Below are 60,948 nucleotides of genomic sequence, written 5' to 3'. Positions count from 1 at the left end.
TGGTAGATGCCATGGGACAACAATTAATAAACACAATGGAAAGGTGGGCAGTATCCTTTTTGGATCGAATGAATAACCACCAACCAACGAATGTAAGACACATAGAGGAGGTGAATGTCCCTCAGCAAAGATTGGCTAGAGACAAACAGCCTATGCAAGCTAATGGACATTCTAATGGTCAAACCAGTAATCAGATTCATGAAAGATTACCGCCTCAGTCTTGGTACGAACCCATTTCAAGGCCTGTAGCAGGCCAGAATGCCTCAATGTTCAACAGTGAAGCCATGCAAATTGGTGGATCTGGCCCGGTACAAGAAAATGGCATAAGAATAATTCCAAATCCCATATTCGAAGTCATACCTGGCACCAGGGGGTACAATAATCCCTTATTCGAATTTATACCCGGGGGGTTGGAAGGTTTTCCTACAAGTGGAAGGGATACAATACCTGTTCCAGCACCTTTCGTGGGTCCCTTCGCAGGACAGGCTCAAAGAGGTTACCTACACCCCCAACAGCACCATCTACCACAGGGACAACCAGTCCCAAATGTACCACCTTATGGACCAAGAGGACCACAAGTACAAGTTTGTCCACCAAATCCTGTGTTTGTTCCCCCAATGGTGGTTCAGCAGGCGCAAAATATGGTCCCTAGGGACCAGATCACTGAGATAGTTAGGGAGTTGTGTGGACTAATGGCTCGGGGGGTCCAGGCCCCTGTGTATAGAAAACCATACCCAGAATGGGTCGATAGGGTACATGAATATCCAAGAGGTTTCAGGATACCAGATTTTGTCCTCTTTCATGGGAACGGAAACCAATCCACAGTAGAACATATTGCTAGGTTTGCCGCTCAATGTGGTGAATTTACCAATCATGACTATATAAAGTTAAGACTATTCCCAAATTCTCTAACCGGAGGAGCATTTGTATGGTATATTAACCTTCCACCTGGCTCCATCCAGACTTGGCAGCAAATGGAAGAGGCATTTCATGCCCAGTTCTTCCAATCAGAGCCAGAAGTTTCCATGGCAGACTTGGCCAGATTGAGTCAAAGGCCTGAAGAGAAGGCTACTCAGTTTATTTCCAGATTTAAGAGGGCTCGAAATAAATGTAGAGTAATCTTGCCAGAAACTGAATTTGTAAGATTGGCCCAAAATGGCCTAGAGTTCAGGCTTCGAAAGAAGTTTGATTCAACAGAGTTTAGAGATTTAGTGGAACTGACTTATAAAGTATCTAGATATGAAGCATTACTAGAAGAGGAACATGATCGAAATAATGCATCATATAGGACATACTACAAAGATCCTAATTATGAGATTGATGCAGCAGAGATTGTGGGAAAAGAGCCTATGATCTGTGAAGCATTAATCCATAAAGATACAACAATTGACCAGCAGTTTAAAAAGAAAGATCTCCACAGGAAATATTCTTTCGATTTAACTAAGGCAGATGACATTTTTGATCATTTGCTTGCGGCCAACTTCCTTAAGTTACCAAAGGGTGTTAAAATTCAATCTCTTGATGAACTTAAAGGAAAAATATATTGCAAATGGCATAATTCTTGGTCTCACTCGACTAAAAATTGTGTTGTTTTTCGAGACAGGATCCAAGAACAAATTCGGAAGGGGAGTTTGAAGTTCCCAGCCAAAGCTGAAAAAGCCATGGGGATCGATAGCAATCCATTTCCAGAAATTGGAGAGGTGGCAGCCAATGTCATTATGTCAGACTTTCAGAACTTGTCTCTGAAAGAATTGGAGGAAGTCAATGTACAGATGCATGTGGCCAACCAGACAGCAACCAAAAAAGACCTTAGAAGTCCACCAACCATGGGACGAGATTTCCCACATCAGAGGGAAGATTCTGATGAAGAAGCACTGGATGATGACTCCCTAGAGGCAGCCGTAATGCAACGAATGTGTCCCAGGTGCAGACTGAGTTATAAGTGGTTGAAAGGCCTTCCAGTCGATGGGAAGCAGTATTACAGGGATGTGTAGAGGCGTCCCAAACCAACCAATGCTTATAACAAAGGCCGTATCCGGCTAATGTTAGACAACAGCCATTAGTGGTTGAACCTGCAGTTGGTAGAATGTATGCTAAAGGCAAGAGGCCCTTCTATGAGTCCAGATCACCTAACTATTACAGGTTGGAAAGTAGTCATTCTGAAAGAAGACTGGAGAAGAGTTCAGGTTTCGGTATCAAAGCCAGGAATTGGCCCCTTGGGCCAGCTTTACGAAGGACAGAAAATGATCACCATCATCGAGAACCTGAATCAGGCTCAAAGCTTGGAGACAGGGCCAAACAATTGTCTTCACAACCAGCCTCGAAGGTGACCTCGAAAGAAGAAAGAGGCGGTTCAACGTCTGGGTCAGTAAGTTCGTGGGTACCTGGAGTCCCAGATTGGTTTGTGATGCAAAACAAACCTAGGGAAATGCCTTCCCAAAGGAATTTTGCAAATCAAAGTAGGATGGTTAAGCCTCCTTTGGTGGCCCCCAATAACTGGGTATTGCTGAAACACCCAAGAACGAGGGAACTAGATATGGTCCCCATTATTTCCAGATCACAAAGGAGAAAAATTCAGCGTAGGTACACCCAATACCAGAGAGACCTGAAAGAAAATGGAGAGAGTTCGTCGATGATCCAGATAGGAGAAAAAAAGAATCGAAAGTCAGACCATAATTCAAAACCAGTTATACAAAACGAGGTGGACTGCAGTAGAGAACAGTTGGCCAAGGTTCATTCTGAACTAAAGGCCAGAGAGAAGGAAAGTCTAGCAGGGATGGAGAAAGCTCTGATGGAGAGTGGTAGCAAAACGGAAGAAGATAGTGGCGTAAGCCAGAAGAAAGAAATGGTGAAAGAAGAAATGTTCGAAGCCTTCATGGCTGAGCAAACATTTCTGGTTGGAAAGCCAGCTGAGGAAAATCATTCGAAGGGACCCGTTAGCAATGAAATACCAGAATGCATCATGCAGGATGTTTCTGAAGAAATTGACCAAGGTGACCAAGAGGGAAAACAGGTACAGCCAGCCATCCAGTTTGGCTCGTTTCCCCCGGTATCAGTGAACATGGTACACATACTACCACAGGAATTCCAAGCTGGAGATGAGAATCAAGAGGGGCAGGAAGCTGATCCAATTCCGATCTCTAGTGAAGATTCACAAGCGAGTATGGTGCAAGATAATTTCGAAATGGTTACCCCAATGGAAGCTGAATATGAGAGCGAGGAAGTGGTAAGCATTAACCTCTCGTATCCATTCGAATATCCCTCGAATTCCATGACGCAGCATGTTAAGCCTTTGTACATTAAGGCCTTCTTCGATGGGGTTCAGTTAAACCGCGTCTTGGTGGATAATGGAGCGGCGGTGAACTTATTACCGAAATCCTCCTTGAAGAAATTAGGAAAGAGGAATCCCAGGTTGATCCCAACCAGTACAACCATTGCTGGTTTTGCCGGAGACAAGCAGATGGCCTAGGGAATTCTACCCATCAACCTGAGTGTGGGAACCAAGGACTGCATGACGGCGTTTTTCGTCATCGATAGCAATGCGAAGTACAATGCCTTACTTGGTAGAGATTGGATCCACACTAATAAATGTGTGCCTTCCTCTTTGCATCAAAAAATGATAATAGCTCTAGGCAATGGGAAGACGGAGGAAATTAATGCAGATCTTCAACCTTTCGTAGCCTGTGCTGATTTCGCAGAAGCCAAGTTGTATATTGACGGCGTGGCACTGCTCAGTATACTGATGAAATTTGATGGTTCAGCCGAAGAAACGGCTGATAAGGAAGTAGCACACCTGAAGCATTTAGTCCAGGAGAGTGCTGGTGAAGAGCTAGAGGTTAAAGATGACAATGATGCCTGGTTATAGGCAGCAAGATGAAGCACCAGAAGCCAGGTCTTTGGCTTTAATCAAATTTTCAAAATTGGATATAAAGTCAATAGTCCAGAAAGTTCGAGAGCAGGAGGAAGAAGTCATGATGATTGGCTGCAAGCGGGAGCAGCAACAAGCCAGAGTTTTAACTCTTGATAAATACTGTGCATTGGACAAAGAAACAAAAGTCCAAGAAATACAGGAAGAAGAATCCTTTTGGACAGATTTTGTCCATGAGGAGGAGAATAAAGAGGAGGAATCAAAGAGCCTAGAAGCAGAACACAGCAAGGAGATTCCTGCGAAGTCAGAGAAGATCAAAGAAGGGGTTCCAGTAGGTACTCAGATACAAGACCCCTTAGAAGAAATAAATTTGGGGGAAGATTCTGTACAACAACCTATTTATATAAGTGCATGGCTGAGTTCTCCCGATAAGGACCAGTTGTTGGTTATTCTGAGAAGATATAAAGATTGTTTTGCATGGTCATACAATAAACTACCAGGATTGGATAGGTCATTAGTGGAACATAGGCTTCCCATGAAGCCTAACTTCAAGCCATACAAACAAAAACCAAGAAGAATGGGTTCAGAGGTGATCCAGAAAGTCAAGGAAGAAATTCTTAGACTACTCAAGGCAGGCTTTATCAGAACAGCCAGGTATGTTGAGTGGCTATCTAATATTGTACCTGTAGTCAAGAAAAATGGCAAAATGAGAGTATGCATTGATTTTAGGAACTTAAATCTGGCAACTCCAAAAGATGAATATCCTATGCCTATAGTAGATTTGTTGGTAGATAGCTCAGCAGGACATCACATTTTATCAATGATGGATGGACACTCAGGCTATAACCAAATCTGCATTGCGGAGGAAGATGTTCACAAGACAGCATTTAGCTGCCCTGGGAATATTGGGACCTTCGAATGGGTTAAAATGCCGTTTGGCCTGAAGAATGCTGGGGCCACATATTAGAGGGCTATGAATACTATCTTTCATGACCTTATTGGTGGGTATTTGGAATGTTATATTGATGACATTGTGGTTAAATCCCAATCCATGGAGGAACATTTGTTTCACTTAGAGGCAACCTTTGAAAGAATGAGAAGGTTCAAATTGAAGCTTAATCCTCTTAAGTATGCTTTTGGCGTATCATCTGGAAACTTCTTGGGCTATGTAGTACACAAGAAAGGAATACAGATTAACCAGAATAAAGCCAAAGCCATCATTGAAGCCAGACCTCCATCAAGTAAGAAAGAATTACAAAAGTTCCTTGGTCAGGTTAATTTTCTTCGAAGATTCATTTCTAACACTGCAGGGAAAACTAAAATTTTTTCTTCTTTATTAAGGCTGAAAGATGAAGAGGAATTTGTGTGGACAACGGAGCATCAAAGTGCTTTCGATGGAATCAAAGCCTACTTGGCCAACCCTCTGGTACTGATGCCACCAAATGGCGTTAAGCCTTTGAAGTTGTACATAGCCGCAGCAGAAGATTCATTGGGAGCTTTTTTTGCCCAAGACAATGAGGAAGGCAAGGAGCAAGCTGTTTATTACCTTAGTAGGTTTTTAAATTCTTGCGAATGTAAATATTCAGCTGTAGAAAAGCTTTGCCTTGCATTGTATTTTGCTGTAATGAAATTAAGATATTACCTTTTGCCTACAACTGTCTTGGTAATTGCAACCACAGATTTGGTTAAATACATGTTATCTAGACCTATGTTGAGGGGAAGAATTGGCAAATGGGTATTAGCCCTGTCAGAATTTCACTTAGAATATGTGCCCCAAAGGGCAGTGAAAGGACAAGTTTTAGCCAATTTTTTGGCAGACCATCCATCTCAAACAGAGAATCAAGAAATAATGGAACTCAGTATGGCTAGTGTCGAGCCATGGCAAATGTGGTTCGATGGATCGAAAGCCAATGGCCTAATTGGAATTGGTATAGTAATCAAGTCACCACAAGGAATTGAAACCACACATGGTTTCAGAATAGATGAAACGGCTTGTTCTAATAATCAAGCTGAATATGAAGCTTTGATAGTAGGATTAGAAATTCTTATTGGATTACAAGTACATGCAGTTGACATATTTGGAGATTCCCAATTGGTCGTTAACCAAGTAAAAGGGATTTTCAAGTGTCAAAGTATAAGTATGCTGCCATATTATGTCGTCGCATTACATTTGCTCTCTCAATTTGAAATAGTAAATGTAACTTATGTCCCGAGATTCTTGAATAATAGAGCTAACGATGTGGCGCAGAAAGCTTCGAATTTCAAGAGTAAAGATGGTACCCATTGGGATGTAAGCCAAACGACATACCAAAAACCTATACCTCCTTTAAGTAAGAGGAACATGGTCCTGGAAATCAACTATAATGATCTGTAGGAACAGGATTGGAGACATCCAATAATACAATACTTGGCTGGCCCATCCTCGAAAGCCAGCAGAAGAGTTAAATTGCAATCTGTGCAATATATCATATACAACAATGATCTCTACAAAAGAGGGGGAGATGGCCTATTGTTAGAATGTTTGGGGCCAAAAGAAGCATTAATAGCTATGGCTGAAGTTCACGAAGGTATCTGTGGTGCACATCAGCCTGGTGTAAAAATGAGATGGCTGCTTCGAAGACATTCCTATTATTGGCCGACTATTCTTAAAGATTGCATAGAATATGCAAAGGGCTGCCAGGCATGTCAAAAGTATGGTACAATAAGGCATGTGCCCATAACTGATCTACATGCAGTAGTAAAGCCTTAGCCATTTAGAGGATGGGCCATGGATATGATAGGGAAAATACACCCTCCCTCTTCGAAGCATCATTGTTTTATTTTGGTGGCTACTGATTATTTCACCAAATGGGTCGAAGCCAAACTATATAAAGCTGTAGATCAGACGGAGGTTATTGGGTTCATTAAAGATTTGATCCATAGATTTGGCATCCCACAAACGATAACGGTCCATAATGGGACTGTTTTTGATGGGAAAATGGTGAAGTCTTTTGTGGCTGAGTTCGGGATCAGCCTTGTGAATTCCACTCCATACTACGCACAAGCCAATGGTCAAGCTGAGTCATCTAACAAGTCCTTAAAAAAGGGAATACAAAAGGTTGTGGAAGATAATCCGAGAGATTGACACAACTTATTGTTAGATGTATTGTGGGCTTATAGAACTTCCCCAAGGTCAAGCACAGGAGTCACTCCTTATGCCTTAGTTTATGGGCATGATGCAGTATTACCAGTGGAGATCAATGTTAAATCCTTAAGGGTAAGATGCCAAGACCAGTTGAATCCTGAGCAGTACTATCAAAGTATGTGCTTGGAATTAGAAGATATAGATGAAGCTAGAATTTTGGCATTAAATAGCATTCTCTTTCAGAAGAAGAAAGCAGCCAAAAGTTATAACAAGAAAGTCAAACACATTGGCTTTGATGAAGGTGATTTGGTGTGGAAGACAATACTCCCAATAGGGATTAGAAGCCATAGATTTGGCAAATGGTCACCTAACTAGGAAGGACCATATCAAATTCATAGAGTTTTGCCTTTTGGGGCATACCATTTAAAAGATCTGAGTGGTTATGTGCATCCCAAAAAGATTAATGGCAGATATTTAAAACCTTATTTTCCAACTATTTGGGAAACACAGGGAATAAAATAAACAGTGAGTACAAGAACATAAAATAGTAAACAAGGAAATGCTTTATAAAGAGTCAAGTACATTGTGCCACAAGTTGGCCCAAAAATCATTACAATGTTTTAGCTGTCTTTGTACAACAGATTTCCTATTGGTAAACGATGAAAACAGTTGAATAGCTGCAGTCATATCTTTCTTTTGATCAGCCAGTCCTTGATTGGTGATTTGCAGTTTGAGGTCAGCTCGGAGTAAGGCTTGATTCACTGCAGAAAGCTCTTCTTCGAGTTGAGCTTTCCTCTCCAGCAATTGAGTTCGGAAGTGAGAGGCAGAGGAGTGTTGTTCCTTAAGCGTTGATACTTCAGTATGCACTTGAGAAACAAAACTTTGATCTCTGACCAATTTCTCATCTGCAGCCTTGGCAGCATGACAGATGCTGATGTAAAAATCGATGGTAGCTGCTGCCTGGGATAGGTGGTTAGAGACATCCATACCAGACTGCTCAGCAAATTTGCAGCATTGAAGAAACCCGTTTTTTATTATAGGTCTTTGTAGAGCCTCGAAGGGAATCCTCGAAAAAGAAATTAGCAGGTCTAGATAGGTGTCCAAGTCTATCGAAGGCACAGAAGGTTGGCTGCTGGAGGAAGGAGAGCTCTCAAAAATTTCCAGCAAAGAATCAGCTAAAACTAATGGCTCAGTCTCCTCATCGAATGTAGGAGAAGTAGAAGTGATGTCAAAAAGACTAGCTAATCTTGCTTCAAAAATATCAATCTCATCAGTAGACATGAGGGGAGCAGAAAGAGTTGCCATGGGAGACACAGAAGATTGCATAGCAATAGGAGAAATGGGTGGAACATCTTTGATGGTTTCCATGGTCCTAGTCACCAATGAATCAAGAGAAGGAGGGCTGGAGCTAGGTAAAGACGGCAAGGCACGAATTGGAGAGCTGTCAGCACTCATCAAAGACAAAGTAACACTTGGAGTCTCCTTGGAAGGAGAGAGAGGAGTAAGACTCGGTAAAGAAGTAAATTGGGGAAAGTCAAGAGTCAAGTAAGAAAGATAGGGGGCTAAACCAAGAGGAAAATGTGCAGGAATGCTTGGCCTCAGGAAAAGGGTAGAAAATCTAGACCCCAAAAATGGAAGTATGGTCTGAGTAATCCCTACATCCTGCGTCTGATCTGCCTCAAATGAAACTGAGAGAGGTTCCATCGGAAAGATGAGCTCAGAAGTTGCTGCTGCATGAGGAAGAAATGTAAGGCAATGTCAAACCTTGATACCAAAGGTTAACAGAGGAAAAATCGCAAAAGCATAAAATTACCTGCTCTAGAAGTATCGGCAATAATGGGGGAACTGCGAAGGGTGTAATCTCTGGTAGTCTGTTGTCTTCTTACAGTTTCCCTTTGTAGTATGTCAGTAGCAGCAGGTTCATCTCTCAGAAACTGTTGCTGCCGTCTCTTCTCAGCTCTTTCAAAGACAATCATGGCTTTAGGATGTTCTTGCTCTATTGTCTTGACGGCTGCTTTATGGATGGTATCTTCGACTGAGATAGGAGCGGAAGCAAACACCTTTTTTCTCTTCTCTATGGCTTTGGCGATTGTCTCAGAATCAGAGTCTTCGACCATATCGGAAGGAGAAACAGTCATCTTTCTTTTCCTTTTCCTCTGTATTGGCAGGGTCTGCTTTTTCTTAATTTCTTTCTCAGCTTTTCCCTCAAGTTCTTCAAGCTGCGATCTAGATTCCAGAGAAATGAATTCATCTTCTGACTCTCTGGCAGTTACCGAGTCGGATGAAAAGATGATCGCCTTCTTCTTTCTTTTTAAAAATAACTCTTCCTCTTCCTCTTCATCTGATTCTTCCTTTTCTTCCCCTTGAATATTGGATGTTCCCTTCTCGAGTTCAAAGAGGCTCCTTTTCTTTTGTGATTGGCCACCTCCACAAAAGAAGAATTAAAGATAAGGCAAAGTGCATTATGAAAGACAAAAGGAGAAGAGACAAGGGTATACCTTTCTTCGAGGCAGCCCGAGTGACTCTGGGAGGAATTGAAGCAGCAAGAGCAGCATGTGCCAATTCTGAAACAGTGGAAGAAGTGACCTCCCCGGTTTCTTTGGGCTTGGTCACATCTAACACTGTTAGTAGGCTTAAAGGTGGAATGGCCAAATAAATCTCCATGTTAGTCACCCACCAGTTTTGGTACCTCTTCAACACGGTACCTTAAGGAATGAAAGGGGTGTACTCAAAGTTGGCCAAGTCATCTACAAATTTCAAAGTTGCCTCTTCTATCCTGGATTTCCGGACTTTCAAGTCCCTTCTGGTGAGGCTGAGATTTGTGTTGCTACATAGGGGTATTGGGACCCCTTGTGAAAGGCCAAATTGTCTAGCAAACTGAGCTGGACAGTAAGGTTCAGCAATACATTTGTATGCCTTCGGGTTTAAAGTCCCAATAAATAGCTCTCTGGGAATCAGAATGGAAGCCCATATATCTTTGTGAGCAAGCGAAGTACAAGACTGGTCACTCAGAAAATTCCTCAACCAAGATGGACCAATGGAAGGTTCGAAGGGACGAAAGCGATAAGTAGGAAGGGAGACTGGAAGCTGGTGAAAGAAAGAGAAGTAAAAGGCAAAGGTAGAAGGGTAAAGTGAAGCATTGGCCATCCTTATGCCATGAGTAAGAGGGTTTGGCTCAGAAAATTTAAGGCATTTGGATTGTAATTCAGTAAAATAGGCGAAAAGCCAAAACTGAAGGATCCAGAATGGCCCCCCTTGATTAGCATCTAAGGGTTTCTCACAAAAAAGGGAGCAAGCTCTATATACGTGCCCTAGAACATGTGGGGCTAAGGTCACCTTTTTTTGTAAAACAAAGGCTTTGGCAAGAGGGGCAAATTCAGGCATAATTCTCTGAGAGGAAGTGCAAAAAAGGAATTTACAAAGCCAATACAATAAGAAAGAAAAAAATTCCCTATCAATCACAGGGCCCTGTCTTTTATTCTCAGCCCTAGCGAAATTACTATAAGATAAGTTAAGGGAGGGGAGAGAGAAAGGGACTGCTAAATCAGGATAATCTGGTCCAAAAGAAGTGCCAATAGGAGATAGTCCCAATAAATGGCAAATATCAAGAACAGTAGGGGCCATCATCCCACATCTAAATTGGAAAAAGTTAAAAACAGGATTCCAAAAACATAGAGCAGCGGGAACAAGGAAAGGGTCTTCTGAAATAGTTACCCTAGACAGTCTGAGAGCATCGAGAAGGCAGAGTTCTTGAAGGTCCAGGGTCCTAGCAGGAATAACCCGATCATACCACTCTTGCCACTCTGGTCTTACCGTGGGCCAGCATCGGTGGGGGCGATTCATCCTCCAGTTCCTCCAGTCAAGACCACCTTCATAGAGAAGACATTGGTTTTCCAGTCGGGGATACAGGGCTGGGAGTTCAGTGAGGACTTCTTTGAATATGGGCCCGAGCACATAGTCTGACTGCACATGGCGACGAGGGACAAAGATGCGTCCATCAATAGCGCTCTTCTCCCCAGCTTTGTACTTTTCGCATTTCGCGTCAATAATCCTCTTCAGGGCCACAGATGGGCTCATACGCTCAACGACTGATACTGAAGGAGACGCCATTGACGGTATGTTTTTCTTCGGGAAAGGAAGTAGAAAGAAGCCGACGATTGGTAATAAGAGGGGTTTGTGCGATTAGAAGAGCAGGTGATTTCAGAACACAAAACAAAAGGGTTTTTAAAGCCCTCGTATTCGAAAATATATTACATGAGCTGTTAAGTATTAAAAGTACGAGTACAAAAGCTTCCTTTAACATTGATGCTTTTGGAGGGAAAAACAAAGCCCGGCTGTTAAGGCTAGCTTCGAAGTAAGATATTTTTCTTCGAAGCCGAGTCAAACGGCTTCGAAAACAGAGAAGCCAGCTTCGAAGTGGGTTGCCCTACCCAAGAAATAAAAATACTCGAGTATTTATTTTAAAATGGCTTAAAGACCTGTTTTTAGAGTTTTTTAACAAAGATAATGTCCTTCGAAGCAAAACTTGAGTTTCTTTAACAAAGGTAATATCCTTCGAAGCAAAACTTGAGTTTCTTTAAGGATGGGATTTGGTGTTCGAAACATCAAAAGCAATAATGACAATGACTAGATGTTGACTATGGTCAAAACAGGTTTTGAATGTAAGATTGCTAGATTCGAAGCACTGTTTCCAATTGAAAATCAGCCAAAACTCTATTCCACAAATTGGAAATGTTACAATTGGCTCATTTAGTGTTTTATTTAAAACAATTAAGTCCAAATTTAAAGGATGAAATTGTTCGAAGTTCGAAGCTCTGAGTTGACTTTTAAAACACAAGTAAAAGTACAAGTGAAGACAGGGTCAAACAAAGACAAATTTTGTTTATATTAAGATCAGAGTGATTACATCAGCTGACCCTATCTCGGTATAAACTCGAGCTCATAAAAATAAGGAATGGAATAAATAACAAGATCATGAAATTTGGTCCAACAATGATCAATGAACTTTTGTTCTTTCTTTATTCTATCTTCTAAATTTTCTAGCATCGGCTGCATAAGTTGATGTGATCTCACTTCATAGTAGAGCTCTTCAGCCTTTATTTCGAAGGCCACCTCTCTTAACCCTTGTTCCAATTCATCAATGTCTAAGTCATCCCAATACGCAAAATCTTTATTCTTGAAATCATTGAATTCTTCAATAAAGTTCTCTGCTTCGTACTGAGCATGAATTCGAAGGGACGAAAGCTGGTCTAACGATTGTGTAGTAGCCATAGAATTGCAATGCCAATGAAGAAGCAATGGAAGTTGGTCCAGAAACATATGAAGTTCTGCCTGAGCAAGGGGATTAAGGACATGGCCCCGAGTCATGATGTCACAAGCCCATCGAAGGTTCTTGAGAGGGATTTCGTCCTCGAGAACATTAAAGGGCAAGTGAGAGAAGGCTGCAAGCAGAAGTTGAGCCTGTTTCCGCTCAGCTGAGGTAGGCGATGGCAGAGGTTTATAAGGTGGAAAGGCATTCTCCGTAGATAGGGCAATCTTCAATTTTTCTGCCCAGGAAAGAATTGGTAGAGGTGAATCAATTTCGGGAGACGAAGAAGAAGGTGTGGACGCTTCTGTTTTCGAGGATGATACGGGAGCAGAAGGAACAAAGGCATTAATATAATCAAGCCAGTCAGAAGAACAGATCTTCGCCTTCTTGGCTAAGAATGATGGGTTATACCCTTGTGATTCTTTTGGGCGAGGAGCAGAGTGCACTATCTTTGTAGGCATGGAAGATGTATACCATGCTACAAGAAGATTCTCCTCCAGACTGCGCCGATGGTCAATGGGCACATAAGGATAAACAACTGAACTTCGAGCATAAGAGGGAAACTCTAAAGGGTCAGTGAACTCAACAAAATGGTGGTTGATTCGCTCCTTTAAATCAGAAGTCTCAGGTACTGACCAGCTTGTCCAGTCAGAACCTCCAGAAGAGGAAGCAGTTGCAGCTTTATCCCATACAGAAATTTGCGAAGAAGAGTTGCTCAAATCCATGTTTGCAATTTTACGAATCAGAGGTTTGAGAGCAGATTGTTCAAACTGTAAAGGTAGGTCAGAAGGGAAAATTCTTATGTCTTTGTTTGTAGTCTTCTGAATCGAAGGATTAAGAGCAATGTGTTCGTAATCCAAAGGTCAGTAATTTGCAAAGGCGTCCATGACCTGAATATAGAAAGGTGGGTAAAGGTGGCTAATAAATGCATGCTTTCGACGAGGAATGGCATTGACATATGACTCTTCGTATGCTTCATCATTGGAGGAAAGAATTAATTTGGCCATAAAATGTATCAGTCTGTTAGAATAATAAGACAGTGAAAGTACTTAAAGGATCAAGACGAGAGTATTAATATAGATGGTGTGAGACAGTTGCATTTCTGGGAAGATGCAAAACCCATGCACGTTCTAAGACGTGGGAAAAGGGACTCTGATCCACTAATATCACCAAGTCTTGGGTATATTAGTGCGGGGGGTAATGTTGGCTATACATTTTGTACTAAGCCAGTGACAATTCGACACGTGGCAAAGTGAGGGTAATATGGGGAGACCAGGTAGGTCTTCGATCCTGATCATACACGTGGCAATTAACATTGGTTGTTATAATATCTGAGTAGTAGCGGATCAACAAAGAGACGTACAGTGACGTGGCTTCAACGGTTGCTCACATTCAAATTCGAATATAAGGGGGAAGCCTAACTGCAAGTGAAGGCGTAGTGGAGCTACTTATAAGGTAGCATGATCAGCAATTACGGAGGAGCAGTTCGACGGTTTGAAGTACGATTCGATGGTTATCTTCGGAAAGTATAAATAGCAGGAAGGACCTCAGAAAGGGGGACGGAGAAAAATCTAAAGAATCACTTTACATATTCCAGTGTTATTTCCTGTCCTTTATATTCCTGTACTTTAAGTTTCTGCGCTGCACTTCATTTGTAGGAGTAGTTGTCGAATATATTGCTGCTGTAATTCTCTACGGAACTAAGATCATTGTAAGCTTTTCATACTAATGAAATATTTCAGTTTATTTAACTTTTCTTATGCTCAATTTTTCTGAAGTCAAATTACCAGTAAGCCACCAGCAAAAGTCCTCTTTATTGAGGCCGAAAGAACTATAACACATTCGTCTGAATAATTGTTTGGCAATTACAAATTCTGTAAGGACTGATTGATCCTTACTAGCACGCTCATAATTACGAAAGTAACCTTCGAAAGCCAAAAAAGCCAACATATATATATATATATATATTTCATAATTTTTAATATATATTTTATATCAATTAATTAGATTAGCTTAGTTGATTACACTTTTTTGTTTTATTTGATATTTTTTATTCAACCCACACTTGCACCTCTCACTTATGAGCCACTAGAGATATCAATTATTTCAATTCTTACCAAGTCTAATTATTTATTTAAACTCATTAAACTTTTTTTTTAGAGTTGCCTGAATGTAAGTGTTTTGTTTTGAGATTAAATAAATTTTGAATTTTGAATATGAAACCTACCGGTAAGTGTCCCTTATTATTTTTAATTAAATAGACATTCTTAACCAATAAATTGACCTTTCAACCTTGGGCCAAATAAAATCCTAGAACACCTTAGTAGTTTTTCCATTTTGCTATAGTAATGTAAACTCTTCTATTCCTAAGATCTATTAATTTGGATGTTTGTTTTATTTCATAGACAGTTTTATAAATTATTTAATTCAATTTTTGTATACGTACAAATAAATTAATTCGTGTAATCGCTAAAAGAAATGCCTAGCAAGTAAAATTTATTAATTCATGTATTTCAAAATTGTAAATCTTCTCATCATTTGACAAAGTCATTAGTTTCTTGTTTTCTGTTTACATAAAATAGAATATAAGATTTTATTTTAAAATTTTGTAGTCATCCAAAAAAAAAAAAATACACTCTCTTGGTGTATATAAATGTTTTGGAAACAAAAGTACATATTTAGTGAATTGCTAGAGATAGCAGCCAGATGTAGAGGTTGCCGAAAGTTGGCAGAGTTTGTGATCGGAGTATCGCCAAAGGCAACGGGTGGTAACAACTCGCTCATCAAAGCTCACCACAAGCGGGCAAGAGGATCGCTGGTGATTAGTTGTTGTAGGTTGTAGAGGGGAGTAGAGAGTGCACTTGCTTTGAAAACAAGTAGAAACACCTTTTTGTCATTTTCAAAAATTTGACTATGTTTGAAAGGATTTTTAAATCATAATTCTACCCACATATTTTAATATCATGTTTGGATAGAGTTTTCTAATTATATTTTTACAACAAACACAAAACTCTGTGTAAAGTGCATGATTATCGATTTTTTTTCTTTTTTGAAATTTGGCCTAACTGATCGTCCCACCAGTCGTCCGGCCGATTGACCGGAACAGTGCAAAAAAAAATTTTTTGCCATATTTTAATTTTTATATATTTGAAAAAAATATATTTCGAATTTTTTAAAAAAAATTTATGTGCTTTAATTAATTTTGAGTTGTATATTTAATTATGAGTTATAAGTTTTTGTATCAAATATCATATGGCACATTAAAAATTCCCCATTCAATTTAAAATTCTTTCACCAAACAAATTTTCCACACTCAAATCATAATTCCAAAACTCACAAACTCAAAATACAACTCTTACTTTCAAATCATATTTAGAAAGTTCTAGCAAAACAAAACCTTAGTATCAATTCCTTTTTCTTTTCCTATACAAAAACTATTCTTTTTCAATTTAAAAAAAATGGAAACAAAATAATAAAAAAAAAACTCAACATGGAAGCTTTACCAACTGATGCCATTAAAATTTAAGGTAAATTATAAATACATCTCTTAAAGTATGTTTAAAATACAAATTTTCTATTGTAGTTTAGAAAATTACAAATATCCTATTATTTAAAAATTTTATTTAACAAAATTAATTGAAAAAATAAAATTTCTAATTGTTCGCCTATATAATACTAAAATTTCCAAAATTACTGATTGAAATAAATTTATAACATCATTAAAAACTATTAATTGACTTACAAATTTATTATTAAAAGGAATCATTTATTATGAAATTAAAAATTTCAAGAGACAAAATGTAATTTTCAAATTTATAGTGAGCATATTGTATTTTAAACAAACTTCATGAGTATATTTAGGCCAAGTTTGACATATTGCAAAAAAGCCAAAAAATTACTCAAAAAATTAAAAAGTTAACACTATTCACCAAAAATCAACAATTACAACTGTACAACTTCCAATCTTAATTTTTTCCTACAAATCAATTTTTACAAATTTTTATTACACATTTTTTCATAAAAAGTCAAAAAATTAACCCAAACATCAATATTTTCTTCCTCAATTTTTTAGTCTAAAAAGACAAAAAAATATACTTATTTAAGACACCCCAAACAACCCTTTATAATTTATCCTAAAATTTAAGTAATGACGACAAAACATCACAAACAAAGAAACATAAAGGATGAGACAGTAGGTATAAAGAACTAGAACAAAGCATTCAGCTTATCATCTTTTCACAGAAGTTATTTGTACCCTGAAACATTGCCCAACAACCTAAAGTAGTATTTGTTTTACTGGAATAAAGTGATTATTCTATCAAAATATTAATTCTCATATTTGGTTAACTTAAAAAAATATAAAAAATATTTTACCAATGGAAATATCATTTACCTATGTAATGAAATGCTCATTTATAATAGAGCTCATCATTTAATTTCATTCTATTACATTAAATTTCATTTCAGTGAACCGAATAGAGCATAAAAGCTACACAATCACATGGAGCAAAAGCCCAAATGCAGGGGCCTTAGGCCTAACATACTTGCATGACTCCCGAAACTATTGGAATATTGCCCAAAAGCATACAATTAAGTTTTACATTTTAGAATCTTAACTGATAAAAAAGGGCAAATATGGGAAGTTGGTGATCACCACTAATCCACAAACTTGGTGCATCCTTCAACATGTTAGTCAAAACTGTAGTAGAACCCATGAGCATACCATGTTTAATTAAGCATTTAGATTGTCTCCTCATTCTGGTTTAGTGCAAGGTTGTTTGCTCCTCCTTAGTAGGCAATAGCCCAAGGCAAATTGACTTGCCTAGGGCAAACTGCCATTGTAAAAACTCTATCCCTAGCAGCCACATGTCCAGAGTCCCGTGTTATGCACCAAAGGCCTTAACATATCTAGAGCCAAGATTTATGAACAACACACAACAAAACCTGCAGTAACGGAGCTATACCGCAGTCAAGAAAGAAGAAAAGAGTGACCACAGCAGCAAGTTACTTGATTTGACTTCCACAATCATGTGACAGCCTAGACTCCCGATATTCACGAGATGTAGTGTTGGCGATTATGACGTCTAGAACCTAAGCACAGAAAAGTTCTAAAGGTCCTTTTGTACCGAACATCAGAACAGTGGACTATATATGTGTAGGTATATGGACATGCATGGCACACATCATCGCCCTGTGTCCATTACATATGGTAAGTTAGGAAGTACCCAAAGGCTATAAAATGGCATAGTGTTCAATTAGATCCTGCACCATCCAGGACCTCAACAACCTCACCATCAATTCCACTTCTTGCCTAGGTTCACAATAACATCACCATTGGACAGTGACACAAAAGCAAGCAGAGACAATCAAATAATCAAAAAGAAACAAAATAAGGATAAAAACGCATATATAAACTATTCTGTAAAGCACATAAATAATCTGTTTCACATCCATTGGCACTAATTTGCATACCACCAAAAAGGGTAGATTAGATATATAAAATTAAGGCAACCCTGTACATGGCTTTGTAAATGAAAGAGATGAGCAGAGAGTTTATCTAAAAATAAAAAACGAAACCAAATTTTTTCCTGTACCATTCACCACCAAAAACTCACATTTACCTGCCATTAACACATCCCACCTACCTAGTCAGCAGCTTAGACAGGAGCTTCCTTTTGTTCCATGGCAATCAGCTCCTCCATCTCCTCCATCGATCATGCATGCCCGGTCATTTATCTACATCACCCCCACCTAATCTGATAATTACAAATTCACATTCTGTAGCTATTTTTCGTTGGAGATAGAAGAAGCTAAGAGAGGTGGAAAGATCCTTGTCCTTCTGTTATGGCGTACAAAAGCTTCTCTTTCATCATCTCCTGTAGAAGCCACACATTAATATATATATATATATAATAGAAGTGTCTTTGTTTTGAAAATTAATTTATTTAAACAGAAGCTGTATGGGAAAAAGAAGGGTCACTTTTGAAGAGTAAGGCGGTAGCTTCAGATAATTGGCACAAGTCATCACACTGGGCAGGTCAGCGTCGGCCCCTTTGCTACAATGCTGTTAAACCGTCCAGAAAATAAGAAGGCAATCAAAAGGGTATATTAACAAGTAAAACATTGGCGGAACAAGTATTGCCAGATATTCAAATATGTATATACCTTGCGAACAATTGTCAGTTTGGGAGTGAGAGATGCCAAACCGCCAGTGGGAAGCCTAGGTGCCCCAGTTACAAATTGCAGGAATGCACGTTGCTGTTCTCGATCAAACTCACGAATGATTTCCAGCAGCTGAAATTCATATGAGTAATGAATCAATAATAAATTCCATGAGATTTAAAAAGAAACAAAGAAAAGAATGACTGACGTCGATAATGGGAGGACTGCTAGCTGTGTATCCATGATCAAACTTGATATGATCCAAAAGCTCATTTGACTGTAACATGGACCGCAATAACACATCTTAGTAAAGTAAGTTAACACAACCCAACTCCAATTAGTCATTACATAACATAAATACATACAGTCCAGAATTCACGCTCTCCACATAATAGACGCTCTAATTCCGCTTCATTGAAAACCTGAAGATGTTCGATGGGGAAAACCTGATGAAACAAGAAAGTACATCATAGCTTAAGTTATAGGGATAAGAAATAAGAAATAATCTTATTTTGAGCATATTACAATAGAACAGTAAACTAGTTCAACCAAACACAATAAAGTACTTCATTGCGACTGGTATACTAATAACTAGTGAGAAAACTGACAGACTGACAGGACGTACTTACAGATCGTTTGGGGTCATTTGGAACCAGTTTTTAAGGAGTTTTTTTTATTGAGCTTTTCTGTTTCATTCAATTTTTTTACAAATAACTTCCATTTTTAAAAAACTTTATGGGATTTAAACTGTCATAAACCAAATTGATCGGGCATACAAGAAAAATAGCTCAAATCAATTCAGGTTTGTTTATGTAGCAGCTATACTCTTTCTCTCACTCAACTCTTATTCGGCATGAACACCCATGAGTACATACAGGTACCAAGAAGTATAAAACAGCAGGTACAAATTTTTTGTTTTCAGTCCCAGAAACGAGCACTAGCACCTGTAAAAATCATGGCCTACAAATATTGAATAGGTGTGCAATACAATGCTCCAAATGTAAGATTTCTACGAAGATTGTGCTCTAAAGTATTGTTAAATCTAAACAGTTTGCACATTGTCCCTTGTAATGGTGAGTTCAGATAGTGTGCGATTCTTAAATCCTAATTTCCAATGTTATATCATCTAGCATTATGCAAATCTATCAGATTCTGACACTGACCGGCACCAATGCAGCAAAGCGCTTTAAACCATTCAACTTTACCGTACTGTCTATGTTCTCATCAGATAACGTAACTTATTAAAGATAAAATCTAACTCAATTTACCCAAGATAAAAACTATTACTCAAGAAAATACTTCTGCAAAATAAAACATAGAAAAACAATTCTTCACTTCCCTCAAAGTAATTGCTCATTTGCCATATCCGAGTTAGTAAAAAGGATAAGATCAAAGAATTATGTTACAGAGCAGGAACGAAGGCACGTACCTGATTGAACCCGGATTTGAAAGCTTCCACTTGTCTGTAAATTCCAGTATTTATAGTTGCATCCACAATGAGTGAAACATATTCCTCCAAGTTCATCATATTTACCTAGAAAAGACAACATAAAGTGAGTTAAGCATGCAATTTATTTGTAAAACAGGGACCACAATGAGGAATGCTAACCAGTTTAGGATCAGGTCCAGAAGTAAGAACATAATCCGGATATCCAGGAAGAGTAAAATCAAGACAGAGATCCTCAATTGTGGTGTTCCGGAAACACGAGTCAAGTTTTAATGTTGAATTTTCTCCACAAACAGATTCCAAATATCTTTTTCTTTCAATAACAGCCTGGAACTCTAACAGAGCCCTACCAAGCCCAAGATCAAATGAGTAGATGTCATACACAGTGAGTTCCTGCAAAAATAATGAACACGTGAAACACTAGTAGCAAATGTTAACATTAAATTAAAAAGGTTGCATAAAAGCTCGTTAGTACTTCCTATTTAAAAATTAGATGCATACCTGCCCAAGAATAAGTTTATAAAAAGCCTTGGAGAAGGGAATATCCAAAACCCTTCCATCTTGAAGAGCTTTTGCTATGACCTGTCCCAGAAGGACAAACTTTTTGATAACTTCAGAGAATTCTAAGCCACTTGATGTACTCACTATAGATGACCATGGCCGAGGGAAAAGCCCACAAGGGAACACCACAATTCCAGAATCTTCATCCTGGAAGCTTTTCCCAGATAATAAGCCATGGTCTTCTCTCCACATGCCCAGGCCAGATTTCTGAAACTCGTGACTGACAAGGGTGTAGAATTCCAATGTTGGACCAAGACCAGTACCAACTTCTTCACTATATTCCACTTCAAGGATAGCTTTTCGACGGGCATGTAGGTCCATCATCTGGGCGGCAGACTCCAGAATGCAATTTCGGTGTACTAAAAATTTCTTACGAGGCAAACCACTGGCACTCTGCCTCCTCCCATTCAGGCCTCCTGAATCATTATGAGATGTTGGATGTGGTTGAGCTTGCAGCTGACCAAATGCTGCCAATCGGAAGTACTTGCATCTTCCCTCGAAACCAAATAAAAATGGGCATGAGGCCATTAACTGGCTACACCATGAAGGCATGCCACCAACAGACACTGCCAAAGGGTCTCGCATCTGCTGTTCTAATTTTTCTGTCAATTTACTGCTCACAAACTCATTCTGAGGGACAGCAGAGACTGTTACCATTAAGTTATCCAAGTTATCAATTATCCCTTTCGCAAAGGCATCCAACCTTTCATGAGACATCAGATGAAACCTGAACCTGTTCATGCCTTCCAAACTTCTAACGAAAAATAATACATCATAAACAGGACTTGACTTTTCCGAGTCAGAATCAAACTTCAAAACAAGTGTGTCAGAGAAAAATGGAGTATACTTCCAATATGTCCCTGCTTTGTCTGATAGGGAGGAATCATCAGCCTGATGCTGACAATCTTGAGGACAACTTTGCATAGGTTTCACAGCCCTTTTATATGTAACTTTGTACACTTGACTCCACATTTTTGCATCATAAACAATTTCATGTTCAGCTTTAATTTTTTGTTGTAGAAGTGCTTGATACAGTGACAATGCTTGGTCCAGCTGTTGCCCTTCTAGGTAAAATAACAATTTTGGCGAAACATCTTCATTGCTAGAGGATCCAGAATACTCAGTACTCATGCTAGTCTCCTTTTTTGAAGAAGTATCTTGTCTATTCTCCTCATGGTCCTGCACAGAATCCTAAAAGACAACATAATTAAAAAGCAGACAATTGTTAGTGAAGAAGCAGCCTTACAATAAGTCATAAGAGAACCAATCAGGCAAAGGAAGGACACATCAAAAATGCAAATAGAACAGCCACTGCACTAGTCAGCTAATATAATTAGCACCACCAGAACTATTGCATTGCCAGGCCTAAGCCAAAAAAAGTTCTCACCATATCCTCGGGTGTTTGTGTGGAGTAGACTACTTAGAGGCCTTCATTAAATTCAAATTAACATCGATCCTAAACAAGACCACTGCAGCAAATACCGAATGATAGGGAGAAGGCTATTTTGGGTAAAATTGAATCAATCAATCAATCAAGTTAATTGAGATTATATAAATGATTCAAGGGAAAACATGTGCTTACAATAGGAGCTTCACTTGAGCCTGCTGTTTCACCAATGGTTTGTCGTAAATTGTCCCCTTCTTCAGCTGAAGTATGTGAGATGTTAGCCTCGTCTTCCTGCAGTAAACAAAACTAAAAATAAGTAATTTCCAAGATTTTCAAAAGTAACGTAGATGAATAAACAGCAAAAGAAAATTAATAATAATTACTTTTATTGTTTCCATAAGAAAAAGTAAAAATATATTACTTTTATTGTTTCCATAAGAAAAAGTAAAAATAGCTTCAGCTCAATATTTATTTTGCAATGAATGGCATAAGAATAACCTGCATATCAGAGGACATGCTATCAGAGTCCATAAGGTCTGGACTTTTGCTTCCAGGAGAGCTTACATCTGATGGCAATTGAGGATGTGAACCTTCCAAACTACCCAGAGCTTGAGTGGCTGTCGATTTTACATGTTTAGTTCTGTTCTTGCTGACTTTAGGCCACAAATATCTTTCAATAGCATCCAAAGAAGAAAAAGGATCAACAGTCAGAACATGTTTAGAGTAATCACATAAACAGGTTTCACCCTCTCCCCTCATGAACTGAACTGCGAGACAAGGATGTGACGTGTGTCGCCCATATGGAACAGTAGCATATGAGTTCCTTTGCTTGTATGAATGGCTCAGAATTACAGGAAAATTTTCTACAGAAGACAGGGCAGTTTGTAATTTACGGGTTAATACTAATAGAGGGAAGTCCTCCAAAGGCACATCCATAGACAATAATAGTCTTCCAAACACCTCAATTCTTTTCTCTACATCATTTATGTGATTAACTCCACCAGTAACTTCAGTATTTTCTCTCAAATATTGTCCATTGGATAAGTAATTCACCAATGCTTTCACAATTCCACTTTCAATAAATTCAAAAGTTGAGATTGGATCTCTGTCAGTAAGCTGTGCCATAATTTGACACAATATGGAACAAAAATCCTCTTCATGCAGTGTATGAGAATCTTTAGTCATGGACATGTTCACCAGATCTGTTAGTGCAGCAGCTAAAGTTCTGAGTTTCTGAAGAATATCAGTTAATCCTTTCTCAGAGTTTAGTAATTCTGTAGCAAAGTAATTGGTCCTTATCTGCATTGCAAGATTGTGAACAGAATCTTTTTCAAGATTGCAGGACCTTGTTTCTGAAGCTGATAGAGACCGACCAGTGTCAAAAGCATAACACAAGCATCTCTGAACATCCCTTGCAGCAGATTTTTTACTAGGATCATTTGATAGCCGGATGCTAGAAAACATAGGAAACATAGATTGTGAACACTTGTCTGGCATTACAAGCGCTTCAATGGCAAAAAAGACGCCTTCCTTTATAAAAGAGCTTGAGAAAATATCAGAAAGCTTTTGCAGGAGAGTATCAACAATCTGTAGGGCCAACATCAGCACATGGTGATCCTTCCGAGTGAATACTCCAGCCAAGAAACTGTCATATAATCCAATAAAAATTGTTATCTTAGCTCAAAAATATGCATGATAACTATTGTTGCTGAGAAAATAAAGCTTTTTCACCTTGAAATGTTAGTGTCCTTAAGCAACTCAATAACCATTTCAGATTTGTTGAAATAAACTAATTTGTTGATAACAGATAGACTTCCATAACAAACATATAAATTTGCACCAGAATTAACCACCTGCTTGAGAATAAAGAACAAATATTATAAAGCTGTGCTATGAAAAGAAGTAAGAAACAATTAAAAACTACATATCAGAGAGCCAACCTGGATCAATATGGGAAGCAAATCCATCCCAAACTTTTGCAGAAGATCGGGTCGACTTTCTAGAAAAGCTTCCTTTTCCATGTTTAATGGAACATTGAGATCTCTGACTATAGCAGGTAGAAGCTCATTTAACAACTTCAAAACTTCATGCACCTGAGGCAGAAAATACAGGCATTAAATACAAATTTATTCATGTTTTCCCTTAGTCTGTTTCTTATGCTTTCTGTAAAGCTGGTAGTTTATTTCAGTTAGTAATGTGCAAGCCTAAAATCAGCAAAAGTTAAAGAAGTTAAAAAAAATATTATAACAGTGAAGGCATCACAAATCCCATCTGAAAATCCATAGAAAAATAATAATAAACGTAAGGTAGGTGCATACATGCAGAAGCATGTTTTTTTTTTTCTGATAAATAAGCAGAAGCATTATACATTTTACAAAATGATTCTGAATCCAACTACCTCAACAAGGAATGGGACTTGCACATAATTTATGAGCTATGTTACTGAACATGAAACAAGAATAGAAATGTGGTACGCCACATTCTCTAAAATGTGATACGGTAGAGGTAGACTTGTCGAGATTATACTATTTTAAGAAACTTCCAGAGCAGTTATCTTTTAGCAATTAGACATCCAATAAAGTGTAATTTACTTCTTTATTTTTTCAAATTCAAAATGTAAAAACACATTTCACTCAGCATTGACCCATATTGGTACATTTTGTTATGCCAAAAGTCCACTCCTTAGAATTTAGTTTATTATATTTGATTTTCTTTCCTCCAAGGAAACCTCAAGGTATATTGGAAAAAAAAAATTGGAATCATTTTGGATTGCTAAATTCACCATTTTGGAACAAAGTGAACCATGTTTTGGAATGTACATACCAAAATGTAAGTCGTTATAGTATTACTGCTTTCTGAGTAACATTACTTATGAGTACCTCATAACCACATCCACTCCTGCTCTATCTTGGGCCTCCTCTAATCCTTTAGCACCTCGTTTAGTGGTTTCCATTGAATTGATGAAATATTTCATTTTGTGCCCACTTTAAGACATCAACATCTTGTTACAAATGCATTCATCACTTCTCATTTCTTAACTTGCCAATCAGCCAATAGTATGGCCAGTGGTGACTCTAGGAATTTAAATCAATGGTGTCAATATTATAGGAAATTAGAACTTATCATATTCATCACCTATTTTCAATAAATCAACAAATTAATTTAAAATTTTCAAATCATAAAAAATTAAATATATTAACGGTTGTTTAAACAAAAGAGCTGAAGCAGTAATGAGTGAGAGGTTGCCTAACTATCAAGTGGCGTCTCTTATGGGAACAAAGAGCAGTAGGAGAGGAACAAGTGTAGGGATATAGAGGTAAATGTCTCTCTAAAGACACTGATTATCCCAAAGCAAAGAACATAATTGTATTTTGCATATAAAATATTTTAGAGAGAAATTTATGCAAAAAGTTAGGTTTTATGTCAGTTCAAAGGTTCATTTGACAAAACATTTAACTTTTCAGATAATGACTTCTTATATATTATTGGCTTAAAATGTTTTGAATAAGTTAAAAGTGTTTGGTGCAGCTTTTTGGATAATATGTGAAAAAGTTGAAAGTGTTTGGCAAATAATTCAAGAAGTAAAATTTAAGTTTCAAGATTATGAATATTTATATTATTGGCTTAAAATGTTTTGAATAAGTAGTAAAAATGTTTGGAACATTCAATATTTATTCAAAGTATACGGAATTCAAAGTCAGTAGGGGGTTCAAAGTTATTTTTTGTATTGGGGTCAATTTTGTTAACTTCTTCCTAAAATCATAATATATACATATATATATATATATATATAGTAAAAAACAAAATCTTCTAATTCAATGGGTTGAAATGACACCACTAACAACACTGGCGTTGCCCCTGAGTATGACCAATCAAGCAATGCAGGCCTCACAAGTGTCACAGCTGATGAGTTCTCCCATAAATTTGAACATGCAATTCGTTGAAAATAATAGGAAGTATCTAACAATCACTTTGACTTATTTTTTATTTATTTTTTGTAGGAAGGTTTTGGCCAATAGTTAAAAAGATTCCCAACTTGCAGTCAAATGTGTGGCTTACATGGGCAATAATAAGACACCAAATACACAGCAATAAGCACATCCTGACCAAATGCATAATTTATGTCAATGTCAAAGGTTGGTTACAGTTTTTGTTTTTTCGTTATTTTTTTTCCTCTTGGCAGAAAAGGCTGGTTATAAATGAAGCAGCTATACGATCAAAATATGCCAAAAGCCAGCTTTATAGTATATTCTGGACTTAAAACCTGTGCATCTTTTTGCTTCTTTTAGTATCATACATATAAAAAATTTATGTAAACTCAAACTTTATAATGAAACAAAAAGCTTTAAAGGTCATAATGAAGCTTCTTTGCTTCTAATGTATTGTTATTTTTAGCCTTTTGATGCAAACATACAAATCTCGTGGTAAAAAAAAATACTCAATAAGGGTCTTTCAGGGAGTACTGTGTCAAACCGAAGTGTATGCTATATATGACTAACATGTGTACTAACACGTGTAATTTGACATTCATTGAGCAAGCATGTCTAGTAATTCAGGTTTACCATATAACTATGTATAAAGCTCCCTTATTATGCATGAAATTCTATTTGTCACATTATAAAAACTGTTTTCACTTTAGAAAATAAAAGAGGAATACCAAAAATATGAACATTTTGCGGTGTCTTTGTGTGGACATGCAAATTAGAAACATAACCCACACAGGAGTCCATTTAATATAGCTTCTATGATATTATCCTTGTTACGAAAAAAAGTTGTCTCTAGATTCTATTTATTTACTTATAAAAGAAAATATTCTTGAAAATTAATTGCACCATCAAAGGTTGCACCCCAAGCAATAAAGGGTTATGAAATGAAGAGCAATTGAGATTCTATTTTTTAAATTCTGAAGTAGGTTCCCAGAAAAACTGATGGGTATATAGAATTAAAAACTATGAAACACGAATACTTCTAGAAGGGAGTTATATTTGTATTGAATACCAATACTCCTCAGATATTCACAATTACTTATCCAATATTTCATAATCGTATCCATAAAAATTATTATTTTTTTAATTTTAAGAAGTACCGGATACTATTCAGATATTCTAGGTCATGTATTTGAACTATTATCAAATTCATAAGAAGTATAATTGTTGGGATAAATAATATAAAAATAAAAATAAAAGTTTTTGGTTACTTTGCTTACTTCTTAGAAAAGAAAAAAATAGTGTGGTTAAAATAGTACCTTACATTTTAAAAATTTATCAAATTGATTAATCCTTACTGTGTCATATGTGTGTCCCATATCTGTATTCATACTTTATAGAAAGTAAGAATATATAAACAAAAATATAACAATGCTTAAATCGGATATCATCAACTAAACAAGCAAGTAAACTTGCATGCCACGCTCTCCTATATCATACTTTTAGTGTGAAAAGGGAAAGCACATGGGCAATATTAACAATTCAGGAGTAACATTTAAATGAAATTTAAGTAGGACCCACCCAAAATTATGCATTGATGATTACTAATTCAAATTATTGCAATTTAAACAGGCTAGTTCCAAAAAAAATGGTTTCTCACGAATCATGATTCTTTATGTTTATATATAATACGATACTAAAATTTATATATATAAAAATATATATATAGTTTTTACAAGCACAAATCTTATGTTTTAGGTTTTGTCGTATCACCATACTCGTATTCATATCATACATGTATCCATATTTGTGCTTCATAGATTAATAACCATACAGGGTTCAAGGGTTCCAAGTCATATTGTCTCAAATTCTAATCTCTAAAGTAGGATTTGTGGTTCAACTATGGTGGTAGACTAGTGCAATTTCAGAAAGAGAAATTTCAATTGGAGTCGAACAGGACGCATAGCAAGTCAAAATGAAAATGCTGGTCCAAGTTATATTTTCAGAAAGGGGTAGAGTTCAGTCAGAGTTTAAACAGAATGCATAAGACTTCAATTGGAGTTAAACAGGACTCATAGCAAGTCAAAATGGATTTGCAGGTCCAAGTTATATTTTCATAAAGAGGTAGAGTTCAGTTAGAGTTTAAACAGAATGCATAATGCCTCCACATGTATTTGCCATTGTCAAAAACCTGCCAACTTCAAGCCAGCAAACTAAACCAACTATGATTACACTTGTTTGATCCCATTATAGAAACAATTGTTCCATTTACACCTTACGTCCATAAGCACTATTGTGGTACTTAATAATATCGTATGTTTCACATGTTCAAATAGAATGTTGAGGATTACAAGAAATAATAGTTTATATCTATTTCCTTCCAATAATGATATTTAACATGAGAAAAGAAATAGCTGCAGATGAATGAAATTGTGTTGCTATAGGAACAAGTAGAGTACCTGATTGCAATGTCCATCAACCATATTAGGAGAAGGCATTTTATGAGAAAGATCATAAGTAGACAAGATATCCTTCAATATGCTGCTTATATTAAGCTCAAAAAGAGTCCTGACAGCTACAATTGAACCAGAAGCAAGTGTGACAAGTAGCCCAATCAGACCCTGTAAACCAATATGGAAAAAGTTTAAATAAATAGACATGGTAGGATATTGAGGACAACCATCACACAAAACATAAATAAAGAGACTGCATACGGTGTAAACTGGTTGGCACAAGGTGGTTCGACAATTCAAGTCTATCAGATGTGTAGCTTGATGAATCAGCCCATGTTTACAAAGTTCGTCCAGCATATCAGACGTGTGGCGTGCTCGTTCTGCTATCTTTATCAAGCAAGTGGCCACATTTTCAACAAGCTGAGGATGACATGGAAAAACAAGAAAATGTTAAAAAATCATACGATCAAATATTCCAGTGACAAGATAACCCGCACACACAAAAACATGATACAAACCTGCCGATCCTCATACTGAAGAAGTTTACACAATATTGGAACTGCCTCCATTAAAGGTGCAGGACATTCAGAAGGAAGTTTCTTACACAAATTGACTACGGTAGAAAGTGCAACTCTCTGAGGGACATAAAAAAAAAAAAGGGAGGAAAAAACAGAATTCAGGCTTCTGATTTTTCTAATACCAAAACCGATGTCAAAAGGAATCTGAGTCAAGAATAATGCCCTCAGTTTCTAAACATTAAAAAAAAAGAAAAGAAGAAGAACCGTATAGAACATAACCTGCACACTTGTTGAGAAAAAATCAATGTAAGTTAAAACAGCCATAATTGCTCCAGACTGCAGGCACGCAAGTGGTTGCTCACGTGAGATTTTGTCTAATGCTTGCAAACACTGCATTATGAATAGACAAGTCATATAGATTAATATTGGATAAATAGTGTTTTGTATTACATATATTAACATATATAAATACGCTGAGCAAAATGAACTTAAGCAAGCATTTGGCATACTTGTTCGGCCACATCAAGGTACTCAACGGCCATTAATCTTTGACAAAGAGCAGGAACTACATCATGGCGGACAAGAAAACCAGTTGATCGAGAATGCACATCACATAAATAAGTTATAGCCCTGATAGCTAAAAGCATTATATCGGGATTGCTCTCGTGCCTTGCCAATTTTACAAGAATTGGAGATAGTGAGTCTGCCATCAAGCCCGACAACGAACTGTCAGTACAAAAGGACAACAATTCACATAGCTCAGTAAGGGCAGCCAATATCGCAGATTCTTCAAGATCTTCACTTAAACTTGACAAAACCTTCTTGAACTTCCCATGATCACCAGAAGATCGCCGCCTCTGATAGTCACGGAGGAGACTGTTCTGTCTCTGTTCTCCATCTGAATCACATGACCCATATGCAGAATCCTTTTCATCTTCGCCCTCTGATCGAAATGACCCCGAAGAAGACGACGAAGTATCCATGTCGCCATCATGGGCTTCTGGTGTCGAATTTGTGGAGTTTATTGGGGTTTGAACTGATGAGTTCGACGAACTCGGTTTAAACTCCAATGAACTACATGCTCGCTTATCAGCAGGCAATTCATCAACTGTTTCAACTCGTTTTTGGCCTCGATTCCCCATTTATCAATACAAATAATGATATATATTCACTCCTACACACAAAAAAAAGACACATTAGGTCACAACCATCAATTACAAACTATTATATGAAACTTAGAAACCAAATCAACACAAATTTGAGTTCAGAACTAGAAATTAGAAAACAACGAAACATTCTTCGCTTAGAAAATCGAGCGATTCAACATTATTAACCAAAATCAATTAGTACAACACAAACAAAAAAAAAGAAGTACTGACTACTAATTTCACAGCTAAAATCAAATAGCACAACCATAATCATAGGCAGATATTCAAATATGTAGATACACAGCGACAATGATCAAAGCAATCACTCCTAAAAGCAAAAAACAAACGAAAAAAATACTTAAAAAGGAAAAAAAAAATAACAAAATAGAAATCATATGAAGCATATATGCAGAGAAAAAGATTAAAAAAAAAAAAAAATCAATCAATTCGAGGAAACCAATCGATTGTGTTGATCAGTTTGTACCTTAACAGTGGCGGTGCTAAGCGATGATCTTCGAAAGGTTCGAAGACCCTGGAATCTGTATCGAGAAATCTAGGGTTTTTTTTTGGGGTTTGCTTGTGTTGTCGCAATGCTCTTTATTATAATTTGGTCACAAAAAACAAAGAAGTGTGTGTGTGTATGTAGAGAGAGGGAGAGGGAGAGAGACACGCATAAGGTGATTGATATTGATGATAACTCAGGTGATGATGCTATGGAAACCCTGTTTTGAGTTTTAGAGAGAAAGTGCACACATGCACGTATGTGTGTACATACATATATATCAATTGATACAATGTATATCAAAAGATTCAAGATTTAGGGTTGGTTTGGGGTGTCTTAAAAAAGTGTATTTTTTGCCTTTTTATGAAAAGATGTGCAGAAAAGTAGAGAGGTGATGTGATGAAAAAAAGATAAAAAGATGGATTATATAGTCTATGTCAAATAAGGCCTTAAAATAAAATAAAATAAAAACATAAAGTTATTATAATTATAAAAAAAAATCAAAATTAATTAGTACATGAGGTTTAGTTTGATTATATAGATAATACACAAAAGTAAAAGAAAAAGAAAAAAAATAATTTTATGTGTTTGTTTAGAAAAAAAAATCTTAGAAAGTAATGAAAACTAAAGTTTACTATTCAATTAAAATTAGTTTGTTAGTTAATCTATTAATTTTTTGCAAAATATATAGAAAAATTTATTTTTCCTCACAAATCTTTCCTTTTTGTCCATGTTTCTATCCATAACTCCTTGTTATGTAGTGATTATTTTTTTCCTATCATTTTCTTACAAAATTTTTCATCTATTTAAATACATGCAAAAAAATAGACTTTCATTTCTTTTTTCTTTTTTTCACTTCACTTTCTACCATTTTCATTTTTATTTTCTATCATACGATTCTTTCTAAACATATCTTTAAATAATATCATAATTAAAGAAGAAAATTAATCAAAATTAAAAAAAAAATAACATAACTAAAAATGCATTCGATAAAAGGTTTGTATTGTAAAATTATCCTGGTATAAAACACACACACACATAATTTGATTTTGCTAATCTTTTTTTTTAAAATATGATTTAAATTGATCTAATAATTTTAAATGAATGTTGGAAAGTATAAATAAAATGCATTTATAATTTCTAAAATATGTATTTTATGTCAGTTTAATTTTTTAATAATTAATTCCTATAAAAAAAGCAAAATTAAATCATGAGGTGAAGTTAATAAAAATTAAAATTTTAGAACTAAAGAGACAAAAATGTTACATAAGGAGAAGTAATTTCATAAGTGGCAGTGATTGTATACTAACAGAACACAAAATCATTTTATTTAAATAATAATAAATAAATCCAATTTTAGAGAATTTTTATGAGATCATAACAAAATCATTTTATTTAAATAATAATAAATAATATATATATATATATATATATAAATGTCAAACAAAGAGTGAGCATAAAACTCACTCGTTGTCTCACGTTTGTTTGACTATTTGATTATGATTTTCTTTATTTTTAATACAATTATACGAGAGAAAGTAAGTATATGTATCACTTTAATTTTTAAAAAAATTAATTCTTATAAAAAAAAAGATTAAATACAATTAAAATTTTAGAATTAAAATGACAAAAATATCAATTTGATATGTGGTTGTGATTGTATACTGTGTTTAGTTGGAGGATTTGGAAAGAGAAAGGGAAAAGGTGTGTGAAACTATGTGAAATTTAGGCATATTTTATTCTCATTTCACCTATTTTTTCTATTTTTCTTTTCAAATCCCTGCTCAAATCCCCCAACCAAACACAAGGAACACAAAATTATTTTATTTAAATAATAAAAAACAAATAAGAGGAAAGTAAATCTAATCATTAAAAAATTTCACAAAATTAGAGGTAGATGTAAAACTCACGTTTTTATTACACATTTGTTCGATAATACAAAAAATTTCTTTATTTAAAATGATATACTATATATGATATGAATTTGACTTATTAATTATTTTTTTTTGTATAATTAAAGACTTAAATAAATTTTTTAATTATTCAACTAATGATTTAAATGGACTTATGAAATTAAATTAATTTTTAATTGATAAACATTTAGAAGTCGAAATACAAAAAGTGATGATTGCGTAGGGAAGGTTTATAATGCAGATGAGGACCACCCATTGTGATGTGACGTGGCTTCTAATGATGATGATATGATAATGAGTCTTTTGACACGTGTACGGTGGTAGTGAGTTGAGACCGAGGAATAGCGACCTCAAAGAAAAAGTTTATGACAAGTACTTGTGGGTTGTGAACGCAGGTGATCAAAGACCATGTGATAAACATCGGGGGATTTGAAGCAAGCCTATTTGAAGCAAGCCAGAGGGTTTGGGATTGTCATCTTAATACTCCCTCCGTCCTAAAATAATGGTCCTTTTTAGAGAATTTAACTTTTTTTAATAGTATAATTATTACATTTAAAAAAAATTGATTTTTCAAAATTATCTTTTTGATAGTACATTTTTTGAAAATATCAATGTATAATTGTACTTTTTATGTTGTTTATTAATTTAAAAGAAGGGTAAAATAGGAAATTTATATTATTTTTGTACTTGATTTTTGAAGATAGACTAATATTTTGGGACAATGAAAAATGAAATAAGGGACTAATATTTTGGGACGGAGGGAGTATTTTTTTAGAGAATTTTTTTTAAATTAAAAAAAAAATCCACAAAGAAACACACCCCCTAAAAAATAATTCAGCGTGTTTAGTTTTAATTTTTTAAATTTAATTTTTTTAAAATTAAATTTTTATTTTTCATGTTTTTTATTTTTTTTAATTTTAGTGAATATTTTTTAAATTTTAAGTAATTTTTTTACTTTCTTAGATGTATTTTACTAGATGTATCTAAAAAGTAAAATATTTGTAAAAGAATATTTTAAAAAATTAATAAATAAATAAATAAAAATACGAAAAATATACTGAATTTTCATATTCTTTTATTTTTTTTATATTTAGTGAATTTTCTAAAGATTTTTTTCACAAATATTATACTTTTTAAGTGTATTTATGTTAGTGTATCTAAAATTTTTTAAAAAAAAATTACTTAGAATATTAAAAAAATTCAGTAAAATAAAAAAAAATACAAGAAAAAAAATCAATTTTCTGAAAAGTAAATCCTAAAAATTCAAATCAAATAAGTTGATTGACTTTTTTTGGATCCTTTGTTCTAAACATCAATTAAAAATTGAGTTTTCTTAAATAATAATAATGTTTGATTATTTTAAACATAAATAATTTATCAAACTTACGCAAATTTTTAGTGAAATCTATAGGACATGTTAGCTTAAATTTGGACCAAATGGTCCTTTTAGGCCTTAATACAATCACCTTGTCAAGCTTACATTTATTTTCATAATTAGTAATGTTTTAAAAAAAAACGCTAGTTAACATGATTAGCAGTGTTTTTCAAAGGTGAAAATTTAATACGGCGATTGTATCTATAACCTAAATTTATAAAACATTGGTTTAGCCTTTGAAAGCGTTTTTGTAGCTCATACAGCATTTATAAGATACCCACTAATTTAAAAAAATATAATAAAATTATAGTGAATCTTTCCAAAAGAATGGGAACTTAAAATTATTTAATATTCAATAATGTGTCCCATATCATTTATGAAAACATTAAATCATTCCTTTATTCAATTTCAATAAACAATGGTCAATTTAATAAAATACCCAATTTCAATTTCTAAGATTCATATGGAAATTTGGAACTTTTCAAGTATGATATGATATTCACCAAATTGAGGCTATCTAGAGGTATTTCAAGTGTAAAAAATTTAAGGTAAAGAAAATCTAATGATACATGTTAAAGAATCTTGAAAATAACATGCATATTACCACAAATGTACTTCAATAAGATCTTCAAAACTAAGTGTATTTAAGAAAGTAATAAAATATATGAGGCGATTTCGGATAGAGCCCTAGGCGATTTCCGATAACACTTGGTCGGATCTCCAGCAAAGCATAACAACCCTCAACAGATTCCGGTGTTCCGATCTAGTGTGTTTGGTTGTTATTTAATCAGATCTGAACATAGCTTTGTTTTGGGTTGTTTTTCTCTTCTGAACAACATCCTTTGAGTTGTGCACATTTTGGGCAGTGAGACGTTTAGCCTGACCTTGGATTTCGCTTGTTTATTTTGGACTTTGTTAATTTATCTGTGCTGTGGTTCTTTAAGAATGTTGAAAAAAGATTTTCTTCTTGATTCTAAATTGAGAAATCGATGTTTCACCAAAGAAGAAAAGGGTAAAAGCCTAGCCACCCGGTAAGACGCTAATATGTCTAGCTTGCTTTTCGTGTTCCTTTCGGATACGACTAGTCCTACAGTTTAGACTCCCGTGGTTCTAAATCTGATTTCACAAGTGTAATGTGAAACAATGAAAACTCAAAAGAGTCCAAATTTGACAATTCTTTTTGGAAATCGATGTTTGAATCAAATGCCAAAAATGAATTGCTTTGCTAGATAACAGAGTCGCCACCTAAATATTTTTTGAAAATATAGGAAACCTGAGACTCGTGCCAAAGGCCACTTATCCGTCATCACCAAAGTGTCTCGGCTCAAAAACTTAGGTACGAAAGGGGAAGATCATGAATTGAGCGCCCCACTCGCCCGATCAAAGATCGGCCTCTACTAATCACGATGTGATTCTTATTTACATTATATGCTCTTGTTCCAATTATTAGCTATTTTACTATGTGTTGCACATAAGTATAGACTAATTTGCAAAAATTAGAACAATTTGATTTCATGTTTGTTTTTTAAAATTATTTTTGATATGCGTCACTTGAAAAGGTGAGTTTGTATATACATTAATCAACTTATCCCAATTTTGGCAATTAGTCTCCATCCATCGGCATTCAAACAGATATATCATTTAAGTACTTAGCCTCATGGTATTCATGCTTATCATGGCAACAATCACATGTATGCGATTATGCTAAAGCAATAAGTGCTCACCTAGTACTCCAAGGCAAAGCCAAAAGAAATAAAAGAGTTAGAAAAAATGTATGATCTTACAGATGCAAAATGACGAATGCAACACATGCAATATACCATTTTAAATAGGTTCGGTTATTAACATGGCATGTGAATCAATTTGATAGCATGCAGTAACGTAGGTATTCAATGAAGTGATAAACAACAATGTTTGTTAGAGTGATGAACCAAGTCTTGATGCATGCAAGACAAGTGTATGCAAACATGGAAAATGCTAAGAAAAACATGATGTTCTAAACTAACCATCGTAAGCAAATAAGTAAAAGGGAGAAAAACGTAGGGTTGGAAGACATATATGTTATTACATATTGGCCCTCATGCAAGAGGGTCCGAACGAGTGTTCGATAGTCTGAATTAAACTAATTATTACAAAACCGAATAAGTGAATAAGTAACTAATTGCTAAGTTATAATTAACTAACTAGCTAATTTATTATAATAAAATAAACTAACCATCTAACGAAACATTGCTACAACAATATTAATTACGACAATCAATAATTAGTTACAACAATAATAATTAATAATTAATCATCAAACAAGGATGCACAATGCTCGTATGCGCAGCATCCAGAAACTACTCTGTCTGCCTAGGCTTGCACTGTTTCACTTTTAGCCACTGCCTTTTCCTTCTGCAAAACACACTGTTGGCCGAACATTGACGGCCAGTCGGCCCCCAATGAAGCTCGGTCGAGCCTAAATAAGGCCGGCGATGCCTTAATTTCATGCAAAATCCTGTTTTTGTGTTCTGAAATAAAAACAGTGCATACGGAGTTATTCTGAACTTTGTTTGTCCCCTCTGCTTGTCATTGTCATGTAGAACTTCAACAGAAAAGCGGATTCAGTTCCAAAATCATCAACAAGCACATGTTGATGGCTTGATGATTTCGAACATAATTGGACAAAAATCAATAAATGCAATGAAAGGTGACTACCTCTCCCTCTTATCATAAAGTAAGCTCAAAGAGGGAAGTAGACACGCTCCAAGATTCGTCAAAACATCATGAATTGACATGTGACGACTCTTGACACGATGGACTCGGCGTAACGTCCGGCCGAATCCAACCAATTTTAAACGTCTTTTTTATGTTCGTTGACTTGCTTTTAAGCCAATTTTATTAATCATTTTTTTATTTTCCTTTTCGTTACTTAATCAATTTGCCCAATAATGAGAGTTACGTCCACTAAAAGGAGAGAAGCATCAAATGAGAAGTTGTTTTCGACATTAGAGAGACGTAATGCCCTAATAATGATCCTCCAAAGAGATTAAACCATTTAGGATTTTATGTTTCTTTCTCATGTTTAAACAACATTCTGTTGAAATAACTCTCAAAAAGAAAAGAAAAACCAAGAAAGAAGGAAGGTTGCAGAACTGATTATGCAAGGTTGATTTACTACACAAGTGAGACTCGTTATATAGAATTAAGTAAGAAATAACTATCAACTCAAATGACTTGGTGTCTAAGGCCTAAACAACCAAAGCCATGAGGATTTACAATACAACAATCATAATATTCAAAGCATAAACTATTTAAATAAATTAAAATAGCCCTAAAATAGCCCCTAAAGTGTAAAAAATAGTAGCTAAAACCATGTTAAAAGAGCACAAAAAGACAGGCAAAAACAAAGATATACAAAGCTAGTAAGCAAAGCTAAGGAGAAGTGGCTAACCCTTCCACTTTTGGGACTTCTAAACTGTAACAACCCTCGCCACTGTTTACCGAATGACCACTGATTACCGTTAAACTGAAACTGGTTAAGACTGATAACTGAACTGATTGAAATACTGAACTGACTGACTGAAATATGGAATTGAATTGACTAAGCATATCTGTTTAACTGTATGTCTATCTGTTGACTGTTTAATTATCTATTCAGTTTTTATGCTTAAACTGCTAATTGAAGGCCTTATCGGCGGCCGAACCGGAAACCGATTAGTGTTTTATGATCATTGTGATTTATGTGATTTTATGGTATAATTATCTTAAAACTGGTTAGGTATGATTAAATTAGATTAAAATGAGTTAAATTGCATAGTTAGCCTTATTTATCATTTTGCCACTTAAGTGGCCCACTACTTGAACCTTTCTAATCTTCTCATACACTCAAACAAAACATTTCTTCCCCCATTTCTTAAACACAACCGACCATAGAGAGAGTGAGAGTGAGAACTTGAGCTCACTTGTAGATTTGCTTGACAATTGAAGGGATTGAAGTATAAATTTGCATAATTGAGCTTCCTTGCCTAGAATTCAAGACTTAGGTAAGAGAATTTAACCTTCTATTAATGTATTTGAACTTGTTCATGCTTAGTTCTTGAGCCTTTAGTGATTTGAGCCTTGAATTGGTCCATATATGTTGAATTGGGGCCTAGCTCATGCATGCATGCCTTTATTTTGAAGTTTTGAAGTTGTCTTTCATAAAATTGTACATGCATGCTCACATTTTTACAAAAGACAATGAACTCATCATGTTTTTGAAAGATTTGGCTCACTGGAGCATGAAATTGAAGCTTCGAATTGGTTTGAATTCATGCATGTTTGCATGCTCTCCATGTTTATGAAAATTGGTTGAAATTGAGTTTGAATTAAACACCCTTGGGCTTTGATTTCTCAAATTGAGCTTTGAATCATGTCATTCTATATGTTTACAAGTGTTTTCTGGAAATTCAGCCCAAGAGGAATGGTTTTGATGCATTTAAACTTGGTTTTGAGCTTGGAGGTGCAATCTGGAATTTCCAGATTTTGCACTCCTGCTCGAGCGGGGAAAGTGGCACTCGAGCGGGGAATTCGAGTATCCAGCATCTTTGCACTGTTTTACAATCCGCTCGAGCGGAGTATTGGACGCTCGAGCGGAGGCATGTGTCTCACGCTCGAGCGGGCGTCGAGCGGAGATTCCACCCATCCAGTACTTTTACAGTACGCTCGAGCGGGGGATTTGATGCTCGAGCGTGTACCTTTGTTGCATGTCCGCTCGAGCGGGGAAACCTGCGTTCGAGCGGGACTCTGTTTTTCTGACATTCTGGAACTATTTTCTGTGCACATCCTTGCATCCTCATCCCATTCTAGGCATTTTTAGGCCTAGTTTAAGGCATTTTATTGAGGATATAGATGTAGAACACGCCGAGGCAAATTAAGGGTTAAATTATTATCTCTTCCGATTGTGTAGCTTAGTGTGTGTTCAATCTGTTAACTGTGTAGGTTTGGCTTTCTGAGGAGACGCTCTAACTTACTGTAGCCCAGAACTCTGTGAGTAACAACTGTGTAAAGATATGTTCAAAATGATTATCTTCTGAACAATTGAACTGTACTGCTTTCTGAACTGTTACTATTAATTGAATGAATGTATGTCCTATATTTTGAACTGTATTGTGGCATCTTTAGCAACTACTGTTTACTGTTACTGTTACAGAGATCTCTGTCAGTTTTCCCGTTGGAACCACTACTGTTACTGACTGATGGCCATCATTTACTGCTTGGTCTTTTAAGACCTACTGTTTACCGTACTGTTATGCTAATAGATGTACCACATATGACTGTATTGACTGAACGACTGAAATGCTGATTTAACGAACTGTTTTCATTACTGTAAAGACATTCATTCTTAACCCCTTTACGCATTGTGTTATTCACTGGGCTTTAGCTCACTGCTCATATATATATGTAGGTGTCCAGGCACCGGACCGCAGCTAGGAGCGTCGGGGTTAACTCCAGTTTTGTCAAGCCAACCTATGTGCCTCAATGCGAGGTTCCGAGCTGTCAAGCTACGGCTTAGGGGTGTCTTTAATTTCCCCGTTTGTCTCTATATCTGTTCTGTTCGGTTGTATAGACTGTACTGTACTGAATGATTGTATATATGTATATACTGTTTTGTCTGACTGTATATATACGAATGAGAAGTCTTTTTGCAGCATACTGACTGGCACAGCTCATTGGACACTATTTATTTACTGTATTGGCTTCCGCCAGGCCCTGTACTCTGTTTTACTGTATTACTGTTAAGCAGACCTTCTGTAATTTCGGATTACTGGCCGGTTACGGTGCTAAACCCATGGGGCCGGGTTTGGGTCGTGACATAAACCATATTTTAGCTTCTGAAAATAGTCCAAAAATAGTGGCTAAAAGTGTTTAAAGAGTACAAAAAGATAGACAAAAGCAAGAGATATAAAGCTAGTAAGCAAAATCAAGGAGATGTGGCTAACCCCTCCACTTTTGAGACTTTTAAACCATGTTTTCCAGCGTTTTTTAAGCTCTAAAAATCAGTATGAAAACCAAAGAAAAGAGTGCAAAAACAAAGGGTATGAGTTATGGGATAAGGTGTAAGAAAGGGTGTTAAGTCTTTCTACCTTTGGTAGCTCTTCAACCCCAAGTTCCAACACTTAAAATAGGTCCAAAACAGTAGGGAAACACAAGGGAAAAAAAAAAAAAAAAAAAAAGATTGAAATGAAAGCAAGGAAAAAAGTGACAAGCTTATACCTCTTGAAAAGAGCAAACTTTGGTTATTGATCAAACTTGATTCCAAACACCCCCAAATTTATGAAATATGGTTTGAAACTCTAGCAAAAAGCTTCAAGAACAAGCTCTAATAGTGTATATATTGTGTATGTATAGCTAAAGAAGGTTTGAAGGTCAAGAAAGCTTTTGTAAGGAAGTTATGTCTAAGCTTCTACAAATATCTCCTAGAACAATTCTCTAACCTTTAGGTTCTAAAAATATGCCTTGAATTTCCTACAAGAAAGCTTCAAATCCAAGCTTTAATGGTGTATGGAGGGTGAAAGTTAATTTGAAGAACAAAAGAAGCTTAACGGTTTAGGAGCTCTCATCAATGCCTAAGCCTTTTGGAAAGTTTTTCTAATCTTAAAATCTAAAGTAGGAGGTCCTATTTATAGAATTTGAGCCACAATGGTCAAAAATATCTTCAAACAAAGATATTTGTTTAATTCCCGCCAACTGTCTTTCTGGTGACATTGAGACCCGGCCGGGCCTAAAAGCAACCCAAGAAAAGTTTTTTGAGGCCTACGGCCGGTTCTAAATGGACCCGGCTGGGTCTAAAAGACTACACTTCAGGCCCGACTTCAAACGGGCATATCTCCCTCATCCGGACTCGATTTTAGGTGATTCTTGAGTCAAAATTGAAGCCCCGAAAATCTAATTTTCAATGGTGGTGGCCTCACATCTAAATTCTAAGTGGTTAGAGAGATATGCCTAATTTAGTAAAGGCTGCTCATTCTTTCTCAACGGGTTGATGCTCATTTTTTTCCCCAACTAGTTTTCTTCCATCCTCTCATATTTTCTTCAACTCCAAACCTATAAATAAGATGTTTTAAAGATTTTTTTTCAAAGAGTTCACCTCCCTTTCATTTATTTCCACTTTGTCCTTGCTCGGTTTACCGAAAAGTATAATATTTTAAACGAAATGCGAGCCTCGGAACATCGTAGAAGCATTTGGAAAAATATTTTGAAAAAAGGGTTTTAAGGTCTAAAATAGTTTGGCCAAAATGAGGTGCAAGGTTTGGGATTAGAGCTTGAATCCAAATTTCTTCGCTGAGAACTCGAAAGATTGGAGTTAAGGTTGGAGTTAAGGTTTGTTCCATATTGGTTTGGCGGGCAAACTTTGTGTGAGTTTATAAGTCTTGGGTTTGCAACTTGGGAGGGGGCCCAAGAGGTACCCAAGTTTTGTGGAAGGGTGAGGTTATGGACAAAGTGGGTTAGACCCATTGGACCCAAAACAAACACACACACGCGCGCTGTCGTTTGTCCGGTTGGTCGGGCAGGCTAGGTTGGGCTTAGGTGTGGGTGCATGGTGTGAGGTTGGGTTAGGCTTGTTTGGCCCAATGTTTATTTTTTTGGGCCAAAAAAATTTGAATTTCAGTTTAAAATTCAAAATTAATTCATTTGGTCCAATGCACCATTCTTCCTTACTGAACAGCTTCCTACCTGTTTAAATTAAACCTGAATAGGTTTTTATCTATTTAAATTTAAACCTGCCTATTCCTCTTTACTGAACACGTTCCTACCTGTTTAAATTAAACTTGAATAGGTTTTTATCTATTTAAATTTAAACCTGCCTATTCCTCTTTACTGAACACGTTCCTACCTGTTTAAATTAAACTTGAACAGGTTTTTATCTATTCAAATTTAAACCCGAACAAGTATTGTACCTGTTCTATTTGTTCGAATAGGTTTCTATCTGTTCAACACTGTTCCAAACAGGTTTTATCTGTTGAACTCTATTCTGAAAAGCCAGAAGTTCTCCTATAAATAGTCAGTCCCTTATTTGGATTTTGCATTCAATTTTTTTGTTCTTGCTTCTGTTATTGCTCTCTGTATTTTGCTGCATTTATTTTTTCTGTGAGAAAGTGTATAGACACAAAGTGTGTTCATTGTGCAAATAGTTTGTAGTGTTGCTACTGTTCGTTGTAGATCATTTCATCCTAGGAGATAGACGTTCATAATCTGTGAGCACCCTAGAGAGGGCGAATCTGTCTTAAGGAAAACAATATTAAACACTGAACTTGATCATTCAAAGAAATAATTTTCTGTAAGTATTTTCCTATTCTTATTTAGTTTTCTTCCTCCTATTCCATTTCCATTTTTTGTTTGGTTTCTGTAATTAAACAGATTTTGGAAAACCTTTTTTTTTTAATTTATTATTTTGTGTTCTGTTTGTTGTTGTGTACACAAACATAAATTAAATTAATACAGTGAAGATTGCCCAACAATCTTAAGAATGAACTTGTGTTTTTTAATAAGGCCTCCTTTGTCAACTATACACTTTAGCCAAAAAATTTAAAAGTCATTATAAGTTGTCACATCACTCTTTCTACTTTTTTGTACATTTGTTCGTAAAAAGTCAAAAAGTTATTAAAACAACCCGTTCCCAAACGAGGCCTAAGTCTTCATTGTATTAATAAATTCGTTTTATAAACTTTTTTCATTTGAATCCAATAAAATAATTTTTTGGTTTTTATAACAAGAAAATTATTGTGTTGTGTTTTATTTTTCTGGTTTTAGTAACTAGAAAAGTAAAATTATTTTGTGTTATAACTTATTTTTTGGTTTTAGTAGCTAGAAAATTAATTTGTGTTTTGGTTTTGGTTTTTTTTTATTTTTGTAATCAAATATTATGGCTTCTGCAACTGAAAGTAGTACTCCAAACACAATTGTAACAACAATTCCGATCCCTATCCAAAACTCTGTTCAAGTTCTAATAAATCATGAAGAAAAATTGAAAAAATTTAATGGCACAGAGTTTAAGAGATGGCAGCAGAAAATGCTGTTATATCTTACAACTCTTAATTTTGCTCGGTTTCTCCATGAAAAATCTCCAATATTGAAAGAGGGTAAAAGTGATCAGCAAGTTGTTGCTGCTGTGGACGCCTGGAAACATTTTGATTTTCTTTGCAGAAATTACATCCTCAATGGCCTAGACAACATGCTGTATAATGTTTATAGTCCTCTGAAAACAGCAAAAGAATTGTGTGATTCTTTGGGGAAAAAAATACAAGACAGAGGATGCCGGCACAAAGAAATTTGTTGTTGATAAATTTCTGAATTTTATTATGGTAGACTCCCAAACAGTTATTTCTCAAGTTCAAAGTTTTCAATTAATTTTGCATGATATTCATGCTGAGGGTATGTCTCTTAGTGAGTCTTTCCATGTTGCTGCTTTAGTGGAAAAATTACCATCGGCTTGGAAAGATTTCAAAAATTATTTAAAACATAAACGCAAATAGATGACCAAGGATGAACTTATTGTAAGACTGAGAATTGAGGAAGATAATCGTAAGGCTAAAAAGAAAAATGGTAAAAATCCCATTGAGTCCAAGATTAGTGTAGTGGAACAAGTGCCTAAACCACATAGCAAGAAGAGGAAGTTTGCTGGAGATGGTTCTAAATAAGGCGACAACAATGACAATAAAAAATTCAAAGGAAAATGCTATAATTGTGGCACGACCGGACATCATGTCTCTGATTGTCGTCGCCCTAAGAAGGATCGCGGAAGTACAAACAAAAAGACCACCAATCAAGCTAATGTGGCAAAAGTTGCTTATATTTCTAATAGGGTAAATGACATCAATCTCTCTGATGTGGTGTCTGAGGCTAATTTGGTTGGAAATCCCAAAAAGTGGTGGGTCGACACTGGGGAAACTCCACACATTTGTGCAGACAAAAAGATGTTCATTACTTATAATGAGGTTACAAATAGTGAACAACTATTCATGAGAAATTCATCTATTTCTGCTATGGTTGGACAAGGAAAAATTGTCTTGAAGATGACATCAGGGAAGGAACTTACCCTCAATAACGTGCTGATTGTACCAGACATCCGAAAGAATTTAATTTCTGGTTCTTTGTTAAGTAAAAATAGTTTTAGGCTTGTATTTGAGTCTGATAAGTTTGTATTAACAAAGAGTGGAATTTATGTGGGTAAGGGATACATGAGCGATAGTCTCTTCAAGTTAAATGTAATGACTGTTGTACTAAAGTCTATTATTAATAAGAATAACATATCTTTTGCTTATATTCTTGAGTCAAAATTATGGCATGGTAGATTAGGACATGTGAATTTTGACGCTTTGCGTAAACTAATCGGTTTGGATTATATACCAAAGTTTGAAATTGATCCTAATCATAAATGTGAAATATGTGTAGAAACAAAACTAACTAAGGCTCCATTTGAATCGATTGAAAGAAAAATCGAACCTCTAGAATTAATTCATACTGATGTATGTGATCTTAAATTTGTTCAAACTAGAGGAGGCAAAAAGTATTTCATAACATTTATCGATGATTGTACAAGATATTGTTATGTATATTTACTTAGAAATAAAGATGAAGCCTTGGAAAATGTTTAAACTCTACAAAACTGGAGTTGAAAATCAACTTGGTGAAACCATCAAAATGGTTAGAAGTGATAGGGGTGGTGAATATGATACACCTTTAAATGAATTTTGTGTACAACATAGCATTATTCATGAAACTATAGCACCCTATTCTCCACAACAAAATAGAATTGCTGAAATGAAGAATAGAACCTTTAAAAAAATGATGAATACCATGTTACTAAGTTTAGGCTTACAGCAAAACTTGTGGGGGTTAAACAATTTTGTCTGCTAATTATGTCCTCAATAGGATACCTCACAAGAAAACTAACAGCACTCCTTATGAATTGCGAAAAGGTCGACCACCTTCCTACAAATATTTAAAAGTGTGGGGGCATTTGGCAAAGGTAGAAGTTCCTATTCCGAAAAAGACTAAGATAGGACCAAAAACAGTAGATTGTGTGTTTATTGGTTATGCTCATAATAGTAATGCATATCGGTTTCTGACTTATAAATCAGAAATACCTGATATACATGTGAACACTATTATAGAATCAAGGAACACTGTTTTTTTTTTAACATGTTTTTCCTTACAAGAAATGATAGGAATTGAGTTCACAGAAAATAATTTATGATTGTACACAAAGTCAAGAGACTAATGACAATTAAACGCAAGAGACTAGTAATGGTCTCGACTAACAGGATTTAACTGGTGATGAACCAAGATGATGTAAGAAAGTGAGAATATCAAAATCCTTTGGTCCATATTTTCTTACATTCTTGTTAGAAAATAAGCCTCGGAGCTTTAAGGAAGCAATGTCAGGTCCTGAAGCACCTTTGTGGAAAGAGGCTGTTTATAATAAAATTAAATCCATTATGCAAAATCATATTTGGGAATTGGTGGATCTTTCCCCCGGTTCTAAACCTCTTGGGTATAAATGGATATTTAAAAGAAAAATGAAAGCAGATGGTTCAATAGACAAGTATAAAGCAAGACTTGTGGTAAAAGGTTACAGACAAAAGGAAGGTCTGGACTATTTTGATACATATTTCCCTATGACGAGAACAACATCCATCTGCATGTTTATTGCTATAGTAGTGTTGTATAATTTAGAGATACATCAAATGGATGTTAAGATAGCTTTCATAAATGGTGATCTAAATAAAGAGATCTAAATAAAGCAACCCGAAGGGGTTGTAGTGCCAGGGCAAGAAAAGAAAGTTTGTCGGCTGGTAAAATCTCTTTATAGATTAAAATAAGCTCATATGCAATAGCATGAAAAATTTGATTACGCTATACTTACTAATGGGTTTAAGATAAACGAATGTAACAAGTGTGTCTATGTTAAAAATACTGACAAATGTTATGTCATTGTTTGTCTTTATGTGCATGACATGCTTATCATTGGAAGCAATCAAAACATGATCAAATCAACTAAGCAAATGTTGAACAAATGATTTGATATGAAAGATATGGGAGTTGCAAATGTTATATTAGGAATTAAAATTTCTAAAACATCTTATGGATGTGCATTATCACAATCTCATTATATTGAGAAAATTCTTGGCAAATATATCAAGGATGATGTGAATGTAGCAAGAACACCCGTAGATATCAGCTTTTATTTATCAAAAAATAAAGGTGATGCAGTGTCTCAGTTAAAATACTCCTAAATCATTGAAAGCCTAATGTACATAATGAATTGCACGCGTCCTGATATATATTATGCTGTCAGTAAATTGAGTAGGTACACTAGTAACCCCGGAGAAGATCATTGGAAAGAGATCATTCGGGTTTTTAGATATCTAAGATTTACCTGTGATCATGGCTTAAACTTTACTCGATATCCAGCAGTACTCGAAGTCTATTGTGATGCAAATTGGATATCGAATATTAAAGATTCAAAATTCACTACTGGATATGTCTTTATTCTGGGAGGCGCTGCTGTTTATTGGAAATCCATGAAACGAACATGTATCGCATGATCCACAATAGAATCTGAGTTCATCACTTTAGACAAAGTAGGAGAAGAAGCAGAATGGCTTCGCCACTTTTTAGAAGACATTTCAATGTGGCCAAAACTAGTGCCAGCTATTTGCATTCATTGTGATAGTCAATCTACAATAGGCAAGGCATAGAGTCATATATATAATAGTAATTCACAACATATTCATCGTCGACATAATATCGTAAGGCAATTGCTCTCAAGTGGAATAATCTCAATAAATTATATAAAATCTAAAGAGAATATAGCGGATCCGTTAATGAAAGGTTTGACAAAAGAGCAAGTGTATAGTTCATTGAAAGGGATGGGATTAAAGCCTATTACATAAGAGTCATCATAATGGTAACCCTACTTAGATGACTGGAGATCCCAAGAACTAAGTTCAAAGGGACAACTAAGTTATGTGTGCTTTGCCATAAATCACCAAGGAATTAAAATTCCCTATCCATTTCTATGGTGAGAGTGATATCTGTAACATGTGTCGTATGTAGGGGTTTAAGAATAAGCTTTACTTTTAATGATTACTTATATCTTAATTTAGGCATACAAATCAAGACTAGTATAAGAGACACTCACAATAAGAATCACCTATGTGAGTATTGAACTGAGGCCAATCCTATGAGAATGAAGAGACTAAATTCTCTAAAAGTACTCATGAACAACCAGGAACGTTCAAGGCCAAAATGAACACAATCATGAGAACCACGATATGTGAGAAGATATTTTGTGTGAAATCTATTGTATTGGCTTACACAAACGGCTGAATAATTCAAGGCATCGCGTCCATTGGTTAGTTAGTAAGTTCGATAGGTTATCACTAGAGAAGGTTCAAGGCCGAAAGCTACCTATCCTGATGCAAGATATTTTCAATTTATACTTTCTCGACAAATTCTGCTTATTGTTGCATTTCCATTGTCCTCAAATTCCATTCATGTGGAGGATTGTAAGAAATGTTTGAAAAATGGTTTGGCAAAAACAGATTTTTCTTAAACTTTGGTCTAATTTTTAGATGGGACCTATGCGCCAAAGTTGGCGGGTCCATATGGCAACACGTTCTTTGTCGCATAACGATTCACGTCGTATATTTGGTTGCTCAAAACCATTATCGGGTGAATAGGAAATTGATGCCAAAATAAGCTCCAAGAAAATGGTGTTTTTGGTGGAATTTCCATAAAGGTTGGAGTTAAAGTTTGTCCTACATTGGTTTGGTGGGCAAACTTTGTGTGGGTTTATAAGCCTTGCGTTTGTAACTTGGGAAAGGCCCCAAATTTTGTCGAAGGATGAGGTTATGGGCAAAGTGAGCTAGACCCATTGGATCTAAAACAAACACATGCACGCGCCACCTTCTGTCCGGTTGATCGGGCGGGCCGGCTTGGGCGCAGGTGTGTGGTATGAGGTTGGGTTGGGTTTTCCGGTCCAATGCTTATCTTTTTGGGCAAAAAACATTTGAACTATATTTTTCTAAAATTAAATTCTTACCATTTGGAATTTGAATTTCAGTTTAAAATTCAAAATTAACTCGTTTGGTCCAATGCACCTATTCCTCTTTACTGAACAGGTTCTTACCTGTTTAAATTAAACTTGAACAGGTTTTTATTTGTTCAAATTTAAATCTAAATAGGTACTGTACTTGTTCTATCTGTCCGAACATGTTTCTATTTGTTCAATATTGTTTCGAACAGGTTTTTACCTGTTGAACCCTGTTTTGAAAAGCCAGAAGTTCTTCTATAAATAATCAGTCCCTTATTTGGATTTTGCACTCAATTTTTTCGATCTTGCTTCTGTTATTGCTCTCTGCATTTTGCTTTATTTATTTTTTCTGTGAGAAAGTGTATAGACACAAAATGTGTTCGTCGTGCGAATAGTTTGTAGTGTTGCTACTATTCATTGTAGATCATTTCATCCTAGGAGATAGACATCCATAATATGTGAGCACCCTAGAGAGAACGGATTTGTCTTAAAGAGACAGTGTTAAACACTGGACTTGATTATTCAAAAAAAATATTTTCTGTAAGTATTTTCCTGTTCTTATTTAGTTTTCTTCCTCCTACTCTATTTCCATTTTCTGTTTGGTTTATGTAATTAAACCGATTTTGGAAAACTTTCTTTTTAATTTATTCTTTCGTGTTCTGTTTGTTGTTGAGTACACAAATAGAAATTAAATTAATACAATGAAGATTGTCCAACATATTTTAGCCATATTACATGGTTGTAATGGTTGTATCTTGTACTTGGCTTTGGATTTCTATATATTGGTGTAGTTTAAATTTTTCTCAAAAAAAAAAAAAAAAGATACTTCAATAAAAGTAGAAATCTTTTACCAAACTCAAAGAAAAGTATAGTCTAAAAATATAAAGGTGTCAAAATGAAAAATCACTCCAATAAAAGAGAAGTTCTTAAGACAATTTACAATGCCCTTGGACAATAATCAAATCTCACTCCAAAATCCCAAAATATAAAATGGCGTGGGGTAGTTTCTTTTTTTACTTAAGAAAGAGAAAATTAAAGGAAACCACAAAAAAAAAAAAAAAAAATTAAAAAAAGAAGTGAGGAAAGGACGTTCTCCAAATCTAGAAGCTTAGACCTACTTTTTGCTTCCCTCCGCTTGAGTGGTCCTCACATCCGCTCAAGTAGTGTTTCCCAAGCACCCATTGGGAAAAAAATTCACTTTAATGCCATATTTGGCTAAAAATCAACCTCTAAAAGTTCAAAAATGATCTGATTGTTAAAACAGACAACTCTAAAATGACAAAAATAACTCTAAACTAAAACGAAGTAGGAAAATCATGTGTTATTCATATTGTTACACTAGCCTTATACCACTATAGCCACTACCACCTTCACTTGTAGTTTCCACCAACACCACCTTCAATCCCTAGCCGCTACATTTTTCACCTCTAAAAACTACCTCCCAATGCCATTGTAACCCTCCGTCATCGCCTTTACCCCCTTCCTACACAACCTTTCCCTACCACCATGGCCTCCTCCATTAAAGCCTTTTTCACTACCACAACCATCTCTGTTATCGCCACTAGATTTCCTCTTAACTTTTGTCTCATTATTCCAAATTATCTTCTTCTTCTTCTACTCATGATTTCCTCCCCTCTCTCTCTCTCTTTGAGGAGGCTGCGGAAGAAGAGAAGACAGAGGGTTACTGAGAGGATGATATGGGAGCCGTTGGAAAATAATTAGCGGTTAGGATGGCAAAGAAGTGTAGGAGAGTGTTGGGATAGCGAAGAGTGATTGGCGGATGTGGCGACTAAAAATGATGGCTAAGGTTAAAATTTCAAAGATTAAGGATGAAGGTATAGTTGGGATTAAGGTTATTCACACCAAAAAATAAAATAAAATAAGAAGAAGAAGAGAAAATTTAAAGTATTTAAGTGTAGTCCAATGAGAAAAGGTGGGAACTAATAGTAGCATCCTTCTCATAAAGAATTTTGTGGTGAGGGTTTAACTTAAAAGCACTTTGTTTTGGAGTTACTCCTAAACGCGTGTGTATGCATATATATATATATATATATATGTAAGTATGTAAATTTAGCTTGAGCTCAGCCTAGAATCAAGCTATCAAAAGCCTGATTCCCTTAAGGTAAGCCCCATCCTAGAGTCAATTCATCACAAGACAGACTTCCTTTAGATAGGGTTTGCATTGAGGTCTTTGAAACTTGTCCTTTTGAAAAACTTTAAAAAGGAAAAATAAAACCCAAGAACCCAAGTTTGGGATTTGAACAGTTGATTTTGTGTACCTAACCATTTGGCTTGCAAGGGCATCCTTGACTTTTATCATCCAAGCAAAGATGGTGGGAGTGGATATATTAATCAATAAAAATGAGTTGCTTCTAAATATACTTTAAAAATTTCTTTCATACACCTTTATATATTGAAGAATATGCATTACGAAAGTGCAAAAAAAACCTATAGCAGTGGAGCAATGGAGCAATGGAGAAAAGTGCTCACTATGTTCAATTGTAAGATTTGTTGCTGAATACAGAAGAAAAAATAAATAAAAATTGTACGGGTGAAAAATATCCGTTGCCTTCCGTACTCCTTGCTACCAAGCTGGAATCACTCCGATAGAACTCCATCTCACTGCAAACAAACGAGTGTGAGCTACCTGGCGAGTGGGTTACCGGAAAACCCTTCTGACGGTCAAGTTAGCTTTCTAGGAAAAGAAGAGAGAATACAGAGCACCGTAGAGAGAGAGAGAGAGAGAGAGAGAGAGAGAGAGTGGCTAAATGTTGTTTACCCTCTGAGTCTGCTTGCGCCTCATTTTCTAGGCTGGCTATGCAGCCCCAGATTGTGTGCGCACTACCTTTGCTAGATGTGTGGTTGTACTGCTGTAGACACCTCATTTTTTACCGCCCTTACGACTTGGGCGTCACCGATTATGCACCCAATAATGAATTTGTATATGCTTGTTAAATGCACGAAGTCCTTAGCATAATGCCTCAGTTTTGAACCTCAAAACCCTATAAACCTTGTGACTTGTTTTTGGACCAGAACAACAGTTTTTCAAGCCTAAACATCCTGGGACCTGCAGACCCACTAGTGTGGACTGCCTTGTTTTTTCAGATCTTTTTGCCAACGGTGCCAGTTGTTTCCATAGATACATGCACCAGTCCATACGTGTTTGTATTGATATTTCTGAGCTGGTCTTATGTTTTTCTATATATAGAGGACCCTCTCTCTTGTTTTAGAGGTTAGAAAAATTTGGGAGCAAAAGTATTTTCTCTCTCTACAATTTTTTCTCTTTCTTACAAGTTCTTCACTTTTGGCCTATACACTCTAAACCAAACCTTGTGGTATTTGTGCTGAGGTGTTTTTGAGCTTGCATTTAGCTCTTGAGGGTGTATAATTGTCAGTTTGTAACTCAACAAGGGTATCCCTTTTCAAGAGGTATAATTCTTAACTTGTTTCCCTTATTTATTTTCCATCTTTTCTACTATTTTTGGACTATTTTTACACTAAATTTATGGGTTGAAACTTGTGGTTTAAGGCCATTAAGGGTGAAATGGTGGATCACTCTTCTTTGCACCTAACTTCTTAAGCCTTTGCCCTTGTGTTTCCCACCTTTCTATTATTTTTTTTGAGCTTTTTACTACTGAATCTCAAAGGTCTTTTAGAGGCTAAAATCATGTTTTGAAGTCCCAAAAATGGAGGGGGTAGCCTTCCCTCCTTGTGCTTGCTTACTAGTTTAACTTGCTCCATGTTGTAGCTTACTCTTTTAGCTTTTTTGACTTCAATTCTAGCACTGTTTTAGCCTATTTTAAGACTGTTTTTATGTGTTTGTTCCTTTCACGCTTTGTATAGTATGCTTGTAGTGTAATGGTTCTCACATGTTTGGTGGTTTAGACGTTAGCCACCAACCTATTTGAGTTGATAGTGTTTATTTCTTGCTTTCCATACTTGTTTTCATCTCTAATCACCTCTGCAACTTTCCTCATTTCTTGGATTTTTCTTTGTTTTGAAAATTGTTTCAAACTACTTACTTGTTTAAACTTGAGATTGAGGTATTGTGCTTTATGGTTTAATCTCTTTGGGGGTTCATTACCAACAGCATGACACATTTCTCATACCTAAAACAACATTTGGTTTGGTGTTTCTCTCCATTAGTGTACTTAAAGCTCATTTTTGGACTTAAATGAACTAATGAATGGAAGGTAATTAAAATGAAGTAATAAAATTGGGACTAAAAGTGATGCAAGATAATAAAATCAACTTGGGTTCAATCGGAAGTTAATTGAACTCATTGAGTCTTGAGTCGTCTCATACTTATTAGTGATGTAAACGGTTCAAAAGTCAATATCAATCACTTCCCTTGATCAATATCATGATAGGGAGGAGCTTTACGAGTCCTTAAATTGTGCATTTATTGAAATTGTGTCTCTTGATTCATAAGTCATCACGCAATGAAATTGTGTCGATTGATGGCTTGCGAATCAAGCCTACCCCTCCTTTGACCTGTTTGATAATAAGGAGAGGCAGAGTGGACAAATATCCCCTGAGAATACTCTGGTTTGTGCTCTGTTTGTCCTCTGTTGCTGCAGGAAAGAACCAATACCAGTGGCCGGCAGACCACTTTTTTTGGACGACAACCCACTATTAGTGGCCTGCCGGCCACTACTGTTGGGTTGCCGTCCACTTTTTTAGCCAGGCAGTGTCCCTTTTTCAACAGAGCAAAGCAAAAACTGAGGTGGAAAAACAGTGCAATTTTCCAACTGTGCAACAGAGGCATTCCGGTAGCAAAACGGAGAGCATTATCGGGTGAAAATTCACATCCATGCATGAGCCATCCTTACCATTTCGAGGCCCGTTTAAATTATGTTATAATATTAGTGTTGTACTTGGAATAGCGGACTTATAATTAATTAGTTAGAATAGCTAGTTATTTTTGTGTTGTAATTATTTAATTAGCTAAAGTAGTTAGTTAATTTGTTGTTGTAATAATTAGTTATGTAGCTTAGCTAATTTATTCCATTGGGTTTGTAATAGTTAGTTAATTAAGTAATTAATTAGCTAGTCCATTTATTCGGACCCTCCTACGTAAGGGCAAAACATGTAATAATGTGTATGTCTTCTAACCCCACGCCTTTCTCCCTTTATTTACTTGCTTATGATGGGTAAAATATAACATCATGTTTCATTTAGCATATTACATGATTTGCATCCACTTGTCTTGCATTCATCGAGGCTCGGTTCATCATTCTAACAAAGCATTGTAGTTTGCATACTTCGTCGAATACGTGTTTTAAAACCGCATGCTACCAAATTGACTCACATGACATAATTAATAGCCGAGCCTATTAGTTACATATCTCATGTGTTGTATTAGTCATGATGCATCCATAGGATCATGCATTTTTTCTAACTCTTTTGTTTCTTTTGGCTTACCTCGGAGTACTAGGTGAGCATTTTTTTATTTGCTTTAGCATATCGCATGAGTGTGATTGTTACCATGAGGCTAATTGCTTAAATGCTATACCTGCTTGAATACCTGTGGATGAAGACTAATTGCTTATATTGGAATAATTTGAGTAATGTGCATATGAGATCATTTTTTTAAGTGGTACATATTCAAACATTTTTCAAAATAAACATGAAATCAAATTGTTTCAATTTTTGCAAATTAGTCTATACTTGTGTGCGCATCACATAGTGATATTAACCTAATAATTGGAACAAAAGCATATAATGTAAATAAGATTCATATCATGATTAGTAGAGACCGATCTTCGATTGGGTGAGGGGGGTGCTTAATTCGTGACCTTCCCCTCTCGTACCTAAGTTCCCGAGCCGAGACAATCTTGGTGATGACGGACACGTGGCCTTAGGCACGAGTCATGGGTTTCCTAAATTTTCCAAAAATATTTTAGGTGGCGACTCTGTATCTGGTAAAACAGTCTATTTTTGGCATTTTGATTCAAAATTGATTTTCCAAAAGATTTGTCGGATTTGCACTTTTTTGTGTTTATCTATTTCACATTGCACTTGTGAGATCATATTCAAAACCACGGGAATCCAAACTGTAGGGCTATCGTATCCAAAAGAAGCACAAAAATTTGAACTATAACTGCCCACTCCATTCATTACATATGTATATGTAAATACAGCCAAACAATGTTGGCTAAACTGCCAAATAGTATTGACACACACCCAGAGTGGTTTCCTCAGCATTGCGCCACGTGGAATACATAACCATGCTATTACTTGGATTGCACCAACGATATTACCTCTAAACACTCCAATGCCGAGCTAATCTAGGCCGGTCTTCGAGTCATAGTCGTGTTCGGTCAATACTTTGGCGGCCTTCCCTTACGCCGGTCAGCCATGAGCGTGCAATCAGTCATCTCGGTTGTATAGCATGGCACTACGCCATGCCTGATCTGGCCGATCTTGTGATGTTGCCATGACCTCTACAACTGTGGTGCTAAAAGATGGCTTGGTCCAAGACCAGGGCCCGTGCTTAGGTAGCCCGGCCAAGATAGCCAGTCATACTACCAAACTTCATGCTGGCACAACTCAGCCCAACACTAGATTCCATGTTCCCTTGGCATGTCGCAAAAAAATATTCCGTGCTGGTATAGCTCAGCCCATTGTTTGGCCCACTGTTCGGCACAAATCTCCCTTTCAATTGCCCCTTAATCTCATCCGAGTTGAGCATGATTAGGATTATCGTCTCTAGCCGAGCAATTAATTACAGCCGGCTCTAGAGACTTGTGCTTGTCATCTTGTCACCTATCAGTCGACCGTATTGATAACCCATCATGTCTATAATACGTGGCGCTTTCCTGGTGGCCCCGTACAACCCTCATAGCTATCATCATCATGCCAAAAATTTGAAAGGCTGTCGCCTTTTGGGTTTTCCCCCCATAAATAGGAGATAAAAACTCCCTCAACCGCTTCATTGTTCACCTTCTTTCTCAAGCCAAACCCTAGTTTTCTTACAGCTCAATCGTCGTCGTTACTGTCATTACTTCCATTTGCGCCGTTTCCAGTGTCTTACATCGTTACGGATGCTGCAGTAGAGGTCGAGACCGATTGAACCTCAATTTGGCACCCAAATCTGTAAGTTTTTCTTGTCTTTATTTCTTTTTCATGGATGTTCTTTGTGTTCTTCATTTCTTCTTTTACTTTTAGGCTGTTGGATCCATGCTTAGGCTTTTTAAGAGATGAGAATGTGTTTGTGCTTATTGAACCTAGAGGGAATCAAACCCATAAATGAATAAGGGACTTCCTTGCCCTTCATTTTCTTCCATTTTTGTATGCAGACTAGTATTTAGAATGAACAACATGAAACTTGGAAGAGACCGAGCAAAGATTTGGTCATTTAATTCAAAATCAGGGTCCAACCGGGGCTAAAAATCTGTTTATGGCCTTTTAGACTATTTGAACCGGGCTATCACTGCCATAGGAGCACCGAGATGGATACTAGATATCTATGACCAAAGCCCAAACCAGCCCAACATCTTAGACCTGAAACTGAGCTAAGATAGATAGCCGAGCTAGGACAATTTTGATAGTCGTGCACTTAATGTTGTGCTAACACTTGCACTTATTTTTTGATAATACAGAACGAACTAGGACCGACCAGGCATACCTCAGCCTCACAAATTGGTGATGCTCAGAGACCGAGCAAGCAACCAGCTAAGTAATAAATTAGATTTAGTGGACAAAATAAAACCGAGATAAATGGGCAAGTACCGTTTCATGGTTAATTCGCCTAGGGCTATAGCTGAATTCTGCTGGGAGTTCAACATCCTTGACGACGTCTAGTTCGAGCTAGCCAAAAAAAAAGATACCCCATAAGGTAGATTGGATGCCTGTCCCTTCACTGTCATGTCCATAGTCGAAGGTGGCCTCCACTTCCAGGTCCAACCCTTAGTCTGCGAGTTTTTGAGGCAAACTAGGTTATGTCCAACCCAAGTGTCCAACAACACTTATAAAATAAATAATGGTGTGGCCGCATTGAATCAATGGCGTGGCCGCGCCATTGATTTGAACCTTGGTCTTACTGAGATATTCCACCAATACACACTTAGCAAGAATAAATGAGGTTTCTGCTGGTACCTTAAGATTAGAAGGGGCAAAGCAAAACTTATAGAGGGTAACTCGGACAAAGAGTTAAACGACGACGACTTTCTATAGGTGTCTAGCAATTACGAAAACACCAAGGCGCCCATATCGGGCTAGTACATACGCAAGGATTTCAAGGGTGCTGGTGAGCAAAATAACGTAATTTTTCTTTTGTTATGATTTAATGTCTTTGCTGAGCTAATACTTCTTTAATTTCGTGCAGATTATAAACAGTTGGCGAACAACTACTCACACGCTGATCAGTAAGCCATCTGAATCGCACTATATCATCTAAACTATGAGTGCCATAAGCTACTTGAATATGAGTCGAGCTATCGTTATAGTGCTTCGCACAAAAGCAGGGTCACTAATTTTCTGCACGCCTCTTCCCCTGAACCCAATCCAAACCTACCTGAGATAAACTTAGTACCTCTGGCTGCAGAGCAAGAACTGGCAAAGATCAAAGCTATTAAATCTATGATCACTGCTGGGCCGGGTGAGTCTTCGCAATAGGCCGAGGTAGCTGAAGGTTAATCCTCACAGCCAGCCAGTCCAGAAGCTGGACCGATGTTAGCATTGACAAGTGAGCACGGTTCTTCTCGCTCGAGGAAGAGGGCAAGGCAGCTCTCAATCGAGCAGTGCCTTGTGGATGAAGATTCCACTGAGTTGGCTATCACTGACCAATGAGAGCAGACCGAGTAAGCCGTTGCCGAGCAAACTGTCTGCACTACTGCCCCCCAGCGTGGTCGTCCAAGCTAAAGTATAAAGGCCGGGTTATAACCACTATTGACTCCGTATATGCTGACAAGGACGTTTTGCTAGATTTTAACCTGACCAAAGGCTTGCTTTTTCTCGCGGACATAAAGTGGCATGAAGAATTGTCTGACCTAAAGGTCCTTAGGTCGGCTGCAAAGTCCATTTGTTCTAGTAAGAAAGCGTGTCTCTTTGTTATCAAGTTATTGCTCGATTTCGATGTATCGACTTCGTTGTTGCAGGCTGCGTAGAAAAACTACCTTGCCCACGAATGCATGATTTCTGTGTTATAGAGTCTTCGTGAGGCCATAGTCGACAATAAGTCCAAAACAACCGAGCTAGAGAAACTAAAGGCCTTTCATGAGGCAGTATTGGCCGAGCGAGACCAACTAGCCGAGCGGCTTGAGAGAGCAGAGGAGGATAAGCAGATGGTTGTCTAGGCTAAGAAAGCAAGGTATCTCACCGAGCTACAGAAACACCGCGCTACTCACCAGGCCAAACTGAAGAAGAAGGTTGACGAAGCGGAAGATCGCGGTTTTGCCGAGAGAGAATGAGCGGCAGATGGAAAGGACCAAGGATATATTCTTCCGGTATGACTGGAAATCTACCGCGGATAAACATGGCCATGCGCCAGATTTAGACTTCTTTAGGAATCCTCCACTTGCCTTCATCCTTCAGTACATGCAAGCCTACGCTGCCGCCGTGTAACAAAAGATGATTGAGGCGGCAACCGCAGCTAGTCTGGTCGATGCATCGCCTCCGCCACCGATCGACAATGCAACATTACCAGTCATTACTGAAAAAGCATCTTCGAGCGGTAGACATGCCGAGCTAGATGTTGATTGGGGCCTTGGCTTTGGTGAAGAGATCGCGCTAGATGTGGCTGACCCAGCTGATGTAGTAAACCTAGATTAGGGATTTATCTGAAACCTGCTTTTTCTTTTGTGTTTTTCTTTTTTCTTTTACTTTGATGTAACTGTGACAACCCTCATCTCTGATTAGTGTTAATTTGTGATTAAGCATGATAAGTAATTGATTAAAATGAAATCCTAAATTGATTACATGAGTGTGTTGTTTTAATTGTATTTCTATCTGTTTGTTATAGAACGATCTGTTCATGTTTTGATTTCAAATTGCGAATTGAAAGCCTTATCGGCGACTGATTCAAAAATTGACTTGATCTTTATTCTAATTAGGACTTTATAGAATTTGATGGTAGGTTTAATTAAAATTCAATTTAGAATGATTAAATTGGAATAAATAATGCTAAATTAATTGAATATAGGTTATTTACATTTTTGCCATTGAGTGGATTAGTACAAGATTAACTCTTATTACACTTCATATATGTTTGACACATCATCTTTGGCCTCCTCCTTGTACACACACGTAAGAGAGGGGGAGACTTGAGGGAAATTGAATTCAACAAGAGTTTTTGCTTGAAATATAGAAGAATTGAAGGAAATTTTGAAAACTTGTCTACATTGCTCAAGGATTTGGCTTAGGTGAAGTTTGATTGAGAAGCCTAGGTAAGAGCTCAGCCTTTTAATCTTGTTATTGAGCCATCTAGAACTTGTATATAAATGAAATAGGTGAATTCATGGGTTAATTGAGCAAGAATTTAAGGAAGTCAAGTGAATTCATGCATGCATGTCCATATCATAGAATTTTGAAGTTGTTTTCATGAAATTTTTACATGCATGCCCATATTATGGTTGTACTCTAGAATTTATCTAGTTTTTGAGTTCAATCTTGCATTTGATCATGCTTTGGAGTTTTAGAGTTCATGAGAACTCATGCATGTAATGTTCTTGTAATGTTCATAAAGTTTTAATTGAAATTTGGTTCAATTGGCATACTTTGGGGCCTTGATTTTATGAAATAGTCTTTAAATCATGAGGTATTATGAGTTTCTAAGTATTTTCCAGAAAATTGGCCCAAAAGGATGAGTTTTGAAATGTTTGATCCATGGTTTGAGCTTTGGGAGCAAATTTGGAAAACCCAAAATTTGGCTTCCTCGCTCGAGCGAAGGATTCCACGCTCGAGCGACTACCTTTGTTTTCAGACTTTCGCTCGAGCGACAGAATGTTGGCTCGAGCGTAAATTGCAAGCTCTCAGGTTTTTGCGTGTGCAGACGCATGCTCGAGCAACGAGACCTACGCTCGAGCGAGGAACTGTGTCTCACGCTCAAGCGAGCATCAAGCGGAGAATTTCAGTAACCAGTACTTTTCACATTTTTACAGATTGCTTGAGCGAGGGAGTCTACGCTCGAGCGACCTCTCTCATTCGGTAAGCTCGCTCGAGCGAAGAAAGCCACGCTCGAGCGAGACCCCTGTTTTCAACAAGTTTTGAAAAATGTTGTTAAGTACATTTTTGCATCCTCACTCCATCCTAGGCATTCCTAGGCCATGTTTAAGGCATCATAATGAGGATAATGTTATAGAACCACACCAAGTCAAGTTAGGGGCTAGGTTATTAACCCCGAGTGGGTAATTTAGTGTGTGTTCGTTCTGTAACTGTATAGGTTTGGCACTTAAGGACGCTGATTAGCCTGCCTATAGCCCAGTAATCTGTGAGTAACAATGTTGTAAAGCTATGTTCAATTATAATTATTTTCTAAATGATTAACTATACTGCTTTTTGAAATGATATTGTTTACCGAATGAATGCTTGTCCTATTTTACGAACTGTATTTGTGGCATCTATAGCAATTGCCTGCTACTACTACTGTTACTGTTACTGTTACTGTTACTGTTACAGCTACTGCTACTGTTACAGAGATCTCTGTCAGTTCCAATGTTTGGAACTACTACTGTTTACTGTTTCGATGGCTATCAACTGATTGTTCGGTCTATTAAGACCTACTGTACTGTTCTGCTATTGGATATCCCATGTATGACTGCTATGATTTCTAAATGACTGATATGGCATGAAATATGAGTCACTGATTGAATAACTGATCTACTGATGCAAATGACTGTTTTAATTTCTGAAAGGACATTCATTCTTGACCCCTTTACACATTTGTTATTCACTGGGCTTTAACTCACTGTTTATATTTATATGTAGGTGGCCAAGCACTGGACCAGAGTTAGAAGCGTCGAATTAAGCTCATGTTTTGTCAAGCCAACCGTTGTGCCTCACTTTGAGGCTCCGTGCCTACTTTAGCTAAGGTTGTTTTGGGTTGTTTCAGATTCCCCCTTTTTTTGTCTCTGTTAATGTATCAAATATTTTAGACTTGATTGTACAATTATGGTAAAGGGATTAGGTCCCTAACCTGTATGCTATGTGTATCTGGTATGTGTATATGTATATGGATATGAATGTGGTTATGTCTATAAAAGTCCTTTTCCATTCAAATTTTCACAGCTCATTGGACATCTTTTTATTACTGATTGGCTTCCGCTAGCCCCTTTATATTGAATTATTGTCTTTACTGTTAAGCAGGCCTTTGGTAATTACGGATTGCTGGCCGGTTACGATACTAAACCTATAGGGGCGGGTTTGGGTCGTGACAGTAACCGAGCTATGAATCTCACTTTTATAGCCGAACTATATTATGAATGAAACATCCGTAACTTTTTGCTCGCTTCATTCCTCTGGCTTCTCAATTTCTCAGCTTTGCTTGATTGAGTAGAGCACTAACTTTGATTTTAGTTGCGACAAAAACTGCTTGCTTAGATCCAAATTTGAAATACAAACTTCTTCCCTGCTGAGCTAATTTCAACTCGAATAGGACAATATAAATTAACTTCCTACTTGATGAACCGAACCAATCGTAGTTAGGGAAGCATAACTGTCTCCCCAGTTAGGGACACGAACAAAGATCAGCTCGGTTAAGATCATTAAAATTGTGGAGAACCTCAACTCTCTTTCTAGTGAGCAACATCAACTCGATTAGAGAAGCAAAAAATCAGTTTTGTTTAAATTACGAAAGTTGGGGAAAACACTAAGGTTGCGTTTGGTTGTGTTTTGTAAATGTGATTTGAGAGTATGAATTGTATTTTGAGTTTGTGTGTTGTAGAATTATGATTTGAGTGTAGAAAATTTGTTTGGTAAAGAGTTTTGAAAATAGTTTTGGAAAAGAGGTTTGATTTGAGTGGGGAATTGTTGATGTGATATTTGATACGTGACACAAAAATTTACAACTCATAACTAAATATACAACTCAAAACTATTTTAAAGCACATTAAAAATTAAAAAAAATTCAGAATTTTTTTTTTCCAATTATATAAATCAATTGCAAAAAAAAAAAAAAAAAAAAAAAAAAAATCCTGTACAGCAGAGGACATCCGGGTGGATGTCCCCAAGGACGTCCGAGCGGTAGTCCCTAAG

General features: G+C 36.4%; 1 protein-coding gene across 1 annotated transcript; it reads right to left on the bottom strand.

Moving 5' to 3' along the window:
* Positions 1 to 17,769: 17,769 nt before the first annotated feature.
* Positions 17,770 to 30,714, bottom strand: LOC114315834 (E3 ubiquitin-protein ligase UPL4-like). Its single transcript, XM_082891520.1, has 18 exons — positions 30,387 to 30,714; positions 29,264 to 29,928; positions 29,034 to 29,144; positions 28,755 to 28,871; positions 28,498 to 28,656; positions 28,243 to 28,404; positions 23,798 to 23,950; positions 23,589 to 23,710; positions 22,356 to 23,502; positions 22,053 to 22,148; positions 20,411 to 21,661; positions 20,072 to 20,302; positions 19,892 to 19,996; positions 18,828 to 18,908; positions 18,671 to 18,739; positions 18,466 to 18,594; positions 18,281 to 18,364; positions 17,770 to 18,176 (listed from the first exon to the last, which is right to left on the bottom strand). The coding sequence occupies exons 2-18, from the start codon at positions 29,894 to 29,896 to the stop codon at positions 18,111 to 18,113; spliced, it is 4,716 nt and encodes a 1,571-aa protein (XP_082747646.1). The 5' UTR covers positions 29,897 to 29,928; positions 30,387 to 30,714; the 3' UTR covers positions 17,770 to 18,110.
* Between the last annotated feature and the right edge of the window lie 30,234 nt (positions 30,715 to 60,948).

Source organism: Camellia sinensis, chromosome 10 (assembly GCF_055761805.1).
Source record: "Camellia sinensis isolate YWXY chromosome 10, ASM5576180v1, whole genome shotgun sequence".
NCBI lineage: Eukaryota > Viridiplantae > Streptophyta > Magnoliopsida > Ericales > Theaceae > Camellia > Camellia sinensis.
This window is presented reverse-complemented; position numbering and strand designations above follow the sequence as displayed.

Excerpts from the sequence above, each read along its gene's own strand:
- LOC114315834 (XM_082891520.1), bottom strand. The coding sequence starts at position 29,896 with ATGGGGAATCGAGGCCAAAAACGAGTTGAAACAGTTGATGAATTGCCT. Across the intron at positions 29,145-29,263 it reads ACCTTGATGTGGCCGAACAA|TGTTTGCAAGCATTAGACAA; the intron begins GTATGCCAAATG and ends TTCATAATGCAG. Across the intron at positions 18,909-19,891 it reads TCAAATCCGGGTTCAATCAG|GTTTTCCCCATCGAACATCT; the intron begins GTACGTGCCTTC and ends TTGTTTCATCAG.